At 40.2% G+C, this 72,089-nt stretch overlaps 1 protein-coding gene across 8 annotated transcripts; it reads left to right on the top strand.

Annotated features, from left to right (window-relative positions):
* Positions 1–12,792: 12,792 nt before the first annotated feature.
* On the top strand, positions 12,793–42,343 carry LOC105940211. Of its 8 annotated transcripts, none has more exons than XR_004933274.1 (3): positions 12,793–12,945; positions 20,512–20,627; positions 41,911–42,343. XR_004933274.1 is itself a non-coding variant. In XM_036150164.1 (3 exons), exons 2-3 carry the CDS (start codon positions 20,572–20,574, stop codon positions 28,971–28,973), a joined length of 1,065 nt encoding a protein of 354 aa, XP_036006057.1. In that variant the 5' UTR covers positions 12,793–12,945; positions 20,512–20,571; the 3' UTR covers positions 28,974–28,993. The 8 variants fall into 8 exon arrangements, 2 of the variants coding, with proteins under 2 accessions (XP_036006057.1, XP_036006058.1); XR_004933278.1 differs by lacking the exon at positions 20,512–20,627 and adding an exon at positions 32,599–32,801; XM_036150164.1 differs by lacking the exon at positions 41,911–42,343 and adding an exon at positions 27,965–28,993.
* Positions 42,344–72,089: the final 29,746 nt, after the last annotated feature.

A 72,089-nucleotide genomic window follows, 5' to 3' on the forward strand; every position in this document is an offset into this window, starting at 1 on the left:
CAATCTGTACTAATCCTTTTCTGGTTACCAACATCTACCTCCTTGCTCCTTTGAGAAACTACCACCGCTACACTAACCATATTGATGATAACATAATATGAAAAATAAAAATATAAAACAGATATACACTCCTCAAAAAATAAAGGGAACACTTAAACAACACAATGTAACTCCAAGTCAATCACACTTCTGGGAAATCAAACTGTCCACTTAAGAAGCAACACTGATTGACAATCAATTTATCCTGCTGTTGTGCAAATGGAATAAACAATAGGTGGAAACTATAGGCAATTAGCAAGACACCCCCAATAAAAGAGTGGTTCTGCAGGTGGTGACCACAGACCACCTCTCAGTTCCTACGCCGAAACATTTAAAACTGTAAATGTTTACTTATTAAGGTTATAACACTCTTGCTGGAGCCTATGCTGTAAAAACATGTCCAACCCAACCTGCACAGAGCTTCTCAGACTCCTCTTTTGACATGTTTCTTGAAGAAACACCATGTCGTGTTTTTTTGTTCTTTAGCATCATCATAACCTTTTTCCTCTTAGCAAGATACCCCAGCCCATTTACATTCCAAGTGGCGAGGCATATTAAACCTATTTGTGAAGACATTCCTGCCCGTGCATTAATAACATACAGCCATTCATCAAAAGCAATGCCATTATATACTGGTGGCAACTAAACACAATCCCCATAGATCTAACAAAACAAGTGTGAAACTGAACCTGAACCTTGCACATCTTAACCCCCATGAAAGTCCCTTCAACGAAGGTCCGATGGTCCGTGTCTGGTCCGCGGCACTCCACTCATCGTGACCCCTCACGCGTATCGCTGCCATAACAATGAGCCTATACCTGTGTCTTTAATTGAACATTTGGATGCTTGGGATGAGAATGGAAACACATACGTCATTCAGCACTTACTGCATAGCATCTATGAAAGCCGTAGCTTTCCAGGGATAATCAAACGCCCTCTCACCTTCGTCGGTCTGAATTCTCAGCTTAGCCGGAAACGGCATCCTGAAGCACACCTCACGAAAACGCAGATTTTTCTTGCATTCCTTGAACTTGTCACGCTTCATCTGGGTAGCTCTGGAGTAGTTGGGAAAAGCATAAAACCTGACCAGCATCGGTCTGGGTCTGTTGGCTGGTGTGGATCGCTGGCAACCTGATGTACCCATTGAATCTTCTCCCTTCGATGTTCAGCAAATTTGGTAACAGCTCCTCCAAAAATTTCACCACATCTCCCCCTTCTTTTCCCTCCGGAAAGCAGATGAAGCGAACATTATTGTTGCAAGCGATTCTCCATGTCTTATAATTCATCCCGTATCTGTCCAACATCTGACTTGCTAGCTGGCGGGTTAGCTTGCCACTCCTGCACGGTCATTTCCAAGGACTCCACACGCTTCTCCATGTCGTCCATTCTTGTAATTAGGGATGAGAGTTTAGTCTCTGCCGACGTGGTGGTGCGACATATTTCTGCCAGCCCCCTCAGATCTTCAAAAAAATTTAGTGCTGAGTAAATGTTACTGATATCCTGAGCTATAATCTTAGCTTGTCACTGGTCAAGCTTGTCAGCTCCATCTTGGGTCCTGCATCATGGCGTCTGCCCTGTGCGATCGTAGTCTTTTAATATCTCCACAAGCCGAAGTCTTAGCAGGTTTTGACATTTTTGCAATCTCTTTAGTTAGTCCTAAGTATACTGGAAGCTATTATCTCTGGTATACATATTTTAAAGGATAAAGGCAAAATAAAGGATGCAGTGCAGAGCTTTCTACCTCATGGATGCTCTCACATCGTGTCACGTGACTCCTCCTTCCAAATTTTACCACGTAGTCTGGATCATCATCATTGATGTCCATGACACGCATCAGATGGCGAAAAGCAGGAAGCACTACAGACCAACAGATGTAGATCGCACCACCCAGCAGCTCAGTCAAATACCTGCACAAATGGATAAGTTTACAAAAATAACCTTAGCTGAATTTCCAAAGTATTTGTTCTAACAAGAAACTATGTTATGTTATTTTATTTACACATTTATGTGGTGAATTTACACAGGTTTGTGTGGATGAAAACCTTTCTCAAAATTATCCTGGGTGTATGATATTATTTTTAAAAACGATTTGGGGGAGATATTTGTTTTTATGAAGATCTGGCTAGGTGTGTACAAGGCCTCAGTACTTGAGTAGCCTTTTTACTGAATACTTGTTTTACTCTTACTTGGGGAATTTCTTTGTTGGCTACTTTTTTTTACTTTGCCTTGAATAAAAATATGTTGAAGTAGTGCTACTCTTAATTGAGTACAATGTTTGACTACTTGACCAATTTCTAACATATTGTAAAAAAATGATATTTTAAAATGCATTTAAGAGATTATTTTTGTGTTTGTTTTTTGTTTGTTTGTGCATAACAATTGCACAATTATGTATTTTTGAATATTTGCAATAACAAATAGAAAAATTATATTATCTGTAGCAATTGTCTGTAGTCCAACTCATTTACCTCTTACATTAAGGAAGCCTGCTGTTCATAATCTGTTAGTGAAGTCTGTGTGAAGTAGCTAGTGAAGTTTAAATATGTGGAAGCAGAAATATACCTCTTTCCATTAACTTCGATAGCACAGATGATTATTTTTCTTTTTTCAAAGTCTTTGTGTCCTCACATGTGCCCCTATTGCTTTCCCAGTGTACATGTAGAATGCTGTTAATAAATCCAATACATATATAAGGTATGGTTTGATATAGCAATCAAATTAGCTTTTATTCAGTTATTCTTTACCTTTGCCAAACAATGAATGTGTTTTTTGTGGGTCTCAAGAATGTGCCTCAGTTCTTGTGCCAACATTGCTGATAACATTGTACTGCATTTAATATTAAATTCAGTATTTGCATAGTTTTTGGTATTTCCACTTTTAACTTTTGTTCTGTCATTTTTTCTTCATAGTAGGATCACCTGGTCTGGCGTTCTGTAATATTATTACTCAAGTAAAAGTACACTGCAGTAAAACTACTCCTAAAAGTAAATTTTGCTCAAAACGTTACTCAAATAAATGTGAGTAAATATAACTAGTTACTACCCACTTCTTTTTTTTTTTTTTTTTTTTGATCAAAATGAATTTAGCATTTAAATTATTTAAATTAGAAAATCAAGACTCCAAGTCTGGAGAAAATTGAAGAAGCAATCAAATTTTATGAGAAACATAATTTAGCATTTTCAGTAGATATGTATGAGCTAAAACCAGTGTTGTATAAAGTACTGAAATATCAGAGTTGAGTAAAAGTATAAGTACCTCTCCAAAATATGACTTTGGTAAAAGTCCAAGTCACTGACTGAAATGTTACTTGAGTGAAAGTCTTAAAGTATCTGAAATGTCTTGTACTTAAGTCTGAAAATTACTGTAAAAATAGATGTACTCAAGTAATGTAATAAAAAGTATAAGTAAAAAGTAAAACAAAGCAAATGCAGTTTGAATGACATTTTTTAGATTTTGGTAAACTTTGAAAATTAAATTCCCTTAAAATAATATAAACAACCAAGTGCAGGAGAAATTTAGACCAAGTTTAGACAGAAAATACAACCTTTTAGTAAGCTTTCAGTTTTCCTTCTTCAAAGTTATACACAACCAAGTGCAGGCAAAGGGGGTGTATACTAAGAACATGGTTAAGTGATAAACCAGGTCTAGTTAACCTACAGGAAGTGGTAAACCTGCTAATAGATATAGCTGCAGATATCATTTAGTTAAGAAAATTAGGACTCTCTGCTATTAGATGCTTTACTTATACCACAAGGTTAATTTAACCTGCTTTACCACTGAACCAGCTTCTTATCCTGTTGGTGGTGATGAACAAGCCCAGGCAAGTCCCGACTTTGTCGCAGTCAATCAGAAGGTGGGGTCAAAACACTTGCGTGCGAGTCTCTCTCTCTCTCTCTTTTTGTAACGAGTAACTAAACCAAACATTAAAAATGTATTGGAGTAAAAGTATGCAATTAAGGTCAGAAATATAGTGAAGTAAAAGTAAAAGTAATCAGAAAATGTTATACTCGAGAAAAGTATAAAGTACTCCAAAATATACTTAAGTACAGTAGTGAAGTATTTTTACTTCATTACTATACAACACTGGCTAAAACCATCAAAATTAAGTTCCTGAATTATTAATCAATCAGTTTCTTATTTCAAAACTAATTAAATCTATAAATAAATGTTTCAATGTCATTCTATTGTATTGAAATGTGCCCCTAAATATGATACAATTCCATTAAAGTAATATGAAATGTACCAGTGTTGACCTGTCCTTTTTAAAACTCCATTGCACATATTGCAGTGCAAAGTGCCAGCGCAAAGTGATCATCCCATCCCAGTTTTTTTTTATCATTATTCAGTGTGTTTTTTCAGCTCTCTGTGGGATGAGATTTACCAACATATTGTAAGGTTACTTGCTATTGCTGTGATTCAGCTTTGTTTATGGGCTGGTCCCAGTGCACACAGATGGCATGGATGCTCTGCTATTTTACAGTGTTCTGACATCTAAATGCTTTGGTGTGTCTGTTTATATTAGGCTATAATGCTTCCACTCATGCATGTTCAAACTGTGTAGCTGTCATCAGTCCATATTAAGCGACATGGACAACTAGCTGGCACCCGCTCTCTCAATCCATGATGTTCCTGGGCATGTAGTTGAATGTCAGCGTAGAATCTCTAGCCTTAAGTCTGGGAAGACACATGTCCCTCAGGGATTGTTTGTCCTAGTTTTATTTTGGCACCAATGTAAACTGTGTTACTCCCTACTACAATAGGACAGCTGTCTGTTCTAGAGGTCATACTGTCAACCCTACACCAAAAGCCATCTGAGGCAATTGAGAAAGTTGTAGACTTCAATACCATTTTATCAGGTGAAGACTGTGGTAAGCTTATGTCAGCATAATGCTATGCTCAGACCTTCACTACATTCTTAGACTTTAATTAGAGGCCCTGCCCATATCAAGAACCTTTTCAGCTTCAGTTTATTGCCAAGGAACCAGAATAAGTCTATTTTTTTCACAGATGATATTAGGTTCTTCACTGTGCAGAAAGCACCGTTCCACTAATAACTATTTTCCTTCTCTTGCGCCTGCTTGATTTCTCAAAATTGTCAATTCTCTGACTGGAGCCTTTAAGTATGATTGCCATCTATTTTAGTGACTGGCATAATTGCAATTTGAAACACAAGAGGGTAACATAGTTATTATTTTTTTAGCCATATGTATAAACCAATTTGGCACGCTCCAAAAGCCACTTGTCCAATAGCGCTCAATTTTTAAATGATAATAATACATTTTACTTACAAGCACCTTTCCTAACACTAAATGTAACTGTAAAAAAAGAAAATTAAAAAATCAAAACAAACAGCAAAAACAGAACAAACATAGAATAGAATAGAGCAGGAATAACTTAATTGTTCCACAATGGAGAAATGTGTTACAGTAGCAAAAACATGTCAGGATACATCAGACCTACACACTAGATTAGGTAATATGAATAAAAAAGCTAATTTTAAGCTAGGTTATAAAGCTGAAGACAATTAACTTATCAGACAGGAAAAATACTGTATAATTACTAATAGATAATACGGCATATGCAGGTAAATGCTGTACAATGTTCAAGTTAGAATAGAATAAAGAAAGCAGCTGATACACAGAACAATGTAAGAAAACTATGCAATATGCATGATTGTACAAACACTCACAGATAAGCTAAAAAGTGTGCTAGTGGAAATTAGCATATGAGACTACGTACACAGAGTAGGGAAATGTGACCCAAATCCGATCTTTTTGCCCATATGCGACCCATATCCGTCTTTCTCATGGCAGTGTGAAAGCCCAATTCCGATCTTTAACCATACAAAAAAATCAGATTTGTGCCACTTCTATATGTGATTTTAACTCGGATACATATCGGATATTGTTCAAAGTGTCTGCAGTCTGAACGGTCATGTCACATTTTATCCTCTTTCACATCATTCCCCTGGCTAAGGAGAAGAATGACTGGATTCATTCTTCCAGCTGAATGCGCTCCCGACGCAGGGGATACAAATTCTGCAGTGGATAAGTCGTTTGGCTGTGCTATCTTAGCGCAGCAGGTCTCGGTGATATCACAGTAAATTGGGCAAAAGTCTGGGCTATTTCTGCCCTGTGATGGACTGGCGACCTGTCCAGGTTGTACCCCGCCTCTCGCCCATTGACAGCTAGAGATAGACACCGGTACCCCTCACGAACCCAGCAGGGATAAGCGTGTTAGAAAATGGATGATGGATGGTCTGGGCTATTTATTTTTTCCTTGCCATCAAGATCTCTGCCAACTGGCGCCACAAAATGCTATTATTTGACTTTTTTCGTCTGGAAACAAATGTTTACAACACCTTACGGGCACAGCCAAGATGACATGGTTGAACGCGCTCAGCTGACAATACAGCCATCTGATTGGCTGAGCAGCAGAAATCGAATCACGTGACCTCTTGGACCGGAGCGCAACAGTTTAGATTTTTTATTGCCTATAACTTATTAATGTGCAAGTGAAAACGTGGGAACATTGGTGTTTTGAGATCACTGCTATGTGTAGCAACTTATCCCGGTGGAAGAAAGTTGCCCCCTGACAGTTCATAGAAAAGTCATCGTACAGATTCTGGCCCACAGCCTATCTAGCACAATCATCTATCTGATTTACACAGAATGGTTAAGAAAAAAGACAAAATATCCATCGGGATACAGCCTTGTTGCCTAAAATACCTTTTTGATTTTAAGAGCCTGGATGAGAACTGACTGATTAAAGACGATAGAAAAGCAACAGTAGCTCCAATAACCTACGGCACTAATGGCTCGCTTAAAGCATTAAAAAGCTACTAAGAGAAGGACTGGGCATTAACCCCGAGGCGGAGTTTGAGATCGAGCGTCTTCACCAAGTGGGGACACAGATGCCCAATGAAGATCAACCCCCATACCAGTGGTGATTGCTTTTTGAGGCAGTCTGCTCATGAGAAAGTGTTGAGAGCTGTAGCAGTGAAGTGAGGGATCACATGGGAGGGTTGCAGTTAGTGTGATAAAAGGATGTCTTGGCGAACCTTAGAGTAGACAAAACTGCAATGCCTGGGAGAAGGACGTGGGTGACAATGAGCTTGTACGTTTTGTCTCTTTGGAATTTCAAATGAATTAAATATGCATATTTTAAATGTTTGCCTCTGATAATTGTTTCTCCTTTACTGCCAAATCTTAAACCGGGGTCATACGAATCTTAAGAAATAAGCAGGAGCAGGCCCTTATTAATATTAACAATTTGGTCAGCCGTGACCCGACAGTAAGTGGAGGAACCTTATAAATTTTGGCACGAAGGAGTAATTGTTTACAGCACCACAGGGTCGACCCGAAAAAGGGAAGGAGATTTTTGATTTTCCATTGGCAAAAAATTAGATGCATTGCATATCAAGTGGTGCTGTGAATGAAAACCTCTCTTCTCAAAATACCAGAAGTTAAACAGAGCAACTAGTATGAGAGGTTTGAATGGAATTTATGTTGAAACCGAGGAAGGATTGAATGGGATTTATGTTTAAGTCTACGTCAAAAACTTAAAATAAGATAAAAACGCTAAAATATAAATAAAGGAAAATAAAAAGATAGAACAGGGACGCTCATAAAGAAGCTGGGAATAGTTATGGTCAAGATACGTTAACATCTTTAAAAGTTGAGACTAAGACAGCGCAGAATAGTTATGGTCAAGATACCTTAACATCTTTAAAAATTGAGATTAAGACAGCGTAGAATAGTTACGTTCACGATACGTTAACATCTTTACAAGTTGAGACTAAGACAGCTAAGATGCTTAAATGATAAAGCTGTAAAAAAAAAAGAGAATAGAGAAGAAACAAAGAGAAAAGAGATGAGAAGAGACAAAAGAGAAAAGAAAAGAGAAGAGATTAAAAAAGGATCCTAGATTCTAAGCCTCCAAAACGCGGTTTTCAGAGGCACGATGGTTAGATCAAGAGGTTTGTTTAAAAGTAATAGAGAAGATTCCGCCAAACGAAAGAGGCGTAGAGGTCTCTCCTTGCGTGCAAGCTGATTGTCTTTATATGTTGTTTCTGCCATGTCTTGTCCAACATTTTGTCACAGTTAAAATGGGACCATTGTTGAGAGAGAAGTCTGCAAGAGTTTGCGACTCCTGACTGTGTGGGTGTTTGTGTGTGTATGTCTGTGTGTGTTTCTGTGAGGGGGTGAGAATCTGCCTGCAGCATGTGGGCTTCACGGTGGAAACGTACTGTGGAGTTGATTTCATTTGAGTTCAGGAGTTAGTAAAAAGTGTTCATCGTGGAGCGGGAAATTGAAAATCATTGGGAAAACAAGTCGACGCATTAAAGGTATACTATGCAACCGGGGTTGATTTTCCAGCGAGGCTCCCCCCAGAGGGCGAAAGTAAAAGTGCACTGTCGTAAAGATGCTCAGCTGTTCTGGTTTCTCCATCAAGCCAGGCGCGGTTATTTTGAGCTTAGCAGACAGGCGAACGCAACGAAAAGTGGAAAAAACGGCAGTACAAACAATGACTAACACAGTGAAGGTATGAACATCAAGCTTCCCGCAGTGCTATCTTGGCGAGGCGGCCAAGATAGCACTGGACAGATCCCAAAGCATTCATCTTATGCAAAAACAGTTTCAAAGTCCCACAAAAAAGGCAGATGCCCTTACTACAAAATAATTTAGGAGCAGAGAAATATGTTTCTGATTAATTTGGTTATGTGCAATTCCTGGTGAATAAACTTCCCAGCATTGCTGCTGATGGTAGATTGTGGCTGGCTAAATTAGATCATTTGACCAAAGGCACAAAACTGGCCCTGGGTGATTTTACAGCCATTTTAGGACATTGTGGGCCCTCTTCTGCTGCAGATGATATTGAAAATGATGCTCATGGTCAGCGTGGCTTCAGGTTTGGAGCACAGGACTGAGTGTTTATAGCTGATATGATGGATCTGTTAGAGCACCCATCGACATCTGCTACAACTGTGGTTACCCTGGACATTGGGCACAAGACTGTCTAGCTCATCACCGGCAGGTCAGCCTGGCACGGTGCCACCAAATCCTAACATGACCTCACCTCCACAAGGTCAGTACCCCGGTACGGGGATAACGCTCCCTATGAACAATATTGACACACCCGTGGGGAGGATGGCTGCATGAACATTCAGCACACACCAGAGCCACATATTCCATCAGCTTCTGAGTTGTGGACTAAGTCTTTGTCACTGGGATGCTTCTCAGAAGAATAACAGCGTCTGCCATTGTAACACGTGGGGGAAGGGTTGCTGACATCTATTGGGAACTGTGAACGTAGTCCGCTGCACCTTGTGTTTTCTCAGTGTTCCAGCCATGGAAGCCTTGAATGCAAAGTCTATGTTCCTATCTGCCTTCACCTGATCTGCCACATGTCAATCTGTTCTATGACAGGAACCACACAGACCGGAAACAAGAATCTTTAAGGTAAAACATAGACAGTCACTTCTAGGAATATGTATGTGGCACGCGAGCGTGTGGAGGTTGCTACTGCTGAACAACTATAATGGTATGTGATGTTAGATTAAATGTATAGGATCAGTTGTGTTACACCCATTCAGGGGCGTTTGCAGCATAATCGTTCATTGCATTGGTGGAAAGGACGATAATCCATGCATGTCCCAGCCGACAGGTATATCCAATCAGTCATTCCGTCCAATCTAAGTATGTCAGGCTCTGACCTCCAGACTTCGTTCCTCTGCAATCTCCAAGGCAACCGACAATGAAGTCCAGTCCCTAGGGTCACATGATCTCTTACAATACTGTGAAGTTTCAGGATACAAAATCAGTTGGACTAAATTGGAGGCAATGCCTATATCTGGCATTTACAGTGGAAACATGATGGCAAAATTTTGTTTTGTATGGATTCCAAAAATAATTGAATACTTGGGTATTAAATTGAGTAGAGATGTGGAGGAAATGTCGGCACTAAATTTCAAACTGATTTTACAAAAAAATAATGTTAACTTGGATAAATGGGGAAAACCTAAAATGACACTCTCGGGTAAAGTCAATGTAATCCAAATGGTTATATCACCACAGTTCAATTATCCTCTTATGATGCTGCCAGTTACATTACCAACATCTATATTTAAACAATATGATTTGATGGTTAAGCAGTTCCTGTGGGAAGGTGAAATGCCCCGAGTCAAATGAACTAAATTGTGTTTACCAAGGGATGGAGGTGAGTTGGGTTTGCCCGACCCTAGGTTGTATTATATCTCTTTTCAGATGGCAAAGATTGCTTCAGATTAGACGGGACGAGAGCATCTAGACTCGGTAGTTATTGAGAAATCTCTATCCGGCCAATTCACTCCTGTAGAATGCCTCTCACAAATTTCAAGTCAAATTGTGAATCCCATTATGTTACATTCAAAGGAAATTTGGATGAAGGCACATAAGCTGTTTAAATTATCACATTTCAAACAGCTGTATTCTTCATTTTGGCAGAGCTCTGCCACTTGTATTGGGAAGCCACCGATCGACTGGAGGAAGTTGTATAATCACAAAATATGTACACTGGGTAATCTTTATAACGACGGCGTACTGATGTCATATAATTAGATATTACAAAATACTCACTCAAGGGGAAAGGAAACCTTTGCAAATACTTTCAGATAGGTTGTGTAAAGTCATTACCACAACCTTTGGGGACAATCCCGTCCTGGATTATTTGAATTTACCATCTCATCATTACCGAGCTTTGACATTTTACAGGAGAGTCAACTCTGTACTTAGTGATGACATTAAAGGCATACTATGCAACATTTTTCAGTTAATTAATGTGTTCCATACCGTTTTGGATGATTAAATGAGTCATTTCAGGTCGAACAAAGGTTTTCTCGGCCGCCCTGGTGGTCTGTGGGGGAAATACCGCACTTGCAAGAGCCTTCGGCCCGCACACACAGGCTCAGAAGTCTCGCTTTATGGCGAGAACTCCATGTGTTTTTGCCCTGCCATTCACTATATGCACGTGCGAAAGCAACAACAAAGAACCGCGTGTTAACGTCAAATAAACATGCAAGCATATCGAGTTTTATTATCATTATTACTATTATTATTTTTTATTTTTTTTATGTTGGCGAGACGCTACCGCGGGTTGGCGAGGCGGCGGCGGTAGCGTCTCGCCAACATAAAAAAAAAAAAAAAATAAATAAAAAAAAATAATAATAATAATAATAATAAAACTGGCGAGGTGCCGCTGCGGGAAGCTTGATGTTCATACTTTCACTGTGTTAGTCATTGTTTGTACTGCTGTTTTTTCCACTTTTCGTTGCGTTTGCCTGTCTGCTAAGCTCAAAGCAACCGCGCCTGGCTTGACGGAGAAACCAGAACAGCTGAGCATCTTTACGACAGTACACTTTTACTTTCGCCCTCTGGGGGGAGCCTCGCTGGAAAATCAACCCCGGTTGCATAGTATACCTTTAAACCTTTGACAATTTTATGGGAAAATGACATTGAAACTGTGATGAGGGATAAAGAATGGCATATAAAGATTATCTTGTAGTTACAGACCATGATAACGGAAGAATCTGCTTGATTTTGTACAAAACCGTTTTCACACAAATAATCAAATAGCATCATATTCCAGTGGCGTCCTGATAGTTAAATATGATAAATATGATGTATGATAAACCATAGAATGACTTAAGCTTAAAAAAAGTTTTTCACCAAAATCTGACTTGACCTCAAAACCTTCAGTCTGTTTTATATACACCTCACAGTCAATAGGAGCATGTAGATCAGGTATGGGCAACTGGCGGCCCGGGGGCTGCACACGGCCCTCGTCATCACTCAGTGCGGCCCGCGAATAGATCAATAATAATTTAATAATGATAACAAAAAAAAAAAAAATTTAATTATACTTTTGACCGATAGGGGGCCGTACCCAAACAATAGCGGGCATGGGCCGCTTTGCAACAGCGAGAAAGAAAGTCAAGAGCCCTGGCCACTAGCAGTGGAATAAAGGGAAAACTTGACGAGAAAGTCACGTTTTTCAGACTAAATGGGAAGAAGTATGGACATGTGGAATTTTTTTTTTGGTCTATTGTCATTCACACACAACATAAACCGTGAGAGCCGACGTAAGTTTTGAAACTGCAAAGCTTTGTCTTAAGCAGAAGATGTGCAGCACCGCGTTCACAGACCAGTGTGATGCATTCGTGAGCGTCAGAAAGCTATGGTGCATTCAGGAGCATGGGACATTAGAATTTTCAGAATAAAAAGCTAACAGATGTGCATAATCAAAAAGTAACAGAAATACAATTATAGAGCATTCAGTACTGTAAGAAAGCCCACACAGTTTCTGGATAGACACATTATTGTTTGAGTTAAGTTCTGTGCCGTTTTATGCCTCTTTCCTTGTAAATTTGAAATCACCAATGCTCCTGAATGCATTGATATGGAGTTTAAATTCCTTTTTTGCAATTTTTTTTTAAAGCAAACGGTTTGTCTTTTGCTTAAGGACATATTAAAATGCATTTATATGCAGAAAATAGTTATATGTTGGTGCAGTAAACATACAGATATAAATTCATCTAAAATGTGTTCTTATTGAGAATAATTTGTAGCGTCTTTCATATCCAATTATTTGAAGTGCATGGTCATATGGCCCTCCAATGGTCGTGCTAAAAAAAATGTGGCCGTCTTTATCATGGAAGTTGCCCATCCCTGATGTAGATAGTGTTGGATTCACTCCTCCTATTCCTCTAGTGGGCGCTGTAGCTGCTTTGCACTGGTAAGCGAATGGAGGGGAAGAAGAAGAAAAAACGGTGGACCAGTAGTGCACTTAGGTTGCAGTTAGCTGAAACTAACAAACAAAATCGGCCATAGGATCATATCCTACTGGAGTTCATGAGTGTTGCCAAATGTGGTGAGTTATATTAATGCTGTGAGGTGATGAGTATTGTCATCTGTTCTAAGCATGTGGCTGGTGAATTTGCTAGAGCTAGTTAGCCAAATGCTAGCTGTATTTTGCTGCACAGTGATGTATGAATGTTGCTGTTTATCATGTCACAAAGTTTTCTAAGTGTAAACCCTGCCTTATAACTGGTTAGTTAGGTCAAGCCTAGCTCCTAAATCTATGTTTAAGTTTGTGTTTATTGAATATTGCAATACTAAGTATTGAGGCTTTGTTTTTGTTTTTTACTTACCGTTTAACCGGCATGTCCGTGTAAAAGCACTCGGCAATAAAATTAACAACAACAACAACAGCTATCTTATGTTGTACCGGCTTTTCCACCGTATATATTTGCACCATATCCTTTACTATATACATAGCAATCGCATCTGTTATGGCTTTCCAGCGGGCCGAATTCTTGTCATATGGGATGCAGCTTGAAAACGTTTGTGGTACGGTGGACTGTATTTTAGCGGCTGTGCGTGTGGTGCTGCTGTCTTTTTCATTCCGCTGCGCGCAATATTTCTCCCATTCGACAGGATGCTTTTTGAGGTGCTGCAGTACATTTGTGGTACTGCTGCATTTGCTAGCAACAGGCTTCATACATACTTTGCAGTGGGGTGTTGTCTGGTCTAAATCTGACCTCGCAAACGCGAACCAATAGGGCTCGGGATCCGCGTTGCATTGTGGGACGTGGCGGCCATATTGATGGCAACGCAACGTTAAAATACCTCTGACATAACGTTGTTGAACGAAGAGACGTAGAAGTAGAGTTGAGAAAGAATAGATAGAAAAAATATGTTAAAATCCCGAAAAGGATCTGAAATTTACCGGGACACATTAAATAGAGAAGCCAGGGACCGGTATGTTGACAAAATCAGCATTATTATGGAGCGCCGACGACGACTTGTTGCCACTGTTTTGTATATCGGACGTCTTCGGCTACCTAGTTTGTTGTGTGAGCGCCTATACTTCAGAACAGTTCCAAAGCTACAAGTCCTTGGAGTCTTATGTGCAGTTTACGAATGGATGGGTTCAGGAGCTGCTGATCATAAAGCCAGCAAGCAGTGGGAACACAGTAATTCGTACAAAGGTAAGCTGTGCTCAGACGGGCTCTGGCACCTGCTAACCGTCAGTGCTAACAACCACTCACGCATGTAATGTACTTTTAACTAGCTGCTATGTGTTTCAAAGGTGTAGTTAGTAACGTTAACTGCCAACCCTCCCTAAACCCTCCTGGTTTCTCACGTATTTGAGCCTTTTCCCGCTGCCGTTTTAGTATTTATGTGCATGTATGTGGTGTGCGGCTGAAGGAAAGAAACAATGTAGGCTATAAAATAAAACCGTGCATCTTTAACTTACCAGAATGAAAATGCAGGGAACACACTCTCATTGACATCGGGATACTGTGGAAAGTTATGATCGGTAGTCTTAAAACCGCGATCCAAGCGAGCCGACAACTCCATTGCGCTTGCTGTCTCTCCTGTGGTTGCGCCTCCAGGCAGGAAAGCGGTGGAAAGTTAACCCATTTTCTATGTTTTTCCCATGGCGATCATGTGTTGCACTGTTACAGCCCACAACACAGCAACGGTTTACCATGGTTGAAATGAAGTTACGGTAAAATTAATCAAATTAAAACACGGCTGAGAGAGGGAGTACAGTATGCGGTAGTCATAGGCAGTAGTCTGAGTAGCGGGGGCGGAGGCATTCAATATGGTGGCCACACAAAGTAATACGTCATGACGACCAAGCCCTATTCCAAATGACGGATGACACAGTGCCTTTCTTCGGAACGAGTTCTTCCCTGGTTGCTGCCATGTTGTCACTCACTACTTGGTAAATGCGCGCTCTATGCGGGGGCATGGAGGGCTGCCTTTGTTTACGATCGGCCATTTCCAACGTGTGACGTCAGTTCAAAAAAACCGAGAATGCGTCAAGCGAACTTGCATAGAAACACACATTGTTTACATTGTACAACCGGTACGGCGAACACGGATATATGGATTTTTTCCAGTATCTTCTTTCTTTCACACACCAAATCTGCTGATCCACGTCTACTTTGAGCAAGCGCTTTTAATAAAAATCGCCGAACTAAGTCCACAATAAAATGCCTTCTAGGTGCGTAGGTTGCTGTAGTGCAGACCGCGGTGAAGTTGGTTTGACATTGGACATTTAAGCTCTGCGGAGTCAGCGGGATCTAGCTCACGGTTGATCCGGTTGAAGGACTCCGATTTCGGCCAGCGTCTCTCAGCTGCTCCCTTCTCCCATTAGCGGTGGGACCGTCAACAAATCTGATTTGATTTTTGTTTCTCAAGAGTGCTCCGCTGACTCCGCGGAGCTTGAATGTCCAATGTCAAACCAACTTCACCGCGGTCTAGTGCAGGCCAGAAAGTAGCGCTGCATACTTGGCCGAAGGATCAAAAGGTCCAAAAGAAATGGGATAAATTCGTAAAAGAAACGCGAAAGGACTGGATGGCCGCCAGTGACAAAAGTGTTTTATGCAATTCACACTTCTCGAGCGAGGATTTTGATGGGTACTTACAATGGAGCATGGGCTCCATGTCTTGGGCAGTTAGATATAGTCTGCTCAGGTTCACCTTGTTCAAACTCTGTTTCTTCGTATATATATTCGGTATCGGAGTCGTCGATGCTTGAGGTGGAGTTTGTAGATGTATCAGACATTTTTTTTATAATTTTTTTGTACGTAGAGTAAGAGGTATTAATTAAATGTAATAAATCGGTAGCGAAAGTCGTAGTGTTAGCAGCCGGATGCACGGTACTAAGTCTGTGTGTGACGTCACATTCTGCAGCAGCCGATTGAGGAATGTTCGGGCTCTTCCGCTTATACAGCAAGTTTTATCAAAATTACTTCCAAACGGCACACATAATTCACATATAATATACATGTCTTTACTCTGGTGACTATTTGAATGCATCTGCGTTAAAATACATCATTCAGTCCAAGAGTTAGACTTTAAAGAGAGAACCGATTTTCATTCAAACAAGTCGACGTGAACTACACACTCGAGTTAATCCATAAAATCGGTTTATCGCCCAGCCCTAGGATCAACATACATCTTGCCATATCAAACAGGGTTCTCCAGCTTTTTTCAGCTGTCCCAATTTGAAGGGGATAGTAAGGTGCAGATGTCTAATGGGATTTTTACTCAGTAAAGACTGATATTCTTTTGACATAAACTCGGTGCCATTATCTGATCAAATGCACTTCACTTTTCCATAGGGGCTACATTTGCAATAAACCTTTCAGTAGCTCTGTGTCACTTTTAGGTTTTAAAAATAGGCAAATATTGCACTTGGAAAATCATCAGTAAATGCTAGTGTATATCGAAATCCTTCTTTTACAGCGGGCTCAACAGGGCCAGCTAGATCTGTATGCACTAGTTCAAGGGCCATTTTAGCTTTTGCATCAGTTTGCCTACTTCTACTCTGGGTAAATTTCCCTTCAATACATGCTCCACAGTCTAGGTTAGTTTTATCAACCTTCCCTTTAATTTTCATACCTTTCACAACATTTTCTATTGTTAACATCTTTAAAACTATAGTGACCTAAAATCTTGTGCCACTCTTAAATGTCATAACAACCCAAAACTGCATCATCCTCTTGATCATCAAAATAATTTTTATCATGAATGTCAATGAAGTAAAGTCTATTGTACACTCTAATGTCAGACCTGACGCCATCTTTACAGACGATTGTATCCTTGTTGAAAGTTGACCTGGGCTCCGTTGGACGTCGCTGCTTTAACAGAGAAGATGCTCTGGGGATAGGTGGGGACGTACAGTGCCCTCGTTATCGCCACCTTCACGTTCCGTCCCTCTGTGTTTTGCAGCCAAACCTCTGCACCACCTCTCTTTTGTGCGACACCACTGGCCCTCATCCCGTCAGCAAGCTTCACAAAGTGTTCATTCAGTCAAAAGGCATTATGAAAGTTTTTAAACTTCTTCAGTTCATTAATTATGTGAGAAGTCTCACTGGTGTCCACCACGAGTCCTATTTGTTTCAATACGCTGATCTGGCAGTCGCTCATCTTGGAAACAAATGAGTGATCACCCCCCACAATAGCCTGTTCCACACTTTCTTTCTTCCTTCGTCAGCAATTACTCTCTTTGTGACTAGAATTTTTACAAAAACTGCATCATTGTCTTTGTCCTTCATAGTTCATTGGACATTGTTGCACTTTGTGTCCCTTCTGGCCGCAGTTGTAGCATGTAAAATCTGGGTTTGCTTTTTGTCTCTGCACCCCTTTGGTTGTGAAGCCGCTGGCTTTCATCACATTATCTTTTATCCGTATTAACATTTAACTTTTCGGTGCTTTCATAATTTCTCAGCTTGACTTTGAAGTCAACAAGGGTTAACTTGTCATCATCACTTTGAGTTAGGTGAACAACAAATGGCTTAAATGGTTCAGGCAGACCTTTCAAAGTCATTGCTATCAATAGTCCGTCACTCAGCATCTGTCCAGCATTTCTAAGTGTTCTAATAGCAGTTTCAGCCTGGATAATATGCCCTGTGACAGTTTCACTGGCACTGCGCATGTTCCACAATTTATAGTCACTAACAACAAATGACGTCAGTGAAGAGCACACATCAGAAAAATACATGTTAACAACGTGACACTGAAACCTTCTGCAAAACTAATAAATGAAAGATTGTCTACCTCCCCTGAATGAAGATTATAAATATATTGTGCATATATTTTTGCAATGGGATGTCATCAAAATGCATAGAACTGCAATGTTTTTCTTAAATACTGACTTTTATGAATGCGGAAGTTAGTGGTGTAACTGGCTGCATCCTTGGAAACAGCCCTAGCAACGTGACATGACTGCTTCACGTCTTTCTGAGACACACTAAAATCTTCGCCGAAACTAATAAAGGAAAGGTTGTCTACCTTCCCTGAATAAAGCTTATAATGTATTATGCATTGTTTTCGCTAGATATGTCATCAAAATGCATACAACTACAAATGCTTTGCTTAAATGTTGTTTTCATATGTACCAGAATCTCGGGAACACTAGGTGACGTAGGAAGGAAACGTCACTTCTTCACATCTTTCTGAGAATATCTTTGGCAAAGCTAATAAAGGAAAGGTTATCTACCATCCCTGAACGAAGATTATGAAAATAATATCCATACTTCTTACTAGAAATGTAATCAAAATGCATATGAACACAGTTGTTTTACTTAAATGTTTACTTTTCCACAGGCAACACCAGCCATGCTCTTTTTTTTTCTCTGGGGAAAACTCGATAGTCAAATGACCTGGTTACAAGCCAATGTAAATGAATAGGCCAAATAAAACATAAGCTTGACACGTACTGAAGAGCCTAATTGTGACAATACTATGTTTCCCACTGTGGACCGACTTGGATATTACACGTTTTTTAGTGAGACTGGGTTGTCACAAACAGACACAAATCTATATTGTCCCTCTCCTGCCTGAGCCGTTCAGGACCGAACCAAAAACGCTTTGGGCTAATCACATTGCAGTATTATGGTTTAAAGAAGTAACTTGTCTTTCCTCACTTAATGGCCAGAAAATCGACTAATGTCCACAACTGGGCCCATGTTGCCTTAGTATTCAGTTAATCATATTCTTTCATTTTCTTCATTGTTTTTTTACAGATTGAAAACATAATCTTTAACATTCCATTCTTTGGTTTCTGCACATTTTGGAAAAAATATAATCACAGAAAATAAAAGTAATTACATGTTTTTGTTAAAATCCAAATTAATTAAGCACAGTCAAATTCAGGCCTATAGCATGCAATGCTATAGGCCCGCACACCCCACCTTCTAACAGGTGTGTTAATCAGAGGAGAACATGGGGCAGCTGAGGCTGAAGAAAAGCAAGAAGGCTGAGGAAAGATGCTAAATTAACATGGATATAACTGATTTACAAAGAAACTATCAAACCAAGGGGAAAAGACCTAATAAAGATCATACAGAAAGATGTACAACAACATAACACAACTAATAAAACATTAAATACAAATGAATGAATAAATTAATAATGTTATGCATGAAAGGACAAACAAGAAAATTAAGAAAACAAAGACATAAAAGAAATCCAAGTCAAAAAATCCTCATTGGAAAATTCTGTGGGAAATTTAGAGGCTCCTTGCACATGAAAAAAGTTTTAAATGAGTCCAAGAGAGATGTTTCTTGTGGGCACAAAAAGGGTTTTTGTGAGGTCTAGAAATGTTTCCTAGTATAAATACTAAACATATCCATCCATATCCGTCATGCTTTGTCCCTTGTGGGGTCGCGAGGGGTGCTGGTGCTTATTTTCAGCATTCAATGGGCGAGAGGCAGGGTACACCCTGGACAGGTCGCCAGTCTGTCGCAGGGATACTAAACATATCCTGCTTGCATATTTATTTATTCTTTGCCTCATGTCACTGTATTTATTTAAGATACTGTGACAGTGGGGGCTTACCCCAGTCCAGAAATAGTCAAATGCTATTTTTTTTTTTTAAATAATTTCATATTAAATTATTAAGACAAGGGCATACTAGTTCTCTGCCTATTGGCTTGGTGTTTGAATGATTGTGATTCAAACCCAAATATGTACAATGTTTTTTTGGCTGCTTTTTATTCATAGTAACCAGGTTAAATATTTTTTTTTTAAATCTAGTTTCCCCCCACGTATAGCTAAACCAAATGACTACAATTGTTATATTTTCACAAACTTGTCATAAACTTAGTTTTTGCTTATTATGTCTGTAAAACATTGTACATAAACTCACAGATACTCACCTAGTGTCTCATAAATGTGATCCTCTTTAAGTGTTTCTGGATCTGCAATAAGTATAATATAGGACTGGAAAGAGTTGATGACAAAGCAGCTAAAGACTGAAAACAAACAACAACAAAAATACTTTTCTCCTTTTACAGCTATCTTGTCTAATTAGGCTTTACTAACTTGCTATATTTTATTTATCTGCTTTAACAGAAGAATGTATCACTGTCTTCATATATAAATACTTCATATATACATTTTGCAGCCACCCTCATAAGTCGATGTTTTAAAAAAATATAATAATCTAACCTGATTATGTGGAAGCAACAGGCAAAAATGTTTTCTCCCCCTGCAGTCTCACCTACATTTCTGTTAATAAGTGTGTGGTGGGGAACTCCACAAATAACTGCGCTACTAAAGAGATTACACACTTTGAGAACAATCACCAGCCGCTCCTGTGGTGCTGTTTGTGTGCAATTTAAGTTTTTTTAGGAGCGGTAGTCATGTAAGGTTCTGTATATTGGATATATTGCTTGCAATATTAAATAAAGACAGACATCTTTGCTTATTTTTAAGTACACATATGGAATTCTAATAGTATTTTGGGATTTTTATGCAGACATCCAATACATATATATTGTGTTTTTCTTCTCTCATGAGATCTGGGGTTATTTAAAATGCATCCAGGGATTCAGCTTCGAGAGCCCAGTTCTAATGATGCCTATTGTTTACATAGACATTCGACTCAGTGTTGTTATTTCTGCCTGCTTTACAGAAACAACACTGCATCAAACAGAGGAGAAACCAGTAAGATGCAAAAACATTGTCATTCCATATGTGTCAGAAGTTTCTGAGATGCTCAGGAGGATTTTCTCCAAACCCAACATACCAGTAAGCTTCACACCTAACACCACTCAAGGTGTGTTCACACCGAATGCGAATTTGGTAGGCCAGGCGACATATTTACATGGTTTCCCTATGTACTGGTTCAGCATAGGAATGATGCGACGCAAAGCAATGCTAATTGGGGCCACAGAGGTGATTCTAGCGATGCACAAGGAGCAATTTTGGTGATTAAAGCAAAGCCAGAGTGACACACCTGCTAATGAATCTAAAGTGACAGTGGCTGGAGATGAAAAATCTGAACTTTTGTGTCTTGTCGCATCGTGACAACCAATCAGGGAACTGGATCTGGCTGTGATGTGGGGTAAGGGACTACGGTGAAGATGAAGCAGTTTTCATTCAACATGGTCTGTGGTCAGCCTGAGTTGTAAGACTCAACCAATTATTACTACAGAGTCCAGAAAGGACCAATCCTGCAAAAGAGTAAATAAGGAGACTGGAGTGGCAGCTAAGTGAAAACATCACAAGATGGCGCCATTGCACTACAGTATTTCTGGCTTGTCGCCCACTGTGCAATTGCTGTCGCATGCCATGCGAACTGCCGGCAATATGTCAGGTGAGCGACAGCATGCAAAAGTAGCAACATTGTGGTGCCATTTGCATTCGGTGTGAATGCACTTTAAGACAGAAACGGGTTCATCCAGTGACTAAATACCTAAACCACAACAGATTGTTGTGTATGCGTTCCAATGCAGCAAGGACTGCTCAGACTCCTACACTGGAGAAACTAAACAACAGCTACATAAACACATGCCACAGGAGGGCAAGCAGCTTGGGGTAAGATTCAGCAGTTCACTTGCAAGACAAAGGACAAACTATTGAAGACAATGATGTCCAGATTTTGGACAGGGAGAACAGATGGTGTGAAAAGGGGGTAAGGGAAGCCATCCTGGTCGAAAGATAAAAGCCATCACCAAACAGAGGGGGGGGGGTTGTGCTTCCAACTCTCCAGTGTCTACAGCTCAGTCCTCCAACACATTTCAAAGAGATTACATCATGTCAACTTGCAACAGGCCGTGGTGTGGTGAGCTTGTCTGTAATCCATGTAGTTTATAAATTTGATTTTAATTTGGACTTTAAGAAACATTAGGAAAAAAAGCCAATGACAAAAAAAGCACCTGAAACTGTGTGGTTGATTAACTGTCTTTATTTTTCTTTTTATTAAAGGCTCAAGCACTTATGTAATAACATTCTTGAAATAATTTGAGTTTGATTGTTTTTTGATAAAGTGAATGTGTTAGAAGGCTAATAGGGGAGGCATGACTGTACATGTTTAGTAAAGGCTGTTGAAAGATTGCTGGAACGGAAACTAAATGAGGAAGAGCCTGATTGACTGGAGCTGGCTGCACCCTATTTTTACATCAAAGGGGACTCTGGCTGAAGGAAGGTGTTTTGCAACTCCCACCAACGGTTTTCAAAAACACATAAAAAGGAGATGTTTTGGGTGCTCAGTGCTCAGTTCTCAAACAGAGCAGAAGAAAGAAGACACAAGAAAAAAGACAGAAAGAAAGAAGATCAACTGGTCAAAGAAGGACTACAGAACCCCTTGTCTCTGAGAACCAGCAAGGCTGAGCCCGATGCCCCTTCTCCATTCTCTTCTTCAATTTGGGGCCAGTGATACACAGATTCTGTTGGAAGTGCCGCTGTGGCTTTGAACTGGTCGATGAAAACGGCGCGATTGTTCCAGAGATGGCAACCTCACCCACCAGATGTCAGAGCTTAAGCTGAAACAACATATTGAGCCAAAGAGATGAACCTCAGCCCACGCTGTCAGGATGGAGACTCAAGCTGTGAGCCTTTGTGAGCAGGACATCATCTAGACATCAGAGTGTTGCCTTTGATCAACTTACTTGCCCAGGAAACCATAGGATTCCATCTGCGGTATGGGTCTGTCTGCTCCCAGAAATTTAAAAGCCTCTTCTGAACATATTAGTAATTAGCTTTAGATAGAGTTAGGAAGTTTGTTAAATTTTGATTTGTGATTTCTGTATTTGCTCAACTATGCAGTTACTAATTTCATGCTTAAACATTCTGATTAAAGAAGCATATAAAATTATATTAGAAGTTGTGGACATTTGATTTATTAAGTAATTTTTTATTGACTTCTCTAATGGTTGTAAAACAGACATTGTGCATGGTTCTAGAAATATTTAGGAGATCTTTAAAGTTGCCTGTAGCCAAACCCAATAAACAACAACCTTGGGACTTTTGAGTACCAACAAAAGGTGCCGTCGTATAAGAGTAACAGCCGTTGTTACAGTCACAGAGTTCCCTCGTCATTATTCTCTCTGGATAGGTCAGCCCTGCTAAATGGTAAGCGGCGCAGCTTCTGGTATTTTCCCCTGGTTCGTTCACATGTAACATTATTCCTCTTGCTTTCCTTAGTCGCTCCAGTACTGAGGTTCAGACCTTGCCCGAGCCACACGCTGTGTCTCTTATCGCAGCCTGAACCTTTCAATAAACATCTTAAAACTGTGCTTGTCTTCCGTCTGTATCTGCATGTGGGCTAAACACTTAAAACACATGACGATCAGTAAAAATTGTTATAATCTGTTTAAAGATTTATGTTGAAGGATCTAGTTGTAACATAACCATTTGACTAGCTCTAGCCAATTGGGGTGCTATGTAGTTTGGCACTAGAAAACTGTAGAAGACTCAAAACGAGAGAGGAGCAGATGTTCCAGACAGAGCTCTGCTGTGCAATATAACATCCTCTGAGTCTGCTTCTAAACCTGCAAAAGGAAAAAGAACAGCAAAACCAACCGATAAAGTATTACAGGTACAAATAACCAACACCTTGATACCATCACGGAAGAATATGCAGTATTATTTAAAACAAAATATATAAAGTGTCAACTAAAGATGTTTTTTTTTTTGTATAGAAGTGAATCTGTAAGCACGTGAATCCAAGCACATGTAGGTGTTTGTGAGAGCGCACTTGTGTATGTAAGGTTTATCCATAAGAGAAATGTTCAATAGTGGTTGGGAGGAGCCAAAGACCTGCCCCCAGAGCACTGAGGCCCAGATGCCTGAAGCGACCCCCAATGCAAAAGTGCCCAAGAGTGACCAACCCAGGGAAAGTTGCCTCCCCCATCCCAGGGAAAAGCAATGAGGAGCCCCAGGAAACCCACCAACAGCCACAATGCCGAAGCTCCTCCAGTGACAAAAAAAGACAGAAAACCATGTACACAGTTATACGTTCCTACACTAGTCTCTCCAAATACAAACACTCCTTCCCATAAAAAAGGATGCGGTACACACACTCACCACACACATTCCATAGTCCCAGGTCCAGGAACCAGCAGGAGTATCCAGCCCCCAGAGCTGTGAGGTGAACCCCAACAATCGAGATGGAGAGGTGGGGTGGCACCACCACGAACAAAACCTGACCTACTGTTATGGGAATATTATTCTGTCACTATGACCTCACACCACTCGGACATGTGAGCACCGCTTTGCTGATTGCCAAGGCCAAATGCTGTTTAGCTACTGTGCTGGATGATGATTGCCTAGGATAGACTGTCTTGTTTTTGTCTCATGGCAAGGCCACTGTCAAGTATTAGGGAGAGCCGAAAGCCAGGAGGGGCAGAAACAGGCAGACACAGACTGCAGCGGGACCGTGGGGTGCGATTACTTTACATCTATGTGATCTCTGCTCTGTTTTTCAATAAAAGTGCTGGAACTTTATCACTACATAATTTCCTTACTCAATAACTCTAGGAAGTCAGTTATTGTTTAGAATTCCTTCCACATCTACCCGGTTCAGTCTCAAGTCCCAACCCCCCACCCCGATCCCAGCCCAGACGATGCACAGGCCCATCCATCAGGAGAAGGGGCCAACATAAACCAAATGGGCCAGGCAACCAGATCCCACCCCACTAGCCCTGAGGCGCTAACTCCCCCACACCCTGCCCTCCATACCTTAGCCCTAATCCCACTTTCCAGGGGAGGGCAAAAGGTGGCCTGCTCGTCTTTCAGGCCCCGGAATCCGGATGGCAGTCAGAGAACAGGGGTGTGAGAAAGAGCTTGTCTCTGCCTGCTCAAATGTTGTGTTGTTGCATGTTGTTCTCAAGTGTGTTTAAAACTGGGAGGGCCAAAAAGAAGCCTTCCCAGAAAGTAGTCGGCACCTTCCTGGAAGGGAGCAGGCACCAGCACTGAGAAATCCTCCCCACTCTCCAGCGACAAAGCCCACCCCTCAAAGTCCTACATGTGTGACAGCATGATGGAGCTGGTGGAGGGAGGTGTCCGGGGATGGGGAGGAATCACTGGGAAGCAACATGCCCTCCAAGGAATTCAGCTTCCCCACTGACTCCAATAGGCACCCCACCCCAACTCACCCGTTAACCCTCTGCACCGTTCGGCGGAAAGACGAGGAGAACAAAACAACAGTCAGCCAGCCTGCCCAAATCATGCAGACCACTGTTCCCCGTATAGAACCAACACAGAGAGTCGCCATGAACCAGGACCGAGATAAGGAGCCAGGCACAGAGCCATCAAAGCAATCCCCTACCACAAGCCTCCTCCCCCACCAAGGAAGAAAGAAGTAAATTAAACTCACCCCAACACTAAAATTCAAACAACTCCCAGACTACATATTGTTGTGCCATAATATGCTATGATGAATAATTGATCTCGGATTGGATTCTGAACAGTGGAAGAGTTTAACAAAGGAATTCCACTCTGGCCGCAACATGAGACACTCAAGGCTTGGACGGCCCCTTCTTCCCAGCAGGAGGTCAGCTGTGACCCCTGCTTGCTATAAAACCGTTCTTCCACAGACACAGAGCTCTCTTCTTCTTCTGCGACTCTCTCCTCCTGACTCCAAGCTGCTGAGACACAAACCTCCAAACCCTCTGAGGACCAGCACTCAAGGAGAGGGGGGAGCCATGTGACTGAAGGCCTCCAGGAACCATCCATGGGGCCTGGAAGAGGCCGCGAGCTGAGTGAGAATGAGCCTTTCTGAAACTCAGTTCCTCCATAAGGCATAAGGAGAAACTGCCAGCCAATTCAAAGATAAGTTTCTCACTTCTGCTTAAAACAGATGCCGAAGTGAAGGAATCCGTCTATGCCAGCTTTGTTCTACTTTCTCAGCGCACCACAGACTGAGCTGGTTCCAGGCAACGCAGAGCTGAAAAGCCGGCACAGAAGCCACCTCCTCATGCCGAGGAGAAATCTGCTTAAATCGTGACTGCAACCGGGGTCAGAGAACGTGGCAGGGACCAGGCCTCCGACCCTGACAACGTTGTTAGCTCATGCTACAGAGCTAACGCTAGCCCGCCAACAACTTCCCTCCTTCAACGCTCCTCCCGTGAATGGCCAAAGCTGGACAGAACTGACACGAGACAGAGGTTTGGGCAGCGGGCTGAGGGTGAAGTAAAAGGTTTATTGGGAAATGTTTTGTAAGCAGTTTGTACACATGGTGCTTTAGAACAAAGGGCTAACGAAATAGCTCACGGTAGCCTTCATTTCATGGTGTTGCTAATATCATTTGAGTGTGTCTTTCTTTGGTTATAACAAGGTTACCTCCACATGGGTTTCATACATTGATGGGACATTAATGTTTGTTATCCAGCCACTCATTATGACTAAAAATAAAGCAAAAGCTTTCATTTGTTAGCGCCGAGCGTCCGCTAGCCAACATGCTATTAGCCTTGCTAACATTGGGTTTCGGACATTTCAAAAGGAGTTCGTTTTAAAGCATAAAGCGTAACTGTTCTGCTCCGCCATCCTCCGATGGTGTTATTTGCCTTATTCCCGCATCAATATGGTATATTAATGCCGGTTTTCAGGGCAATTTTGGCAACTTTAGCCACCGAGTTGCTGCAGTGACCCCATGCGCCCGGAGGGAGAATCGCATTAACAAACTCGGTCGTAAGGGTTTAAATGATTTTACAGGACAAAGCGGTCCTCAGAATAGTATTTCAACAAATAATGTTTTGTTTAACTTGGGCTTTGCATTGTGAATGGATTGAAATACATGGGAAATGTTTTAACTCCATTCCATGTTTTAGTTAATCAGAGCTGCAGTGAACCAGGATTCACTGAAGTATTCTGATTATGACCAACCACTTTTGTTTTGTCTTTTGTTTGTTTTTGCTTGTAAATAGTTCCTTAGCTTAGCTTCTTTGTATCTTCATTTTGCTTAGTAGTTTAGTTAAGTTTCACTAGCTTAGTAGAGAGGATTTATTAATCGAAATATTGTGTTAATTCAGGTAAACAGCATTACATAGTGATGTTCTCTGGATGTTCATTTTATTTCTGTTATTAAATTCTTGAACTTGAAAAGAAGTTGTCACTCCTTTTTATTCTATATGTGTGCAGGTTTTGCTGTTAAAAAGATCGCTAGTGCTCGAATTCATCCCTTTCAACATTGTCCTGATATCATCTTAAGAGCTGATCATCACCAGACAATACTTACATTAAATAACTTTAAACAGTGTATAATTGCACATTTATTTGGCGTCCCAGAGGTGGGCCTTCGTGAACACAGCTTGAACTGCACACATATCAGAATATAACCTGTGACGTTTTTAGACTTTTAGGAAAATAAAAGTTAACTAAAAAACTTCTCAGCTAGTGATAATAAACTGTACAACAAGAGCTTAAACTCAGATGTTTGAGTCAATCAAGGTATCTGGTATAACCAACAGTCCCAGAGTGGATTTAAGTGTAAAGTTAAGCTTACTGACTGAACAAAATTTGTTGCACATCTGTCTCCAGATGATGTGACTTATCCCCAAGTTTGCTTAAACCACAAGTCTTAAATGAAAGTCCACAGTTATGTGCTTTCAAAATCAACTTCCAGTCCAGTAAAGTTACATGCTCAAATATCTAACCTGAGATGCTTTGCATGTTTGTGTAACAAGACATTTTAAAAGCTTACTTGTGTCGTGTAGAACATATTTGTCCCCAGATTTAACTCCTAGTTAATCTGAGGTGTCACCCTATTTGTGGAAGGGGGGGGGTGATGCTCTTAAAGCTAAAAGTGCTAATTTCCCTTAGAAGAAAGGTGGGCATAAGCATAAGCTAAAAAGCTAGTCATTCCTTAAAAGGTGAAGCCTTGCGCAAAAGCTAGTAAACCCTAAAGAAAGGTAAGCAGTCGCTACAGAGCTCGTAAGTCCTAAAGGTTTTGCGTTCTTAACATTGTAAGAATAGTGTCGTCATAAGTCGCACGCTGAACAGTCAACCTGCGCACCTGTTTCTACACACACAGATAAGTATTTGCAAAATGTATGTTTAGACATAAAAGCATAGCTAAGCGTGCACCGACTGGATCTTATGTTATTTTGAACGTTTTGTCATAACTTGTGTTTGTTTTGTGTTAGCAAGAGGGAGCCAGAACGTCTCGCATCCGAAGCTGCACCTTTGGTGGACCAAGCAGACATAGAGAGGCAGAAGGTTGTCGTTGCAGACCTAATCAACTTATCTGCAGATGAGTTAAATAATTTAAACAGTTTTAACCTTGCTGAATGCGATAAAATGATTAAGGAACTAATGGATTTTATTGCAAACCCAACTAAAGATGCTCTGATTACAGATGTTCTTTGCCAGATCACCCTGCTGCATCAGCAAAGATCCCAACTGAAAGCTAAACGGTTTCTTCAGTTACATGTTGAGCATCAGATGATTTTAGACAGAGTGAGTGCTGCCAGACGTGAGCTCTCAAAGACCGAGGTGAGCATGGAGGAAGCTGATGCTGAGACCAAGGACCTTAAAGCTCCTGATGTCAGCGAGGCTGCATCCCACCAGAGAAGGGAATCCTCCACCCTTCATGTGATATCTTCACACGATCAACCTCAGCAGGTTGAATCATTGCAGGAGCTGGAATCACAGAACAGCTCTGCAGTTCCTAACGCAGCACCTAGAACAGAACCAGTCTTGCCAAAATTTAGAGCAGAACCTCTAAATTTTGAGTTCACAGGAAGTATTTCCACAGACTCCATGGGAGATGCTGGAAGTCAGACTGTCCTTGATGAAGCCCTGCTTCATCTTGCTGCAGTGGACAGCCCCAAAGAATACCAGGTAAACAACTCTGTAGACACAGGTGGTTCAGATTGGAGGGATGAGCAGACATCACACCTGACTCATACCACCACCTGTCCTGACTCTGTGCCGCCCCCTAAGGGCCAGAAGAGTTACACAGGTGGTCCACACGAACCTAAAACCCCACTACATGTCAGAGTTCACACCTCGGAAAACTCTCAATTAGATCAGGAGCATTCTTCCTTGCATCAAAAGTTAGTGCACAGACCTCCATCGGGTCACGAACATAACCAGTTTGACTTCCCAGGTGGTCCAGGGTTCTCTGGATGTTCATTTTATTTCTGTTATTAAATTCTTGAACTTGAAAAGAAGTTGTCACTCCTTTTTATTCTATTTGTGTGCAGGTTTTGCTGTTAAAAAGATCGCTAGTGCTCGAATTCATCCCTTTCAACATTGTCCTGATATCAGCTTAAGAGCTGATCATCACCAGACAATACTTAACAGACAGAGAGTTATTTATGAAACATTAAATAACTTTAAACAGTGTATAATTGCACACCAATATGATGATAGACATCCAGTAAACATGTTGCTGTACTGGACTTGGTCAGTTGAAAAAAAAATGATTTTGCTGTAGAGAATGTCATTTTATTTTGGTATTTCCGTTGAAACGTAAAGCTATGATAACACATATATTGTTCTATGTTAAGAATTTGAGAAAATAAAGCTAAAATTTACTTTTACTCATAGCCATCTGGTGTATTATTACCGTATTGACCTAAATATGTTTTTTTCTATTATAAATAATGTGAAAAGGTTGGTTCGCTTTATAACCATTAACACATGCTGATAGCTGTCTGGGGTCATTACACAAGCGCAACGGCAGTGGGCCCCAACGGTTCGTATAGCCGGTGTGTGTGTGTGTGTGTGTGTGTGTGTGTAAAATAGAACTTAAGGAGATAAAATAGGACTCAAATTAGAAGATAAAGTTAAAACTGTTATTTAAATTCGATTAACAGTAATAAAAAAACTAGGTTGAAAAAATTATTTCAACCTTTTTATATAATCTTCTATTTGCCTAAAACAGGTTTAAAATGAAAAGGTATTGATGTCAAAAACCTTAAAAGAAACAGGAACTGTTAATTTTGTGTTGTATTTTGTCAATTGTATTTTGTCTGTTGCATTAATTTCTGTCAAAAAATAATATGCTGGCAGTTAAACTTAACTTATCTGTCTGTGTTCTTTAGTACACGTCATGGTCAATTCTGCTCCTGCAGCCAGACCTAGCACTGGTCCAGGTCTCTAGTTATTCTACTTACTGTAGCTGCCTCCTAATTGTACTCCACTCACACCAAGCAATAGCTTCTAATGACCCAGGACAGTGACGGGTGGTTCATTGATTTGCATCTAACTTAGAATGCACCTGGGAGCATGGGCCTCCATGTCCTTAACAACAACAGTGCACCAACTGCAGGTTGTTCAAGTGCAAGCCACCATAATTGACAAAGACTCCTGGATAGGTGTTGAAACATCTTAACAAAGAACTGAGCGAAAGTCCAGTGTCCTGTTTGCTGTTGCGATGACCCGGATAACTGAGAATTTGCACAGACATGCTCCCTGGAAACCGTTTTGCCTTGATCTCTTTTACACCACTTCCTCTTCAATGCTTTCATGTGTGTTTAAACATTTGATGGAACACTTTCCATGGGCCATCACAATAAAAAAAGAAAATCTGTATGGAATCTCTTGAGAGGATAGGTACAAAAATAAACTAATTGAAGGCAAATTGCAATTATTTCAGTGCTGATTATTATTGTTCTGATTGTGATGCTTGTCATGTGAGCCAATTTGCTTTTTTCCTCCTTTCTTCTGCTTTGAAAGCAAGACTTTTTTCTTGCTAATTGCCTTGGCATCAGTCAGGCAAAACCTCGCCAATAAAGCACCTTGAAATTGAAAAAGTGAATTGGAACTGAATGCAGGGAGGAGATTTTCTCTCTCTGTTTCTCCCTCTTTCTACAGCTGGTAAAGCAGGATTAGGCTTGGCAGAGAAAGGCATAAAGAGGAGCACATGTGTGTTTGTGCTTGGATTTGTGTCTTTGTGAGTGTGGGATGCGTTTGTGCAGCAAAGCTGTCCGGGAGTCAGGGCAGGAAGGTTTTTAAAGGACTCAATTAGTTAGGCCCAGACACAAATCCAGAATCTTCCCCATTCCAGGTTTTACTGGGGATATGGTCGTGGGGGACAGAAAATCTCTCTACCCGTACACAAAACAGCTCAAAGTCTTTTTACTGTTGAGTTTATCCACAAGAATCCATGCACACAGAGAGCATGGGGGCGCTGATCACAGAAAGAATCCCATGATTAGCTGCTGCTGTGGGTTTTCTGTTTTGCTTCGGCTGAAAGGCGATTTAGTCGTGTCAACAGTTTCCTCCCTTATTTGAATTACATTTGCTGAAAGAACTGTTTAATGTATTTATTGTACACATGGTGAACAAAATGATCAGTAAGAGGAGTTATTTTAAAAAATAATGAAAAATATTGCCATTGACGTAGTTAAGAATATAAATTAGTCATACTTTTTTTCTTTTATCTTCGGAAAGCTAGTTTACTATTTGCTGACGAAAGTATGTATTCATTAACAAAGGTGTTGCAGTGGATGTAAAGAGATTAACAGGAAAACAATCTGATAGAAGAAGAAAGACAGGTAGTGTAGCTTGCTTAACAGATTTTGTGTTTATCAAAGGTATAATCGGAGTTGATCTGTGTAACTTTAACTTTAAGAAGAACAATTAAGTGCTGCTGCAATATTATATTCCGTATAACGCTAACATGGTCACTAAGCAAATCAGAAAATACTGACAAGGCATAACTCTACCCTGTTATTACATAATTACAGAAAGATGAGCAGATTTGCTGAAATGGGTAATGTTATTTAAGACAAAATCAACAATTCTTGAATTTCAAAATTCACTTGGAAAGGTTAGTCTTAAAAGTGTTAGTATTTGACTATGTCAAGATGTATAGTATGATGGCCCCATGTACCATCTTGCTAGAGTGTTCATATGCTTTTAGATCATATTTTAAAATACACTATCAATGGTAAAAAGAAAAGTATGTATTATGTGTTAAAGATGAAAACCACATACACACATATGTATCTTCATATATCAACTGCTAATCTGGGAATTTATTTGCAAAGTTATCCGAGAGTTGCCATATGGTCAGATAATTATTAGCCAGATTAATCAAAATGTATGATTAGTACGAACGTACGAAGCAGGTGAATCTTGATGCACACACATAGAAAAGAACATAGCATAAGCTTAGTATAACATTGCATGAAATTAGTTAATGTTATTATTGAGCTAAAGCTGTGATAAATGTTAGGGTACATGCATTGTGAAGTACATGCATTGTATGTGAGCGCTGCACTGTTCATGCAATACAATATTTCATCAGTCCATCTATTGTTTGTGCCAGTTTATTTTTGCAGGTGCCTATATGTTGCAATCATTTGGCGAGAGGCAGGGTAAACCTTGGACAGGTCAATGTTTCATCACAGCAAAAAAAAAAAAAAAAAACAGAGCTCCACAGGACAAACAACCGTAAACTTGCAACATGCAATTTGTAGAAACCAAATAATATAAAATATGAGTTATAGAAAGAAGGTGGAGTATATGGAGAGAACCCATGCAAGCAGAGTGGAACATGCAAACTCCAAGCACAAAGATGATTGACTGGAATTTCAACTTCTGTCATACTGCTGGTCCTGGTGCAGGCCTGGTCTGTCTCTCTCTGCAGGGTGTGACGGGCAGGTGTTTCGCATCCCAGCTAATTAGGTGCCTTCTTAAGGAGCTGAGACCAGGAGCAGGGCATCAGTTCTTTCTCGCTACCAGCGTGGTACTTGACCAAATTGTCTTTTGACCCAAAAGCTTTCCAAGCCAGATCTAATTCTGTGTTTTGAATTTTTCCTCCAAGGAACCCCTCAAGCAAACCGAACATCCAAGCCTGAACTTCCATCGACTTTCGGATTCCTCGAACCACCTGTCAGTCACAGCCCTTCTCCAGGAGTTGCCTGCCTGTCCACCCTCCAACGCACTAGCATCAGAAAAGAGAGAATCGCAGTATGCACCAGGACCCAGGACACCACCCTTCCAAAGCCCTAGACGACCCCAAACCCTGTGAGTGCTGCATTCTCCACCTTTTCTCACTTCATTGACCAACTATTCACCTCTGCCCTTATCCTTCCCAGCAGAACCCAGGACTATCCAGCCCGGCATCATTACAGAATCCTCCTCAATAAACCTTTTTCGTAAACCTTACGAACTGTCTCCGTGGTTGCCCCGATTCAGGGTCGTTCTTTTTACATTATGACAACTTCAGACCATCTTGCTGAGAGGCAACAGTTAACAACTGCATCCAATCCAGTTCAATGTTATTTATTTATTTACATCAATGTTAAACTCATGCCTGTTATGACTCAGTGCAGCCATCTTCAAAGTCCAGGTGCACAAACCACATAAGCAGGACTCCCCAAACACCCCACATTAAACACCACAGCAGCAGCAGGAATCTTAAATAACAGTCATATATCCCGTTTACACTACCCTTTACACTGGACCAACTATTCACCTCTGCCCTTATCCTTCCCAGCAGAACCCAGGACTATCCAGCCCGGCATCATTACAGAATCCTCCTCAATAAACCTTTTTCGTAATCCTTACGAACTGTCTCCGTGGTTGCCCCGATTCAGGGTCGTTCTTTTCACATTATGACAACTTCAGACCATCTTGCTGAGAGGCAACAGTTAACAACTGCATCCAATCCAGTTCAATTTTATTTGTAAAGCAATTTCCCAACGACTAAAGTGCTGTACAGTAAACAGGATAAAAATTATTAAAAAAACAAATACACAGACTCAGATACATAAATTAGATAAACAATAAAAGCATAAAATACAGACATAGAATATAAACTTCAAAAGTCTGTAATAAAAATAACTTAACCTCGTCCATCTTCTTCCGCTTATCCGGGGTCGGGTCGCGGGGGCAGCAGCTTCAGTAACTTAACCTCACAGGCTTAAAATAAACATCTCACTTGTTTGACAGTGTCAATTGCCAAGGCAAATAGATACGTTTTAAGAAGCAATTTAGAATCAGAGAGAGAAGTAGCCTCTTTAAAGCACAATGGAAGGTCGTTCCACATTTTGGAGCTGCCACGGGAAAAAAAGCACAATCCCGCCTGAGCTTATGTTTAGTTTTGGGCAAATCAAGGAGTGACTGACCAACTGACCTGATAGAACAGGAGGTGGCATGAAGGTGTAGCAGCTCAGAAAGATAAGGAGCAAGACCATGCAGAAGCATAAACAAAAATAGAACTTTAAAGTTCTAAGAGGGAGTGGGGGGGGCGCATTGATTAGGAAAGGCATTGACAGGACGGGGCAGCAAATGATGATCAAGTATAAAAATATAGTTTAATTAGGTAAGGTTAAGTTATATTTTTTATGTTTAAACGTTCTCAACTAATACATTAATTGGCTATATTAAACATATGCAAATAATGATGGGATGGTGTGAGTTATTAAAATATCTGATATGTGTATCTTTTTCATGTAATCGGGCTAAATCAGCTTTATCTAAATTAAGTAATCTTAATTGCTGCATCTTGATTATTGTAGTAAGCCATGTAACTTGTTATAATCTCATGTTTTGGACTGGTGTAATGTAGCCTCAGGGCACGTGATGTTGTTTACAGAGGTCAAGTGATTGCTCAGGGAGTTTGCTCAGACACATGAAAAATTAGGGGGGACATTGGCAGAGACGCAATCCTATTGCCACCAAAATGGATCCCTCAACACCTTGGCTGCTCCTAGAAATTCTGTCTATAAAAGTTTCCAGTGAGAGTCCAAATTTCACTGGAAATGTGTCCAACTTACTGCCGGTAATGCAGACCAAGCTCTGACACCGGTCATACAGAGACCTAACAGCCCTTCTTAGAGGGCCCGGTACTCCATACTCCCGGAGTATCGAGATTGGTCGAATGCCTTCTCCAGATCCACAAAGCACATGTAGATTGGTTGGGCAAACTACCACACACCCTCCAGGATCCTGCTGTTGTAGAGCTGATCCAGTGTTCCACGGCCAGGACGAAAACCACACTGCTCTTCCTGAAACTGAGATTCGACTATCCGATGGACCCTTCTTTCCAGAATCCCGGAATAAATCTTACCAGGGAGGCTTAAGAGGGTGATTCCTCTGTAGTTGGAACACACCCTCCAGTCCCCATTTTTAAATAGGGGGACCATCACCCCAGTCTGCCAATCCTGGGGAACTGCCCCGATGTCCATGCAATGTTGCGTTGACCAACACAGCCCCACAAACACTTTTAAGATTAGTCTTAAAAGTAGACACGATGTCTGCCTCACGGACCAAAACCGGGTTCCACAAAAGAGGAGCCTGATAGCTAAAGGATCTGCCTCCCATTCTACTTTTAGAGACTCTAGGAACCACCAGCAGACCTGCAGTCTGAGAGCGAAGTGCTCTGTTAGGAACATACGGGGTAATCAGAGCTCTGATATATGATGGAGCTGGATTATTAAAGGCTTTATACGTTAGAAGAAGAATTTTTAATTCTATTCTTGATTTAACAGGAAGCCAATGAAGGGAAGCTAAAATTCGAGAAATATGAACCCCCTTGTTGATTTTCATCAGCACTCTTGCTGCAGCATTTTGGATCAGCTGAAGACTTTGAACTGCATTTTGTGGACTTCCTGATAGTAAAGAGTTACAATAGTCCAGCCTTGAAGTAACAAATGCATGGACTAGTTTTTCAGCATCACCCCTGGACAGCATGTTTCTAATTTTGGCGATATTCCGGGGGTGATAAAAGGAAACTCTGAAAACCTGTTTAATATGGGATTTAAATGACATGTCTTGGTCAAAAATAACACCAAGATTTTTTACTTTATTACCAGAGGCCAAGTTAATGCCATCCAGATTAAGTGATAAAGAAGTTTATTTTTTGAGGACTCTGGTCCAAAGATTACAATTTATATTAAAATGTAATTTATTTCAATTTTTTAATTATGAACACTCTAATTAACATGATTAAAAAACTGCCTTTTAGCAGTAGTCCTGCCAGTTTTGAGCTGCTGTAGGCCCTTAGAACCCACCATTTCCTTGTTGGAGCTTGGGCTTTGAGCTGGAGCTTGGGCTTTGGGCTGAAGCCGAAGCGTGGCTTTTAGCATGTAGCTGAAGCATGGATCTTGGCTTGTAACTGAAGGGTGCCTCTTGGCTTGTAGCTGAATCTTGCCTCTTGACTTGTAGCTGAAGCATGCCTCTTGCCTTGTAGCTGAAGCATGCCTCTTGCCTTGTAGCTGAAGTGTGGCTCTTGGCTTGTAGCTGAAGCGTGGCTCTTTAATCCAGCAATTCTCCTGCCAGTTTCTACTGACGTTAGTGTTTTTACTAGTACCCCACACTTGAAGAGGTGAACCCATGACCTTGAGAGTATAGCTGGATTTACTCAGAGAAGTTGAATATTTTTTTCCATTCTTTATTTTTATTTTTTTTTCTCTGTGATCAGTCGTTTGAACAATAGTCAGGTAAAAGCCTTAGAAAAATGTATATTATATTTACAACACACACGAATTCCTTACCAGCATGAACAATAATTAAACTAATCTAATTCCCATGTCCATTAGCAGAGCTTTACTAAAATTACTTTCAATTTTATACACCAATTAACAATCTAAAATCCCCCTTGCCCATTCACCATTATACTGCACTATGCCCAAATACATAACCATAACATAAACACGTACAGTATATCCGCAAGCTTATTATTTACATCAATGTTAAACTCATGCCTGTTATGACTCAGTGCAGCCATCTTCAAAGTCCAGGTGCACAAACCACATAAGCAGGACTCCCCAAACACCCCACATTAAACACCACAGCAGCAGCAGGAATCTTAAATAACAGTCATATATCCCGTTTACACTACCCTTTACACTGGTCCCGAGCCGAGACCAGTCCCAGCTCGGTAATTGAGATAACTATCAAGTGTAAATGGTAAGCAAACTGAACTGAACCGAGCCAGACACAACCGGACCGCGCTAAACGCAGCCCAGTTCCAGGTGTGAGCTCGGCTCGGTTTTTCTCCGGCCCGGTTTTCTGATAACAAGAGGCCCATTTACGCTACACTTTTTTAACCGAGGCGAGCCGAGACCAGTCTGAGCTTGGATCAGTTAACCAAGCCAAGACGACCATTTACACAACACACTATCCCTGTTCCTTGGTTGCTTCTCGCCTCCTAGTGACGATCTGCGGTACTGCTGCTCTCTGGGATTGAAGGCGGGACCGAGCAAGTTAAAATGGCGGCACCCGTAACATTCAGGATGTTATGGTTAGACAGAGTCGGCTTTTGGGACGTGGATAAGACAAACGAACGTCTAATAAGGATTTACAGACGCAGGAAACAACGACAGATGCTGAGGTTCATCACACTGCGAAGCAGAATCATCACTGGAAACTGTGTGGCACGGTAAGGAAGCTAGTATTATTATGAATGTCTGAAATTTGTCTGAATGGAGTGTGAATCGGGACGTGCAGCCAGACACAGCGGAAAAAACACGGACAGTAAGCTGACTGTAAGGGGATGACGCGGTCTGCTCATGCGCTCTTCGTTATCAGATAACCGGGATAAGAAAAACCAGTCCGAGACCTGCTCAGGAACTGGTCTGCAGTTAGCGCGGTCCGGATATGTCTAGCGCGGTCCATTTCAGTCTGCTGACCATTTACACACAAGAGTTATCTAGGTTACTGAGCTCGGACTGGTCTTGGCTGGTCTTGGCTGCCTCTTCAGTGTTTGTCTGTGGGTTCTCAATTCTCTGCAGTTAGTTTGCAGCAGGAGTCTCTCACACATACTTGCGAATTACAGCAGCTGCTTTTCTAGGTGTTATTTATGCCTTAATCATTGTCTGTCAGGCAAGGTTTTGGCAGGTCAGCATGACAACACCTATCCAGGAGTCTGTCAGTTCTGGCGGCTCGCATCTGACCCTCAACATCCGCATGTGTGTTTGCGTAAGTCACCATTCAAGATTACATCAAAGGGAAAATTATCACTTAAATGTAAAACCAATAAATATATGCATTGTAATAGATGTAAATTAACAACAATTGTACCAACTTGGTTTTAATTATTACATAATGAATACAAATTTCCAGTGTGTTCGGCATTTTCTTTGGTCCCTCAGATGTGTGATGTAAGTTGTGCCACCTAAGACAATGAGTATACATCAATTGAACAACGATTCAATAGTGAGTGAATGAGTAAAGCTTCAACATGGCTCAGTGCGTTGAAATCAATTGTTTCAACGAGCCCCAAAAAACCACTTGAGTTTACTTTTTCAGTTTCCTGAAATAAAAAAAAATGTTGACAGACTTGGATATGTAAGCTCCAACATGAGAATTACTATGCAAATATCAAGTGACCGTTTGTGCAACCACCTGTGCAGTTTGATTGGCTACAATCCAAAGAAGCAAGCGATTTTGCCTAGGCTTTATTTTTGCTACCAGATGGAGAGAAGCATATTGACTCATGGAACAAGAGAAAAAAAAACAAGAAGCGTCCATCAAGCAACAAATCACTCATGTTATACAGGCATGAGTCTACGTAAATAAAAATAAGGAGCTCTTGTTATTTTCACACAACACAACAACTATTACACATCACCGGCCATATATTATACGAGTGAGCTACCTATGCACGTATAGTCTCCGTACAATATCATGTGTAAAGTGCTAACCATGGCACCTCAATTGAACACGTCTATAAACATATCAGCTGCTCCATTCTAATGTAGCTAATCTTTGAAAAAGACCAGCATTGCTCTTCAAAGCCCCAAAATATAAATTCAGATTAATAAACTAAATCTAGATGTGTTACAATGGGGTAGATGTAATCGATTCTAACCATTCCACAATTCCAACTCAGTAATTAGGGACGTTGTTTTATTGTGCATGATGGTGTTAGCAATCGAATCCCAGTCTGAGGAGTTTTCACTTCAATCTGGAGATCCAGCTGTCAGTGCAGGTTGGTACCGGTATGGTTGAATACCCAATACTTACACTAAATCTTCTGGCATTTCTTGGTTTTCAAAAAAGGCTTCATCCATTTCTACAAATAAACAACTAGACCGTAATGGCATTCTTGGTTCTTCAGTGATCTGTTGTTGCTGGGCTTGGCTCAACAGATGTCATGCAGCTCCATCAGCAGCTATTGACAAAAACTCTAAGGAAAAAAATGCTATTTAAGTTTGTGGTTAGAGAAATTATTAAAGTTTTTTTATTTTCTTTTTTTACTAAATGACATTGCAGCTATATCAGTATTTGCAGCTTGGATTTCATTCCCCCTTTTAAAGGTATATCTGCTGTCTGAACCTGCAGCCCGTCCAGGATTAGCCCCAGTGCTAACCGACAAAGCAATAGTGGTAGGCACCAACCAAAAGGTCAGATCACTGAGACTGTATGTAAACTACAGAATTAGAAGATGGTGTACTTTAACAATGGCTGTAGATAAAACGCACATATAGTATACTGTATAAGCTATGGTTTCCTAGAATGTAAAATCAACGAGGTCCAACAACTTTTAAGTAAGGTTTATAACAACTTCCAGTTTAATATAACCTGTTGACTGTCCATCAGCTTGTCTGTTAGGATTCTGAAAGTTTGGTAGGTAGAGATAGAAAAAGCTTGTGGCTCCAGGTCTTACCTTAAATCCATTCCTCATATTTTCAAATTGATTCCCAAAGACTTTCAAAGAAGTATAGTGGAATTCTTATGTCAAAAGCAGATTAACCTTATACAAACTGGTTTTCGATGGAGGAGAAAGGGCTAAATCTTGAGGGGGAAGAAAGGTTGCTAAGGAAAGTGGTGAAATAAATTGACAATAAAATGACATTCTTCCAAAGCTGCATGGTGCAAAAACAAACCCGAAACATAGTCTTGATTGAGGTTACAGAGGAAAGATTCAAAGAGAAAGAGCTCTTTGCTTTGGTTTAGGATGGCAGCCAGTGGAGCAGCTCGTATGGAGTAAGCTGCTTCTAGCTGAGTGAAAGGAGACATAAATATAAATATGTGAAGCTCCCTTGTAGCATTGTGTGCTTGCACATTTATTCTGTAAACTAAGAACTAACTGTTAAAAATAGAACATTTCTTTAAAAGATTGACAGAAACATAATTACCTGAAAAGACTATTTTATGAGACATGGCTTATCCATTACTTTCTAAAAGCTGTCAACTGTCCCGGGCCATTAAATTATGGCCAGGAATCTTTTTTTTTTTTTTTAGAAAACATTACCATTATGTGAAAAACATTTAATATTTCAATTAATAAAATAGGGGGACCACCACCCCAGTCTGCCAATCCAGGGGAACTGCCCCCGATGTCCATGCAATGCTGCAGAGCCGCGTTAACCAACACAGCCTCACAACATCCAGAGCCTTAAGGTACTTAGGGCGAATGTCATCCACCCCCAGGGCCTTGCCACCGAGGAGCTTTTTAACAACCTTGGCGACCTCAGCACCAGAGATGGGAGAACCTGACCCAGAGTCCTTTGGTCCTACTTCCGCAATGGAAGACGTTTTGGTGGGATTAAGGAGGTCTTCGAAGTATTGCGCCCACCGACTCACGACGTCCCGAGTAGAGGTCAGCAGCACACCACCCCCACTATAAACAGTTTTGTTACTGCACTGCTTCCCCCTCCTGAGACGCTGGATAGTGGACCAGAATCGCTTCGAAGCCATACGGAAATCTTTCTCCATGGCCTCTCCGAACTCTTCCCACGCCCGAGTTTTTGCCTCGGCGACCAGCCGAGCCACCTGCCGTTTTGACTGCTGGTACATATCAGCTGCTTCTGGAGTCCCACAGGCCAGTAAAGCCCAATAGGACTCCTTCTTCAGCTTGACGGCTTCCCTGTTGATAAACAACAGCTCAAAAAACACCTTACTTTGTCTAACATGCTTTGGTGTGTCTATCCTGCTAAGAAAACAAGTGTTTTTTGCAGGGTAGATTCTGAAGCTGCCAATATTTGCACCCCCTCGTTTTTCATCCAAAAATTGTCATACACAAATGAAACTCACAACAGTAGCTCGCAGTACCTGTGTGATGATGTAGAAAATGTTATATCGTTCACAACTAAAAAGTAAAAAATTGAAAAATAGTCCAATACAAATTATGAATGAGACAAATAAGGATGGCAACAATAAAAATTGTAAAAGGAAAAAAAATATTCTAGTTGAGTTGGGGGGGATCTTTTAAACTATTAGTAAACTATTTCTACCTTTGATGTGTTCTGCACATTTTCTTTCTGATTTTCTGGCCGTCTCTTCAGTGGTTCAGCAAAGTTTAGTTGAAGATACTTGTGAAAATAGTATTAAACTAAACAGGTCCTTGAGTAACTACATAAATTTGGATTTTGAACTGTGTCCACTTTGACCGGCAGAGGCTCAATGCTAAATGGAGAGCCATGATGATAAAATTAATCTTGAGGTGCTTTTATAATGAAATTGCAGGTCATATCTACAACAACACCATCTTATGCAGAAAGAAACCAGGAAAGGGGATATTTAGAAAATAAGAAATAAAGTTTACACAGGGTTAAAACAATAAATATTTACATAAATATAAATAATTTAAACTAAACAAATCTAAGGTGAATTACAAGAATACTTAAATTAAACATAACTCTGTAAAGCACAACCCCCCAGGTGGGTAAATCCGGCTTCAGAAAGTAAAAACTCTACCTAGTTTTCCTTGATCCAGTTTCCTTAACCAGGCGAATTAAATATTAGTCCATGGCTGCACCGTCTCAAAATGAAGTATGAATTAAAGACTGTCTGTCTGAAATTGGCACACCAGTGCCCCTGTTTACACCCCTGCTATCCGTTTACCATCCTGAGTTTGGGACCTGGAGGAGGAACGGGCCGCCTGGTCGGGCTCGGGGCAGGGGATGGGCGTTGGGTCCTGGGGTCGGCTGGAGCTGAGGCTGGCGCTTCTCTCCCCTGGATTATGGAGGGCATTGAACATGGCTGAGGCAAAAGATCTAATATAAAGCTTTAAATATTAACTCTGTGTAAGGGAGAATTCAGTATAATATACATATTCAACTTAATTTTTTTGTTTAATTCATTTATTTATTAGTTTCTCAGTTTGTGCTCTGTTCCTGGATTCCAGTGTTCTTGCTTCTCACTCTTTGATGAAAATCTCACTGCTCCTCTGCCTTTCCCCCAGCCTGCTGCCCTGGCTGCTCCTCTGGTTCATGCTGTCAGGATCCCTCTACAACCATTCGATGCCCAGCCCACATGTCTCCATCTGGAAGAGAGAAAAAGGAAATGAATATAAACAAGCACTACTCATCACCACTTTCCAGTCTCAGCCTCTGTGGGTAAACTTACCAGCTTTCCATAGAACTCCAACATCCCCCCAGCACTAACCTGTCTCCACCATCATTTCCATCAAATATGAACCAGTTCTTATATGATAAACGTGCCTCTCATCATCTGTGCTATCCTGTATTTATTCTGGGAATCCAAAAGCACCATTTGTTCATTCACTTGTATAAATAAGTTGTTCATACTCCTATTTGGTGTCCATAATTGTTGCCAGCATGAGGGTATCAAACAAAACCAACATGAAATCCATGCAGTTTCATTTTAATACTATAATAACCGCCATGCTTGTAGCTGATTACTCTCTGGAGTAAATTCTTGCACACCTCTCTTTAATTGTTTTTGTCCTTTCTCCTCCCTCTCCTTTTTTTGTGTTCTGTGCCAGTACAAGGGTTGCAATCATTGTAATGCATTATAATCAGATTTAGATAATTGAAAAATCAAGGGGGTAGTTATGGAGTATTATGAAGTAGTTTTGGGAGGGGGGGGTTGTCAACAACTGAGATCAATTCACATTATCAAGACCTCTCGGCACACATCCCACACTCCATGTCAGTTTTATACTACCTCACAGCTTTCCTCCCATTCTTGTCCCCCCCCCCCCCCCCCACCCTTCTTCTGACTCTTAACAGTGCCTGGCCTCCATTGTGATGATAGATTATAATGATCTTTAATTAGATCTAAATATAACAACAGCCGCACATTGCCATCAGTGCCTCTTTCTGTCAGGATTGGCTATCATTAGGTTGGGTAATAAGAAGCAAAGAAAAGATGTGAAAAAGATTGTGGGTGGGTGGTAGGGGAGAGAAAGACAGATTCAAATTTAAACTAAAGATGGAAAATGGGACTGAAAAGATTCTGGCAATGTCCTAAAATGTAATAAACACTGATCTTATGTTCATGTTTTGAGATTCTATAGATTTATCATTTGTTAAAGTAGGAGGCTGTCAACCTTTTTTTGTTTTCTGTTTTAAATTAGTTCACTCCCAATTACCAGAGGGAAATATTCCATTGTTATTCCGCTAAGCATACATTCAAAAGTTATGAAACATATCACGGTGGTTCTATAGGATCAGTGTTCTTACTTTACTAGGAAAACCAACACTGAGGGATATATTCTCAGGCTTTTAGTAGGCTATACTGATTGACTAATTGATCTTGATGGAATGGTACATTTAATCCTCTGTCATATAGTTAAACCTAAAATGAGTCATGTCTATGACAAATATAAGTTTAAAATTTTTTTAATTACATCAACATGTTTCTTCTAGCTTAACAAGGTTACATTTTTTTGAATGATCCAGCGAGCGTTCTGCAACTTCTACTGAGGAGTTAAAGGTTTTGGTGATGGCAAGGATGCCTTTTTACCCCATAGGCTTGGAACTCATAACCAAATATAGACTGTTAGAAAAACTGGTCAGCAATCAAAACAGTAGTGTGATTTCTGTAATGACAAATATTCGTCTACATAGTATTTTGAAGAGAACAAATCATTTCTGGCATACTGTCGCCCAAATAAGGAAAAACTGATACATTTATACACCTTTTAAACATTGTTATTGTTTTTGAAAGGTATCTGTCTAATTTCCTATTTAAAACAAACATATTGTTTCAATGAATATATGATAAATATTCTCAACATAATTTTAATCCTGGATCTGCCAAGGCTATTAATAACTTTGGGCTCATCAGTATAAACTTTTGCAAATTGGAACACTGAAGTTGTAAGGACAATATCATCAAAAATAATCATAGTGTCATATTCAGGCCTGTCTGTCTGCCTGCTGCCACACTTCTTCTGCACAACAGTAATTACCAATCATCTGATGCACTTCTGCTGCAGTTCAATCAAACTTATCTCTTTCACCTGCTCCTCTGCCAAATATACTGGGCTCTAGCAAACCGATAGTGCCGTAATATTGATAGCCTTAAAGCCTGTAGATAATGTTTTTTCCTGATTTCCCCATTTTGCCTAACCCTTGTCATTTCAATTCAATTCAGTTCAATGCAATTTTATTTAAATAGCGCCAGTTTATGAAACATGTCATCTCAAGGCACTTTACAAAATCAAAATCAATCAGATTATACAGATTGGTCAAAACATTCCTATATAAGGGAACCAGTTGATTGCATCAAAGTGTAACTGAGTGAATGTAAGCATGAAGCGACAGCGGAAAGAAAAACTCCCCATTAACGCAAAGGAAAAACCTCCAGCAGAACCAGGCTCAGTATGAACGGTCATTTGCCTCTACCGACTGGGGGTTAGAGAAGACAGAGCAGAGACACAATAAGAGAGCCAAACAAGCACAGAAGCACACATTGATCTAGTAATCTGTTCTACATAAGATGGTAATAGCGGGTGATCTGTCTTCCCCGGATGATGTCACAGAACACCAGAGCAGATATACCTACTATGAAGAAAAAGAGAGAGAACAAAAAAAAGTTAAAAGCTGAAATGACAACAAGCAATGCAAAATTGAAGAACAGTAGAACTCAGAGTGAAACAAATAGACCCTGATGTCCTCCAGTAGCCTAAGCCTGTAGCAGCATAATTATAGAGGTTGCTCAGTGTAACATAAGCCACTCTAACTATAAGCTTTGTCAAAAAGGAAAGAATTAGTCTTAAAAGTAGACACGGTGTCTGCCTCACGGACCAAAACTGGGAGTTGGTTCCACAGGAGAGGAGCCTGATAGCTAAAGGATCTGCCTCCCATTCTACTTTTAGAGACTTTAGGAACCACCAGCAGACCTGCAGCTTGAGAGCAAAGTGCTCTGTCAGAAACATAAGGGGTTATTTAGAGCTCTGATGTATGATGGAGCTTGATTTTTAAGGGCTTTATACATTCCAAGAAGAATTTTAAATTATATTCTTGATTTAACAGGAAGCCAATGAAGGGAAGCTAAAATTGGAGAAATATGATCCCTCTTATTGATTTTCATCAGAACTCTTGCTGCAGCATTTTGGATCAGCTGAAGACTTTGAACTGCATCTTGTGGACTTCCTGATAGTAAAGAATTACAATACTCCAGCCTTGAAGTAAAAAAAATGCATGGACTAGTTTTTTAGCATCGCTCCTGGACAGAATGTTTCTAATTTTGGCGATATTTTGGAGGTGAAAAAAGGAAACTCTGAAACCTGTTTAATATGGGATTTAAATGACATGTCTTGGTCAAAAATAACACCAAGATTTTTTACTTTATTACCAGAGGCCAAATTAATGCCATCCAGATTAAGTGATTAAGATGTTTATTTTTTGAGGACTCTGGTCCAAAGAATACAACTTCTGTCTTGTCAGAATTTAAATGCAGAAATTTTAAAGTCATCCAGCTTTTGATGTCATCAAAACATGCGTTGAAGTAATTGATCAGATTCATCAGGATTTATGGATAGATATAGCAGAGTGTCATCAGCATAACAGTGGAAATTAATCCCATGCTGTCTGATAATTTTGCCAATCGGAAGCATATATACAGTAAAGAGAATTGGTCCAAGGACTAAACCCTGTGGTACTCCACAAGTGACCCTAGAGTTTGAAAAAGATTTATTATTAACATGAAAAAACTATAATCTGTCTGACGGGTAGGATTTAAACCAGCCTAATGCTTTCCCCTAAATCCCTACAGTATGCTCAAGTCTTTGTATGAGAATATTGTGATCAACTGTATCAAATGCAGCACTGAGATGTAACAGGACAAGTACAGACACAAGTCCATTATCTGAGGCCATGAGAATATCATTAGTGACCTTGACCAGAGCTGTTTCAGTGCTATGATGAGCTCTGAAGCCTGACTGAAACTCCTCAAGTAGGTCATTACTTTGTAAATATTCACATAGCGGATTAGCAACTACTTTCTCAAGAATTTTAGATAGGAAAAGATTAGATATAGGTCTGTAATTTATCAGCTCATCTTGATCAAGAGAAGGTTTCTTAAGTAAAGGTTTAATAACAGCTACTTTAAAAGCCTGTGGCACACATCCATTTACTAAAGATAGATTAATCATGTCTAAAATAGTGCCACTGATCAAAGGGAATACCTCCTTAAACAACTTGGTTGGGATCGGGTCTAACATACAGGTAGAACGTTTAGATGAAGCTAAAATGTTAGATAGCTCAGAAAGCTCTACTGCTTTTAAACAGTTCAAACACTGCGCAGATTCTAAAGATTCCTCCAAAGCTGCCTCACCTACTGAGGACGAGGTAATCATGTTTGGGAGGATGCCAATTATTTTATTTTTAATAGAATCAATTTTATTTATGAAGAATCCCATAAAGTCGTTACTGCTAAGAGCTTAGGGAATGGATGGATCAACTGACTGTGACTCTGGGTAAGTTTGGCAACTGTACTAAAGAGAAATCTAGGATTATTTTTATTCTCCTTAATTAATGATGAAAAAAATGCTGCTCTATCTCTGCGAAGGGTCTTGTTATACAACAGTAGACTGTCTTTCCAGATTAGGTAGGATTCCTCTTGGTGTGTAGAGTGCCATTTTCTCTCCAATTTCCTAACAATGTGCTTCAATGAACACAGCTCTGAATTAAACCAGGGAGCCAGCTTCCTGTGAATAATCACCTTTTTATTCAAGGGAGCTACACTGACTAATGCAGAACGCAATGAGGAAGTCACACCGTTAACAAAGGTGTCCATTTGTGAATGGAAAGAAACAACATTGCTGCCATCTGCAGGGCATTTCTGCAATACTGAGGATATTAAAAGGGGGACATACTTATTAAAATATAGCTGATAAAGATCTACTATAATTGGGGTTGGAGAACTGAATTAAATCAAACTCAAAGGTTATTAAAAAATGGTCAGATAGGACAGGGTTGTGCAGGGCAGTCAAACTTTTTTACAGTAGCAGGCCACACACTATCAGGTAGGAGGGTGTACTTGTGCCCGTGCCTGAGCCCCGAAGGGGAGAATTTTGAAAAATAGAGTCTCCCTGATGTATTTTGGAAGCTTTCAAGACAGGTGATTATTTAAAGAATAGAGTCAGAGTGCATGTTTTAAATTGAATAAAAAGCAAAAAAAGTGAATGATCAATTGTTCTAAAACATTTTTTCACATGTTATCATGTTTTAACAAGGTGTTGAACAAATTTGAATAAAATTAGTTGAATTTGAATTACTAGCACCATATAAAACAGATCAGATTAGGTAAATATATAACAATTTACTAACTTCCAAGCGCGCAGTGAGACAATATGCGCGCGCCCAAAACCAGTCTCTCGCGCGCTCAGTTCCTTCTCTGCTCGCATGCTCGACCTGCTCATTCCATGCTCAACACCAGCTGTGCACTCGCTTGGCTGTTTCTCCGCGAGCGTTGCGCGAGAAGAGTTTTTCAGAGTTGAGCTCGGATTGGTTCCTGCACGCTCAACCAGAAGGCACAAATATCGCTCCATTATATAATCGGGGAAATGTAGGCAGCAGCAAGAGCTGCTATAGATGCCGATTTTCCGCCGTTGACCGGACTTTTGACTGCCCTGGTTGTGAGGAAATACTGTTAATTCTTCACAATCAATCCAATACATCAGCACAAGGTCTAAAGTATGAAGCCAGTTTATGCACATTTTGAGCAAAACCAATTGAATCTTGGATAGTTTTAAAGGCTAAGCTAAGGTTATCACATTCAGTGTCAACATGAATGTTAAAATCACCCACTATAATAACCTTGTCAGTATTTAACACCAAATCAGATAAGAAGTCTGACAAGAAGTCTGACCAAAACTGAGTGTAAGGGCCTGGTGGACGATACAAAACAACAAACAGAAGAGGTTTAATTGCTTTGCAGTTTGGATGAGGGAAACTGAGGGTTAAATGTTCAAAAGAACTGTAGTTATCAATTGGCCTGGGACTAATTAATAAATCAGACTGAAAGATCAGACTGTCAGGGCTTCTGTGTTCTTGACAACGACCTGGAGTGATATCTCGTCAACAGACCTTGTCTAGCCCCTGTTCTCTGACTGTCAGTCTATGACCCACGCGGCCACGCCTGTCTGATTCTGAACCGATTCTTGCCTCTATCATCTCCCCAATCGCCTTCAGTTTTGAGGAGCCTGCTCTTCTTCGTGAGAATCTCTGGAATTCTCACCTCAGGTTAATCTTCTTTAATAAATCTTTCAAACAAAATACTATGTCTGGCTGGAATATAGGGTTCTCTGTCTGTTAAGTTCTTAACATATAGAAATGATTTACTGAAAACTGCCTTCTGATTCAGTTTATTAGGGTTCTAAGCCCACAGCGCAGGCGAACGGCTATGCCGTTCGTTTGCACTGTGTGCAGAGAACCCTATTGTTTTTGCTCTATTTTTTCATTATTTATTCTTCCAAAGTTCTCAGCTGAAACGCTTTGTGCAGTCCATGTGGATTTGTAACGAATCGATTGAATCAGGTATCTAAGTACAGAATGTGCACCGCTACTCAGACCCAGACATTCAGACCCCTCAACAACTAGGGGGGGCTATAACAAAGGAAAATGCGTTTTTCTTGTTTAACTCCTCCTACATTTTTTGTTCAATCCACGCAAAACTTTATATATAATCGTGTCATGGATAAATAAAAAAATCACAATGGATAAATTAATCTTATTCATTGCATATGTTATCAATTGTACTGACCAAGTGAAGCAGAAAACTGAAAAGATCAAAATTATAGTGAAAGGTGCAGAAAATTTTTTAGGTGTGAAAGATTTATCTTGGAAGTTGATAAATAAATGGCTTGAAACAGATGGAAAAACAAGGTGGAGGAAGACTTTGTTTATTTTACAATGGAATGCAATAAGTTTATTAGCAAATTGACAAGAATTTAAAGGATATTTAAGTTATTTGGAAAATAAACCAGATATTATTTGTGTTCAAGAAACATGGCTTAAACCAGAGTTGGATTTTGTTATAGCAGAATAGGATAGTATTAGAAGAGATAGGGAACAAGAAAGTGGAGGAGGATGTGTAATATTTATAAAAAAAAGGAATACAGTATAGATTTCTAGGAAACGGAAGAACACTAGAATGGTTAGCTATGGAAGTTTAGATTAATAAACAAAGTAATAAAAAATATAAAATGTTTATAATCCGTGTAAATAACTGTATTTGGATGAAATGGAGGAAATGTTTAAAAATATAGGAAGAAAGATTATTTGTTGTGGAGATTTTAATGTTTTTCGTACTTTGTGGGGTAATAGGACTAATGCTAATGGAGAAGTGGTGGAAGAAATATTGGATAGAAATCAATTGATTTGACTTAATAATGGAGAAGGGACAAGGTTTAATATTAGAAATGGATGTGAATCTTCGTTAGATTTAACTTCAGTCTCAGAAAATCTTTCTGGAATTAGTAATTGGAAAATATTAAGAAAATCAACTATAGGAAGTGACCATTATCCTATACTTATTGAAATTGGTTTAGAAGTGGGAAAAAGTGATAATGAAGGCATAGAAAGATGGATATTTGGAAATGTTGATTGGAAAAAATATAAAATACTAAGTGATAAAGAAATGAAAAAAGGTTAACTTAAATTTGGATATTGATAGGGTAAATTATTCTATTTGTGAAGCCATTTTAGGTGCTGCACATGAAACAATCCATAAGAAAAGAGGAAAATATAAGAAGAAAATAGTGCCATTGTGGACAAAGGAATGTGATGTTGCAATTAAATCTCGAAATAAAGCTTTTAGGTTGTTAAAGAGAAAACAGAATTTTCAGAACTTTATTGAATATGAAAGGTTACAAGCGCTTGTTAAAAGAACTGTGAAAAATGCAAAAAAAGGTTTATTGGGGAAATATTTGTAATTCAGTAGTTAGGGAAACAAAAATGTCCAAAGTTTGGGGAATGATAAAGAGAATGAATGGAATTAGACGTGATTATGGATATCCAGTTCTGAAAGATGGAAATGTTATTGCTGTGACTGAGGAGGAGAAGGCAAACATGCTGGTTCAAAAGTTTGTTAAAGTTCATAGTTGTAATAATTTAAGTACAGGAGAGTGTACAATTAATGAAAATGTTAATTTATTAGAAGAAAATGTAAGATATAATGATTTATTAAATGGTTATTTGAATTAAATAATGTTTTAAGCAAATCAAAATATTCATCTCCAGGAAAAGATAATATTACTTATATTATGGTTAGTAGGCTTACTAGTGAATCTAAAAAGGTTTTCTTGGAATTTTATAATAAGTTATGGGAAGTGGGCTTTTTACCTAAGGTATGAAAAGAAGCTGGAGGGACTATATCTCCCGGCTGGCCTGGGAACGGCTTGGGATTCTTCCGGAGGAGCTGGCCCAAGTGGCCGGGGAGAGGGACATCTGAGCCTCCCTACTGAAGCTACTACCCCCGCAACCCGACCCCGGATAAGCGGAAGTAGACGGACGGATGGAAAGAAGCAATCGTAATTCCAATCTTAAAGCCAGGCAAAGAGAGGTCAAATCCAGCTAGTTATAGGCCTATTTCTTTAACTTCACATATATGTAAAATAATGGAGAGAATGATAAATGAAAGATTGAGCTATTTCATTGAGAAGAGGGGATACTTATCAACATTTCAAAGTGGATTAAGAAAAGGTAGAAGTACTATGGATCCTACTCTATGTTTAGAACATGCAATTAGAAAAGGGCAAGTTAATAAGGAGAGTGTGGTGGCTGTTTTCTTGGATATAGAGAAAACCTATGACATGATGTGGAAAAAAAATGTTTAAATAAATTGAAAAAAAATGGGAATTAGTGGATCAATGTTTTATTGGATAAAATATTTTTTACAAGATAGATCAATACAAGTAAAAATAGGACATTTGTCAGAAAAGTTTTTTGTTGAAAATGGCACCACAGGGAAGTATAGTGAGTCCTTTGTTTTTTTTCTATTATGATTAAAGATATGTTTGACAATTTGGAGAGTGGAATGGGGTTTTCTTTATTTGCTGATGATGGAGCAATTTGGAAGAGGGGTAAAAAATAAAATTTCATTGGTAAAAAGATTTAAGATGCAATTAATAATATAGAAAAATGGTCTTTTATATGGGGATTTAAAATTTCTATAGACAAAACAAAGACTTTATTTTTCACAAGGAAGTATCTGAAAATTAAAAATTGCTAATCATGAATTAGAGAGGGTAAAGGAATTTAAGTTTTTGGGTTTATGGTTGGATGAAAAACTTAATTGGAAAATTCATATTCAAAAAGTAGTGGATAAGTGTAAGAGAGTTTTAAATGTAATCAGTTCTTTGGTGGGGAGTGAGTGGGGTGCTGAGAGGAAAGCATTGAAAGCAATATATACTAGTTTAATAAGGTCGGTATTTGATCATGTTAGTATAGCTTTTGGATCAGCATCAGAAACACTACTCAAAAAATTAGATAATATTCAGTATCAAGCCTTGAGATTATGTACAGGAGCTATCAGAACAACTCCAACGTCGGCTTTATTAGTAGAAATGGGAGAGTTACCACTTCGTCTGAGAAGATTACAGTTAAAGACTTATTATTGGTGTCATTTAAAGGGACATAAGGAAAATCATCTATGTCAAGAAATTTTAAAACCTAGTTGGGAAAAGGGAAAAAAATATTTAAAACCTTTTGGTTGGGATATGGAAAATATTATAAAAGAATTTGATTTAGATTATATAAATATTAGTCAAACAGTTCCTCTTTCACCAGTTCATTTGTCTTTATTTCCTAATAGTGTTGTTGATTTAACTTTGTTGGAGAAAAGGGAAAATGGAAACTATTTGGATTCTAATTCAGAACAATCATATTTAGACAATAACTATTATGGATATATCCACGTTTTTACAGATGCTTCAAAAAACCCAAATAGCAATAATGGGGTGTCATTCATTGTCCCAAAATTTAACATTAAGAAATGTAAAAGAATTTAGAATTCAGGTATTCATTTTGGTTTAGTTATTTCTAAATTCCAACATGACATTATTTAACTACACTGAGCAATATTTATTTAATTTGTGGGCAAAAGATGGACTAAACTCGGGACTAAACCAGGTGCTTAAACTAAAGCAAACAAGGACTAAAACCCACTAAAACAGCACCAGGTATCGAACCCTCCCACAAACTATTTGATGTAATTCTGTGCTCACTCTCCACATAAATAAATTAAGCTAGCTGCAGTAGCATAAAACTAATATCCTTTGCATATATAAGTGCTGTGTTGCTTCAGATCTTCATTAATTTACAACAACGAAATCTCTTGAGTTATAAAAGCATAGAAATTCAAAACCATACCTCTGATAACTGCTCAGCTCTGTAGATCAAAACAATCCCGACCTTTTTTCGACCTCAGAATCGCTGCTGCAGCGCCACTGTAGGTACTAGATCTGCTCAGGTGGTCAGATCTGCTCGGGGCCCTGCGCCTCCCAATGACGTCACTACACATGATTGGTTTGAAAGATTACGCAAAACATTGTGATTGGTCTGGAGAATTAAATAACGTAATTATAGTGGGATTATAGGTTCTCTTCGAGAGTGGGATTGCGGTTTGTAAACATAGACGCAAAGAAATTCTCCAATATCTTTTGTCTCCCGATGACGTAACAATATGGCAACTTCACTCAAACAAACTACATTGCGCCCGCGGTCTCTATTTGTAACAAATCAATTTTATTTAGTTCATTTACAGTGATTGTTTGGCACTGTCGGTTATTTGACCAAATATCTGAGTCGTGTTACTTGTTAGAAAAACCTTGTATTTGGGAGATTCTTTAAACCAATTCCTCTGAGCAGAGGTAGGATGCTGTTGTACATGTGAAAATTGCCCACAATACCTTGAAGATAAACAAAATGATGGTCATTAAGGTGTGTGTGTGTGTGTGTGTGTGTGTGTGTGTGTGTGTGTGTGTGTGTGTGTGTGTGTGTGTGTGTGTGTGTGTGTGTGTGTTCAGCAGTGATCAAAATGTAAACAATGCAGGAGATAAACTGTACAAGAACATTGTGCAGAACGATGTTCAACCAATGTTTATGTGCAGAAATGATGCAAAAGGCATTTGTGCAAAAATGCATTACCTTGTGTATTTTTTTAAAGGATAATAAAAGTTTAACAACATTGGTAATGGCAGATATTGATGCAAATGTGCAAATACGGTGTAGAGTCTAGTTTGCAGTTCAACAGTCTGATGGCAACACAAAAAAAGCTGTTGCAGAACCCGGTGGACCTGCAGCAGGTGCTGCAAAACCTTTTCCCAGTAGGCAGCAGGGAGAACATTCCATTGTGGGGTGGTGAGGGGTCTCTGATGATGTTATGGGCTCAGGACAGGCAGCGCTGCGATAAAATGTCTTTAATGGAGGGTAGGGTACCCCGATGATCCCTTCTGCTGTCATCATCACTCTCCTCAGGTTCCTCGAGTCAGAGGCGATGCAGCATCCACACCACACAGACAAACAGCTGGTCACAATGCTCTATATGGTGTTGCTGTAGAATGTCATGAGGATGGGCGGGGGCAGCTGGGCTCTCCTCATCCTCCGCAGTAAGTGCAAGCGCTTCTGCGCCCTCTTCGCCAGTGACATGGTGTTCACAGACCAGCTTAGGTTGTCTGTTATGTGCACCCTGAGGAATGTAATGCTGCTGACCACCTCCACAGCTGAACTGTTAATGAGAAGTGGAGCATAGTTTTAATAATAATTAAATTAATAGCCATGGAAAATTTGTCAAATAAAGGTTCTAACATAAAACACTCATAAAAAACATTATGTAGACTGCGCCAGTGTTTCACTACTTTATCTAGGTGGACACAGCAATCCAATAAAAACAGGATTGTTGGTAAGGTATGGGTAAAACTTCTACATGACAATGTAACTGCAATCTATGTGCACACAGCACCAGTAGAAAAGCAAAACCTCATTTAATTTATTTGCCACATCACTAGTAGGCATTGTGTTCTTTGAATTTCAACACATTTCCATATGTACAAACACTTTCTGCTTAATTTTCACTCATTGCAGTCATATTGCATATGTGCCAGAGATTCCCCATACAGGCAGATTCTGTTTATCCTGGAAGTGATGGTTTGCCCCCACAGATCCCTAATGTCAACATCAAGTCTGTCTTGGATTACATGAAAAGACAGAAGGATTTGAGGAAACATACATCCACAGAGGATCTGTGGGAAGTTCTCTAAAGGGGCTTTCACACGGAATGCAAATGTAGCAGGACGAGCAACAGATTTACATGATATCTGTATACATAGGTGTAACATGGGAGTGATGTGACCCCAAATGACGCTAAGTGAGGCCACAGATGCAATTTTGGCAATTAAAGTGAAGCCAGAATGACACAACACCTGCAATGGATGCAAAGCAACAGTTGTTGGAGTTGAAAAAGCTGAACTTTTGTGTGTTGTGGTCCTGCAACAACCAATCAGGAACTGGATGTGGATGTGGCTGTGACATGGGGTGAAAGACTGCGGCGGAGACAAAGGTGTTCACATTCAACATGGAATAAAAGCTGATAGTGGCAGTCTGTGGTCAACCTGAGTTGTAGGACTCAACCAATTATTACTACCGAGATAGAACAATGAGTGAGAAGACTGGAGTGGCAGTTGAGTAAAAGTTTAACTAGATTGCGCCATTGTTCTACTTCTGGCTTGTCGCCCGCTGTGCAATTTCTGTTGCTTGAGATGCATTGATACATGAATGTATTCTATGTCTATTGTCACTCCATTTCAGTGAAATGAAGAGACAGCTGTGGACATATTTTAAGGAAATACCTCAATCACACTGCTTCTTTTGTGGCATAGTCACAAAATCAAGAAACATTACCTTAGACATACGAAAGAGATTTATAAGCCTCCAGTCATATTCAGTAGGTTAGAATGTGTTTTCTGGGTCTCGGGTCTCTGGCGCCCAGGGCTGGTTCCCCTCCAGCGTAGCTGGCTGCCGGCGGAGCCCATGGGCTCGTCCCCGCGGCTCCTGGGGGCTTCAGCATTGCAGCGGATGGGGAGTTTCTTGGGGCCGTCACTTCTCTTTCTTTGCATTGAGCATCTGGGGTTTTGGGTCCCCCGGCTCCTGCCACGGTGCGCTTGAGCATTTTTCGTTTGGATAAACTTTACATACACAAGCGCACTCTCACAAACAACTACAGGTGCTTGGTCCCAGGTACTTACAGATTAACTTCCATACAGTAAACCCTGATTTTTATTTTCAGCTGCCACATTATAGATGTCGTATTAAATAATACTACATATACTAAAGCGATGGTATCAAGGTGTTACTTTGTTGTATCTGTAATTCTACATCCGTTGATTGTGCTGTTCTTTTTACATCTCTCTTTGCAGGTGATGAAGCAGACTAAAAACGTTTTTATTATTCTCTCACTTTTATCTCCTCTTTCTTTCACCTTTTCTCGTTTTTATTTTCCTCTTATACTTTCTTATTGTAGTGTCCATACAACATGAAATACTTCCTGCATAAATTATAATAAAACTATTTACATGTACTATGGCGAAAGCAGTACTGCTCCAATTGTGAAAGTATACTCTGTTGGGCTCTTTTTGGCATTAAGACAACAGTTCTTATTGGCACATTGGCAGACAGGACACTATTAAAAAAGAAAACAAGAATGTGTCTTCTGAATAGGCTTGATTTCAGATTAAAAGTACATTTTGAAAATAACCTTGAGGAAGTTATAAAATATTTCTGTATTAAAATTGTTTTATCGGTCTGATGTAAAATTCTAGTCTTGTAATAAAAAAACTCTCTTTTAAATTAGACAGATAATAATAATAATCAAAAGGCTTGAAAAGATCAGTCTGTGTGTATATATGTGTTTCACTTAATACATTTAGTTGTTGAAAATAAAGAACTTTTCAATAATATTAAAATGTATTTCATATTAATATAGTTCATTCTTGGATACACTTTCCAGATGACTGAAGGTGCCATGTACATCTATTCAGTTATATGGCAGTTTGAACAGCATGGGAAGGTCCAGCCATTCTGTTTTGGGAAGGAAATGGTTCTGTGTCCCAGAGAACAATATGTTTTGGTGCAAAATGTATGATTCAACCCCTGAACAAAAGCTCTCTCTTTTTTTTACCTGTGGTGGAATTAAGACTGAAGTGACTCTTATTATATTTGAGAAAATAAAGGGAAGTTTGTAAGCCAGAAAAGCCTTCCTGTCTGTGAATTACAGGAGTGGTTGACTCACATTGCATCCCCAGCATTAATGGGTGAGAGGAGGGGTACACTCTCTCACCCATTGAGTTATGTCAAGTTTCCCTTCACTCATTCTAATCTGCTGCAAACAAAATGAAATGTACAAGATAGAAAAAGGGAAAACATACTATTCCTAAAAATAAGAATCTATAAAACACATTTAGGACTAACTAATTGCTTTAAAAGGTTCAAAGTTAATCACAATGTATGCCTGAGCCCAGCAAACATTCCTGCTAATCTGTTGCTTTATCACCTATCTGTCTTATTTTTGTGACATTCATATTATACAATTTTAGCTAAACTATGCAGCTTGTATTATAAATAACAGGTAGGGTTTGTTGGAGACAGATCCACAACCAAATGAACACATGCCCACACACATGAATGTGCTCATTTCATTATCTTTACAGATGGCTGCAAGAACATTTGTGTCTGGGTATCATCAGGCAAAGACCAAATACTAATTAAAGTGATCCATCGTCTCCACTTGTACATCTTTTTATCTTAGGTCGTGGTCTTCTCTCCAAAATTAATATGTCAGTGGGTACGTCTATGTGCCCAGCAAAATTACAGTATTGAAACAATTTGAAAACTTTCCATAATAGTCCTCTTTAAAAAGCAATTTCTGGTTACTTTAAGTCAAGCATGTTAATAGGTTTGTAGGCAATAATTTAAATATGTTATGTGGAGTATACAGGTCAAATTGAATACGCAATTTATCATGTCATCAAATCCTATGATAGTTTTCATGATACTGACTGTTTAAGAAAAGATTCTCATAAAACAGTCCAACAGAGTAAAGGGATCAAAAAAGGCTATGGCTACTTTATAGCTTCATTTAAGCACATCTATCAATATACAGTCATACTAAATACAATGAATTATAATTTTAATGAAAAGTTATATACCTCTGTAACTCAATTCCCAAAGTGAAACGTATTATTTAAATTAATTACAGTCTGATGCTTATAAGCCTTGGTTTCTGTTGTATAATGCATTTTCACTTACAACTAATACCTGTTTATTTTCAAAAGGTATTTTGAATTTGATTAATGAACCCCAATGGAACATTCTAATTGATTGAATACAGCTGTATAGTTAGCGGACATAATGCTGTCACTTACTATCAATCTGACAGTGTTCAGAGATATGAGAAAATTAATATAAATGTAATGTTCTCCTAACTCATATAATCACCATACATATAAGACTCAATTTAAAGTAGGGTCAATATCAGGAACATTGAAGTGCATGAAAATATCAGCCAGTTTTCTCAGTTCTGACTGGTTTGTACTTCCAAACAAACAGATTCCTTCCTTGTCTTTAGTTCTTGCCAAGTTATCAGAATCTGTTATATTGTAGCAATAGACCATTTCTCAAATGACGTTAAATTGTTAAATTTAGAACAGCGCAGTAAGCATGCATCGCAGCCGTTTTTGGGTCGTACAAACAGAGCGGTAATACTTGAATAGTCGTATGAGTCAAATAGTGAACAGATCTGTCCTGAATATCGCCTCAACAGACATATTATGGCAACAACAAAACATTTTTCCTTTTATTTAACCCCGAAGGATTGCAGAGGAATGTCAGTGTTGGATACGAGCTTGTGACCAAGAGGACTTTACTTTTTTTTTTTTGTAATGGGAATCTGACCCATAGTGGGTTCTAATGGAGCGCTTACCCAGAGTCAATTCTGAAGGGAGGCACACCCAAAGTGGGTTCTAATAGAGCGCTGACCAAGACTGGGTTCCAATGGAGCGTTTTCCCAGAGTTTGTTCTAATTTGAGGCAGACCATGGGTTGGTTCTAATAGAGCGCTGGCCCAGACTGGCTTCTAATGGAGCCAAACCCCAGAGTCAGGTCTAATGGGAGGCTGACCCAAAGTGGGTTCTAATGGAGGACTGACCAAGAGTGGATTCTATTGGAGCGCTGATCCATACTGGGTCCTAATGGAGCGCTGAACCAGAGTTGGTTCTATGGGAGGCTGACCCTGAGTTGGTAATAATGGAGTACTGACCCAGAATCGGTTCTAATAAAGCGCTAACCCAGAATGGGTTCTAACGGAGAGTTAACCAAAACTGGGTTCTACTGGGAGGCTGACCTAGAGTGGGTTTTAATGGAGCGCTGACCAAGAGTGGGTTCTAATAGAGCGTGACCCCAGAGTCAGTTCTAATGGGAGGCAGACCCAGGGTTGGTTCTAATGGAGCGCTCATCCAGACTGGGTTCAATCAATCAATCAATCAATCAATCAATCAATCAATCAATCAATCAATCAATGTCAACTACAATTTGCATTGTAATCGAAATTACAGTTCCAGTACAACCGTCTATCACATACATCACATACATTTGGGGGGAACGGTTGACTGAGGCTTTGCGTTGCCAAAGAACGCAGCCATTAGGCGCATTCTTTCAACTGCCAAAGACTGACATGGTCCTTGGCACGGTTTCCTTAGGGCGCTGCCTTTAACTCTGCGGCCCTCTCGCCATAACATCCAGGGGAGTTTTGATAAAGGGAGAAGCCAAAACAAAATACTCTTTTTGTTTTGTGAGCAAGCTGCACAAATTTTGTCAGCTTCGAAGTCTTTGTTGCTGGGCTCCATGTGGCGAATCCAATAATCCAAAATTGTTGAGTTTTTTTCTGCCTTTTTTCGCATGACATTCAAGATTTTATCCCATCTCTTCTCTGAGTTCAACCACCGCAGCCAGCCTGCGTTCCATCGTAACCAGCTTGCGGCTCTGCTCATCCTGTTTACGGTTCTGCTCGTTCACAGCCTTTGTAAGCATATCAAATGCGGCCGGCAGCCTGATCAAGGCTGTAATTGCCACAGACATCCTCTGTAATTGCAGATACATTAGGTATCCTCCAAATCCAAATAGAAGAAATTCGAGTGTCATGAATCTAAACATGTATACGTCTTCAACGTCCTCGACTGACAAAATCGAAAAACACACCATTTTCCACCTGTTCCAGGAATCTAGGATGTATCCCACGAAGTGTGTCCTGTCAGGACAGAACGGGTCCCCTGTACCCTGCCTTCCAGTCGAAAAAAATTCTAACTGAGCGCTGACCCAGAGTCATTTCTAACGGGAAGCTGACCCAGAGTCGGTTCTAATGTAGCGCTGACCCACACTGAGTACTAATGGAGCACTTATCCACAGTTGGTTCTAATGGAGCGCTGACCAAGACTGTGTTCTAATGGGAGGCTGACACAGAGTCGGTTCTAATTGAGCCCTGACACAAACTGGGTTCTAATGGAGTGCTGACCAAAAGTGGGGTCTAATGGGAGGCTGTCCCAGAGTGGGTTGTAATGAAGCGCTCACCCAGAGTGGGTTCTAATGGGAGGCTGACCCAGAGTGGTTTCTAACTGAGCACTTACCCAGAGTTGGTTCTAATGGAGTGACCTGACTGAATTATATTTTATTTATTTAAAAAAATATATATAATTATTGTGGCCTGTCTGGCAATGTGACAATAAGAATTGTTGTCTTAATGCCAAAAAGAGCCCAACATATTTTACTTAAACAAGCGGAACCTTACTGCATTCGCCATATTGCTCCACTTGATTTATACATGCAAGAAGGTTTATTAATGCAGGGAATATTTTATGTTATATGGACACGGAAACAAGAAGGTAAAAGAGAAGAGAGAAGAAAAAGAGAAAGAAAAAGAGGAGATAAAAGGGAGAGAACGATACATCTGCAGTGTGCTTCTTCACCTGCAAAGAGAGATGTAAAAAGAACAGCGCAACCAGCAGATAAAGTATTACAGATATAATCAACCAAGGCCTTGATACCATCACTGAAGAATATACAGTATTAATCAATACAATATGTATAAAGTGACAGCTGAAGATAATAATAGGGGTTTTCTGTATGGAAGTGAGTTTTTAAGCACCAAGCACCTGCAGGTGTTTGTGAGAGTGCTCTTGTGTATGTAAGGTTTATCTATGAGAAAAAACGCTCAATAGTGGTTGTGAAGAGCCAAATGCCGAAGCCCTGGGGAGACCTGGGGACGAGCCCATGGACTCCGCCGGCAGCCAGCTACGTTGGAGCTACGACCCGAGCCCCCCCCCCCCCCCCCCCCCCCGCCCTTGAGCGGGGCCCCCAACTGAGCCACGTGGGGTCAGGCCCTGCGAAGCAGCCACCAGGAGCGAGCCGGCACCCGCCCGGGCACCCAGCCCTGGACACAGAGTACCACCAATGCACCACCAGACCAAGGCACCAGCCAGCGGAGGGGAGCAGGACAAGGGGGATGGGCTCCACTCTTAGTGGAGATGTGAGATGTCCTGGGAAAGTGGGCAGTACAAACCCAACCTCTGTAATATTTTGAGTTCTTTGTCTCAGTTTTAGTCTTAGTTTGGGTTTCTGGTTTAGGTTGGGTCTTTGTGGTTATTTATGTTCTGGATTTGATTTAGTTTCTGTCCCCTTCCATTTATTTTCTGTCAGTTTGTTTCCTCCTTCAGCCACCTCATTTCCCCTGATGACCTCCAACTGTTCTGGCTAATTAACTCACTCTGCTCACCTTTGTTCTCCAGCCTATTTAAACCTGCTTCTGTTCCTTGCACTCTGCCAGAACGTCTCAATCCTCCCTGTGTGCACCTTCCAGACATTGACTGCCTGCTTTTCTTATCCTCCCTGACCCTGCCTATCTGTAAGTTGCTAAGCCTGCTAATGCCTTTCTGTTTTTGAGTTGCCAGTTTTCTCGACCTTGTGTGGACCTGATTCTTGGAGTCCCCGATCTGGACTGCCAGTGAAGCTCTGCCTCTTCCCTGGATCATTCCCCCGGTCTGTGTCTGCTCCCTGCAGCTTATCCTGCCTGTTTCCCCCCTAGACTCTCCCAAAGACTGCTTATGTTTGTCCATCCTCACCTTCCAGGTGTTCCCCGATCAAATAAACCTGCTTAACGTTTTCCCTGTGTCTGGCTGAATATCAGGTTCTCTTCCAAATTCATTACAACCTCACAAATAAACAAACAGAAAACTACATACACAGTCGCATTCACTTGTTCCCACCCTAGTGTCCCCACACGCAAACACTCATACAAAAAACAAAACAAAAAAAAAAAACACTGCTGGGTTGTGTTATGCCAGAAGCTGGTTGAATATGCTTATTATTATTATTATTATTATTAATTATAATTTGGTATTATAATTTAAGTAATAAGTCATTCAACTCAAAATTCCGCTATAACAAATATAGTTCAAATGGTGGTGATGTTAGCTATAAGCTTGTAAGTATTTATACCACTAATGCATTAGTTAAGTTGCTGTTATGAACTCATTTATACTGGAATAAATTATCTGGTCGGACTTTTAACCAACGAGGTTTATCCGGCAGGCTGTGAGAACCCCAATGTAACTGCAATTAGAGTTTAAATCCTTATTCCTTATCACCATCCAATGATATTGTCTCTGTATTAATGTCAGATGTTAACTCCAAAGGAGGTTAGCTCTGATTTCTTAATAGCCATACAACTGTGAATTAGATTGGACACAAAACAATTCTATTCCGCAGTGGTGTTTTTATTGAACCAAAAGCAATTCCGTGTTACAGTAATTCTCTGATTCAACGACTTTGGAAATCTTACTCATTACTAAAACTACACATGCAAAATATAGGTGGAAATAAAAGAACAAAACAAAAATAAAAAATGGATTAAAGTTGAGCGGTTAGCAGATCTTAACTCAACTCACAGTTGTTTAACACTGCCCTCAAAACACCGGCATTTGACGTATCAGCATTGACAGACAGAACTTCGAGCTTCGAGAGTCCCACTGGACGCCTTGATGTCTTACAAAAGCTAGTTCAGCTAAGCTCACTACAGTTCAGTCATACGACACCCTCCCAAGATGGCCGCTACGATGACGTATGGTCTACCAATTTGCGTGATGCGTGAGGGGAGGTCCTAATGACGTAACCACGCTTACGCTGATGGGGTAATGCTTCGCTTCGAGAGGGCGCGGCTAACTGGGAGTTTAAGCAAAGACCGCGAATTGAGCTCGACAAAAGATTGCACTGATAAGGAGAAGCGAAAAGAGAGGGGGGGAATAGCATGGAAGAAGATGGAAAAGAACTGAAGCAATGACCCATGGCGGGGTTATTGATAAATCACAAATCAACACAGCAGAATCAATTGTAAAATGCATGCACATACAAAGAAAATGTTCAGCAAAATAATTCCAACTTCGTCATGGAATAAAAAGCATTAACCTACACCTACAAAGTTCCTACATCTGCCCAGGCACTTCTAAACACCCTGTGGTGTGGGTGGAAAAGAAATAAAAAGGGAGAACCCCGTTACTTTCAGGTGAATCTGAGTGAAGTCCCGGTTGGATCCGTGAGCGCTCCGGATCACGCGGCATCCTGAACGCACCAGAGCGGGCAGCAGGGACGGGCGAGGAGGCTCTTTCGTTTCTTCCTCCGGGCTCACAGTCGCTTTGCTCGGCCCAGCACAAGCGTAGTCCTCTTTCGATCACTGGGAGATAAGGCGGCTTCCAGTATTTGATCAGAGGGAATTAAAAGTACCTTTTTAAGTCGACCTCCTGCTAAGCAAAGCGGGGAATAACGTTTGCTCCGAAAAATCTCGGTCCGGCGAGAAACTCGAGCACGTGGCATGTGGGTAATTAATCCACGGAGTACAGCTGTGTGTCTTCTCAGGTTGGCGGTGCGCCAGAGAAAGAAGGCAGATTGTCCTGCGTGGCCGCAATTTATACATTTTCCCTAGTAACGTTATCTCTCCGCTCCATTGTTAGGGCGGCGGCCATTTTGGACCGCGTTGCATGATGGGAGTTGGTGGCCATTTTGTCCACATTGCATCGTGGGTAATGCGGTCCGTCACGTCCTGAATTAATGCCGTTTTCGTCACGTCCCATAATGGCATAACAGTTGGTATCTGCTGGATTGAAGGGACATTTTTTTAGTTATATGTTCAAATGTGCTATTATGCAATATTTGTGACGGACAATGAAGGAAATAACATTTTATTTTAAAATATGCCATGCTCTTTGTTATTAGCTGTGCTATTATCTTATGTCACGGCTGGACTGGTAATCTGGTATATTGACCATTCAATATGTCAAATATATATATATATATATATATATATATATATATAAATATATATATATATATATATATATATATATATATATATATATATATATATATATATATATATATATATATATATATATATAGCTCCCAGATCATGTGACCTATTGGGTAGAAATGAGCGTAAATCAAATTTTGACAGTCCTCCTCATATTGTCAGACAGTCAAGTGTTCATCATCCATGCTCTTCAGCATCCATGACATGACATGACATCCAGTCACACCAAGTGACTACATGCACCAACAGTGGACTATTCCACTGTCCCTTCTGTAGTTACTATGCTGCAAATCAGTGATGGACAACCATATGAAAGACCATTCCTCAGTAGGTGCGTCACACATATTCCAAGTATTATAATTATCAGTATTTTTCCACAAGTATGAATCATTTTTCCCTTTATTAGTCATGTTTAGTTTTGTCTATGTTGTCTTGTTAATTCTTATTCTGAAATTTGCAGCAACACAGGGCTGTTGAGTGAGGATTGGTAGATGGGTAAAATACAGTGGCCGAGAGGTGCAAATGCACTGCAAGTACATAAATGCTCTACAAACACAAAAAACACAAAAACACAAAACAGGATAACACAGAACACACGCAATGGAAAAATGCAGCAAAAGAGAAACGCTGCAATCACAGAAATTAGTCTCACAAAGTACAAACATGCTGCAAATACAAATGAGGCTGACACACAAGACACATGCAAAGGCAAAATGCTGTAAGTCACAAAAACAACTGCAAGTTAAGAAAAGGTGCAAATTGGCTTTGCATAACAGAAGTGCTCCAGACCACTAGGGGGAGTCAAAGTACTCCTGACCACGAGAGGATCTCTGAGGTCATGCTGCAATCTGGGAATGCTATCCTATAAACATAAATCTTCTTTATAATCTTTATGCAGCAATGGTTTGAAGGTAGTCCATTCGCTAATATATTTATTGTTAGACCTAATTGGTTATTTCACTGTTTCTCTTTGCACCACTGCTTTCTGAAATATTTCCTTAATTTTTGTGATTAAACTGCTCTTTAGCTTTTCTTTGCCAATGCTGGGTAATATGTCTGTGTAACTTTTGTCTTTACATGACTGTTTCAGAAGAGGATAAGATTGTAAATGAGAGACAGTAGGGTGCACTAACAATGTTTGATAAGACCTGGGATTCCAAATGATCACTCTTCTCTCTTTCTCATTTTCTGCTCGTCTTTCAATCCCCTACTCCACCTATCTGCACTCCCTCCCACTGCTTCCTCCCCACACCATGTTGTTTTGGGTAATTTACCAGCAGCAGGATACGCCTTCAAGCTCTTAGCCGCAAGCAGATAAAAATGTGAATACACACGCATACAGACTCACACATAAAAATGTACATACACACTCCTTTTCTTTAAATTAAACGTAATGTTCCTAGCTCAGCTCTCCACCACACTTCATAAAGTTTTCTACACAAATGTCTTTTTTTCATAAAGTCAGAGTGCAGAAAGAACCTCCTGCTGGTTTTAAGAGGGCCAGTAACAAACTTATCCATTTTCATAACAATTGTGAGTTTCTGTTAACAGATTGGATGGTGGCTTCATGGCCTCTGGAAATTCTTGTAATGCAAACAGGTATGAAAACATAAATAACACAAACAAGTACACAAAAGAGTAGATACACCCAGTCATTATTCTAAATCAAGTACACAGCTGTCGTCAGTTTCTGTTTTCTCACCACAACATGCACGGAAGCCAAGGTTTGCTATTTTCTCTCATAAGGTTTTGAAATTCTTAAATAAAATTTTAAATCATAGAATTAAACCAGCCTTAACAGTTAGAATTTAATTCATGTGCTCACAGTAAGTGGTGTATCAATGCAGACAAGCAGCTCCAGATCACAAGCTAAATCTGATCAATTGTGTGTAATAGAAGTCGTACATAAACTCACTCAAATTTGCAATACAATTTGCATAACAATGCAGTTAACATATAGACTAATGATAAGCTACCTAGAAGGAAGAACCCGTTGTCAGCTTTTGTCAGAGTTGATGGGGTTACGGCATAAAAATAGAGTGCAGGCATAGATAGAATGCAGAGAGAGATGCAATAGAGTACGAGGTAAGTGGTAGGGTAGGAGATGAAATCAATAGAGCTGGATAACTTCTTGAAGATAGACAGATCAAATTCTGTTCTGGTAATGCTCAGTTGGTCATTTCACCATTGTGCAATAACACAAGAAAAAAGATCAGATTGTGGTAAGCATGGTGTAGGTACTGCTTGCCAAGTTGTAGCGCAAGCATTTAAGTAGATGGGAGCTGTTCCCTTAAAGACCCGGTGTGTACGATTTTACCACTGGAGCGGCATTTAATGGTGTGCTAAATGAATTACAAACAACTTCATTTTAATAACTACTACAGATGCCGCTGAGTCATAAACTTGACAATGTCAACATGTCCTCCGTGCTACTGCTAATAGCTAATAGCTATGGTCATCGTGTGAAATTGAAAAGTCCGTCTATTTTTTCAAAAGTTGCTTGTAAATTCACTTGTAAAGTCATGTTTTTTTCGGCTCTCTCACATAGTTCAGGCAGCCATGACATGGGCCAAAACAGCTGCCGACATTTTGATAATTTCTCGTTACTCCAGGTAATCGCCAGTTCCAGAAAGTAGGAATCCAGTTTGAAAAGATTTTCCTCCAACATCCTCCACTGACAAAATGGACAGACACACAATTCTCCTCCCACCATGTGTCCAGCTGCACTTGTCCTGTCGGGCACAAGGGCTCTCCTTCGCCCACTCTTCTTGTGGTGGCCGAGTAGTGTTTAAGTTATTTTCAATAACAAAACCAATGAGTCTACCAATGCCAACAAACTAAGATTAAAACAAGTTTGGTATTGCAGGGGTGAGCAGTGTATTTAAAACTAACAACATTAAAAGTTTAAACATCTTTATTACAATAAAAATAAACCCTAAAAACTGTACAGCAAGTAACACCTAAAAGCTTCACTTAAAAATGCAACGGCAGGTTAAAAATAGTACAAAAAAAGTCCAGCACCAAAACATCCTGCAGTCTCAGCAGACATAGGGTAGACAGAGTCAGCTGCTTCTGCTCAGCATCCTTCTGCAGTCCACCCCCTAAAGTTATCAACCCAGCAGTTGAGCCAGTGAGGCCAGCGTCTCCCCTGAGCCTCTTCTCCATCCTGCCCTCGTCCCTGGCTCAGATGGGTTCTGTCGGTGGACAGGGCTTCCCTTGTGATGCCTCTTCTGGTTCCTCCCCATCACAGCTTGTCGGCTGGCCGCTTGCCAGGCGCTGGCTGGGCACCAGCATCTCCTCCACAGCCTGTCAGTCCCTCCTTATCTCTCCTTCACTCACTGGGTGTGGCTGCCCCTTTTGTTCCTGCCTGTGTTACACAGGTGTATCCAGGGATACACCTGTGTAAGCAGTTAGAGACCTGATAGAGGGAGTAGGAACTGGTGGCTCCTTCAAAAAGAATGCACAGAAATATACATACAACCATGCAACAAAACAAAGCTGAAACAAAAACATGCACACCAAACAGCCACCGTCCTACATCCTCATTAAGAAAATTTCATCAATTGCGTTGAGAGTCCAGCTGACCAGGGGCCTGTTTCAATAAGGAGGTTCAACCAACTCTGAGTTAAAACTTGAACTCTGAGTTGACTTAGCCTGAGATGGGAAACTCTGAGTTTTGGGTTTCAGAACAGCTGAAATGAGTTAGTTCAATCAACTCTGAGTTGACTGACTCAGAGTTAAGTGCGTGCACCACAACTATAAAAAGCCATCATCAATGGAGTGCAGATATTACGAGTCACCATGGCAACAGCGTCAGACAAAAAAAGGTGTGCATATTTCTCACCAGCAGAACTGGATGTGTTTATGCAAGCATATGCAGAATTTGAACATGTATTTAAAAAAAGCAACACGGCTGCATCGGCGAAGGAGAGAGAGTTAGCTTGGGTGAAAATAGCTGCTCGAGTCAATGCGTAAGTTTACATTTTAATTACTTTTATACAGTGTTGGGTGTAATGAATTAAGTTACTAAGTCATTTAAATACTGTAATAAAATTAAAGACTATCAAACAATAGTGGATTTAATATCAAATTTTAAAAGGTATATTTTTAATTTAACTTTCTCCCTCTAGTTACACACTTTGGTCAATTTAAGATTAATTCATGCAATTGAATATTGTTTATTTGAAAGCATTAGAAGTGCAGTTTCTTGTCTCTCCTTGTATTGTTCAAGTGGTTGAGGTTGATTTGGGATTTAGAAAGTAATTAATAAGTAAGTAAAACAAAATAGTATGTAGACCAATACTTTCTAGAGACAGTAAATATTACATTAATCCAAATAGACTTGTTGAAGATAAAATTTGTAGTTAGTAATTGAGAACTATTTTAGAGTAACTGACCCTACTGTTATAATATCAGAGGTGAAACTGGAAGAACAGTATTTTATTAAACCTAATTTAATTTTCATGGATAGGTGCAATCCTGCAGGCATCAAAAGAACATGGCAGCAGCTGAAAATGAAATATAAAAACATACTTCAAGCAGGTAAGCCTTGAGCACATTATAGGAGTAGAGTAGCTACCTGGCTTTACAAACATTTGACATATTAAATGACTAAATGGCATTCAGTGTCTAGCAGTGCATCAGCATTTTTGACATAGGTCTAAATGTTCATTCTCATTTGACTTTTACTCAGCCGACAGAAAGAAGGCAGAGGCTCGTAAAACAGGGGGAGGACCTGCAACACCACCCCTGACAAAAGCAGAAGAGATGGCCCTGAGCCTAAATTCTGGAAGGCCAATGGCTGAGGGAATTCCTGGAGGGGCTTTATCAGAGCCAGTCACTCCAGAAGATTTAAGTGCCTTCATAAAATGTAAGAGGTCTACCTACAGTGTTATTTTTTTATATAGACTAAATGTGGTATTTCCATTTATATTACTTTGGGTTGGGTTTTTTGTTGGTCCCAACAGATTCGGATGGTAATATCTACCTCTTGGAGCCTCCTGTCCCAACAGTACCCCATACAGTTGTCAGTAGCCTACTCCATACACCATCAATTATGACAAATAGTATAATAAAGTTTACTCTATGAAATGCTCATCTTCACAGGATGGTGTGGATGAAGAAACCATTTCTGCTGCCACAGACAGGCCTACAGAGGTAATTTTGATACGATATGTCTACACATCAAACAAGCCTCTTCGTCAACAGGATCATCCATAAAAGGACATGCCATTTCATTCCCTTTGATGTGCTCTGCGTGACTGAAATGTGCGCAATGAATATGTCTCCAAAGAATCTATGAGGTGTTTAAACACCACTTCCTCTTTAAAAAATGGGAGGAGACCAAAATAAACTCTGGGTTTTCTGAAGAAAACCTGCTCCCGACCAGGTTAGGTTCACAGAGTAAATTGCCATGGTAACTGACTCTGAGTATAAGTTACCTCTCTTTCAGAAACGAGCTTGACTTACTCTGCTTTCTCAGGTTTAACTTACCTCCCTTTCTGAAACAGAAAACCCAGAGTTTCCCTCATTTCAGGGTTAACATACTCAGAGTTTTCACTTAACCTCCTTTCTGAAACAGCCCCAGATCCATAATTTATAGTTTGGAAGATATGTAAAAAGAGGCTTTAAAAAAGATTGATAGAAACAACCAGGGAAGCATGGCATGGAGAAGGAAAGATAGGAGAGAAAAGAAAACTGTCCACCTTTCCCAAGAAGCAGAAAGAAACAAAGGTAGGGTAAGGTAGGGTGTGATTGAATGAGTATTTAAGTGACTCTGAAAGTGGCAATTGTTGATGCCAGATGGGCCGATGTGAGTTTTTTTAAACTGCTGATATGCTGGGATTTTCATGCACAGTCATTTCTCAGGTTTACAGAGAAGGGTTCAAAAAGAGAACATGGACAGTTTTTGGTGATAGTGTGGTTGCAAATGCTTTTTTGGTGTTGGAGGTAAAAAGAAAATGGGAAATGTGGAGGGTGGTGGTCAATCCCCCCAGGAAATACACAGCACCACTTTTCTTTGTTTATTCTTAATGACATTTGAACTCTTCATCTTTAAACTCCACCACTAAATGAAGAACCATTGTGCTGTGTATTTTTAGATTGACAGTCAAACTCACTGACTGATACAACCAAGAGGGAATGAGTCAACTTGTAACAAAAAACTTCCATCCATCCGTCCATCCTCTTCCGCTTATCCTGGGTCTGGTCGCGGGGGTAGCAGCTTCAGCAGGGAGGCCCAGACGTCCCTCTCCCCAGCCATTTGGGGCATCTCCTCTAGGGGAATCCCAAGGTATTCCCTGGCCAGCTGAGAAACATAGTCCCTCTGTGTCCTGTTTCTCCCTCTGGGTCTCCTCCTGCTGGGACGTGCCAAGAACACCTCACCAGGGAGGCGTCCAGCTCAACTGGCTCCTCTCAATGTGGAGAAGCAGCGGCTCTACTCTGAGTCCTCCCTGGATGACTGATTTCCTCAACCTATCTCTAAGGGAGAGCACAGACAAACTACGGAGAAAGCTAATTTCGGTCAATTGTATCCGGTATCTCGTTCTTTCAGACATGACCAAAAGCTCATGGCCATAGATGAGGAAAGGAACATAGATTGACCGGTAAATCGAGAGCTTTGCCTTTTGGCTCAGCTCTCTCTTTACCACAACAGACCGATACCACGCCCGCTTCACAGCAGACGCCGCACCAATCCACCTGACGATCTCCCGCTCCATCTTCCCCTCATTTGTGAACAAGACCCTAAGATACTTAAACTCCTCCACTAGGGGCAGTACATCCTCCCCAACCCGGAGAAAGCACTCTACCCTTTTCCGGCTCAAGACCATGATCTCAGATTTGGAGGCACTGATCCTCATCCCAGCCGCTTCACACTTGGCTGTGAACCGCTCCAGTAAGAGCTGTAGATCACGCTCTGATGAAGCCAATAGTACCATGTCATCCATGAATAGCAGAGACGCAACCCTAAGGCCACCAAAACAGATCTCTCAACCCCTTGGCTGCGCCTAGAAATTCTGTCCATAAAGGTTATGAACAGAATTGGTGACAAAGGGCAACCTTGGCGGAGTCCAACTCTCACCGGAAACGAGTCCGAATTACTGCCGGCAATGCTGATCAGGCTCTGACACCAGTCATAAAGAGACCTAACAGCCCTTATTAAAGGGCCCGGTACTCCATACTCCTGGAGTACCCAACACAGGACCCCCCAAGGGACATGGTCGAATGCCTTCTCCAGATCCACAAAGCACATGTAGACTGGTTGGGCAAATTCCCATGCACCCTCAAAGATCCTGCTGAGGGTGTAGAGCTGATCCAGTGTTCCACAGCTAAGACGAAAAACCACACTGCTCTTCCTGAATCTGAGATTTGACTATCCAATGGACCCTCCTTTCCAGAACCCTGGAGTAGACCTTACCAGGGAGACTTAAGAGTGTGATTCCTCTGTAGTTGGAACACACCCTACGGTCCCCACCACCCCAGTCTGCCAATCCAGGGGAACTGCCCCCGATGTCCACGCAATGTTGCAGAGTCGCGTTAACCAACACAGCCCCACATATCCAGAGCCTTAAGATACTCAAGGCGAGGAGCTTTTTAACCACCTCTGTGACCTCAGCACCAGAGATGGGAGAACTCAGAGTCCCCAGGCTCTGCTTCCTCAATGGAAGACGTGTTGAAAAAACGTAAAAGATAGAAAAGAAAAAAGAAGTAAATTAGCACATTGAAAATAAGTATATTCTTGTTCTTAAGCAGACTTCCTCATGTGTCCATGAAGATTTGCATGCAGCAGGAAACTGTGTTCCAGTAGAGCAGCGTAACAATTGTTCTATTCCCATGCAGTATTGACGGAAAATTCCCAGAAGTCAATACACACAAATTAACATGAAAATAAAACCACATTAAATACTGGCATAATAATTATGGCATTTAAAGTTGTGTACAATAGCAGCTATAATAAACAATCATTACACTGAAGGTGTGAAGAATTATTCAGCATAATCTTGAAGTAGATAGGCTAAGGCAGCAGCAGAAGATCACACCAGGTGGCATACCTATCTGCTTAGAACAAGAGCCTGAAGACATAATTATCACAGGCCAAAACAGTACAATAACTTTGAATCTTACATTATATAGCAGCATTCAGAGGGTGGGTTAGAATTTAGCTTTACCCATAAATGGTTTCCTAGATACATATATCTTTCTGGCTGAGAACAAGAGGGCTAACAAGCAACTGCACTTTAAATCAATGGATACATTTTAAGAGCAGAAGGGGGATATCCTGAGGTCATGTGACCTTATGTCAGCATTCAAAAGCATACTGATACTGGTAAGAGTCACATTGTTAGGTAAGGTAAGAGTTATACAATTTTTCTATACACGTGCTATTTTTACACAAACTTTATGCACATGCTAAAATGAGAGGATTTTGTAAAACACATTTATTTAGGAATGATTAAATCCATGTTTGAATTGTATTTAAAATGCTTAGATTAAAAGCCATTTAATGTTTGTGTCCCAGACGATACTTTGCTCAGTTAGGGGTATAAGACAGGATAGTTACACTCAGATTTTCTCCTATTTTGAGTATTTCATTTTCTAGATCTGCTATATCAAAATATGAATTAAGATTTGTTTTTCCTCTCAGATGTGCATTATTTGTAAAACTTGCTGTGTAAAAGCTTTGATTTCCGTTTGGACAATGGTGCAGGGCTCATTGTTGTCAGATGAGCAGACAACAAAACATTCATCCTGGTGAGGTCCTTTG

Source organism: Fundulus heteroclitus, chromosome 18 (assembly GCF_011125445.2).
Source record: "Fundulus heteroclitus isolate FHET01 chromosome 18, MU-UCD_Fhet_4.1, whole genome shotgun sequence".
In the NCBI taxonomy this organism is placed as follows: Eukaryota; Metazoa; Chordata; class Actinopteri; order Cyprinodontiformes; family Fundulidae; genus Fundulus; species Fundulus heteroclitus.

Bases quoted from the DNA above. Each gene is read 5' to 3' on its own strand.
- LOC105940211 (XM_036150164.1), top strand. From the start codon at position 20,572: ATGTGTCAGAAGTTTCTGAGATGCTCAGGAGGATTTTCTCCAAACCCA. The intron at 20,628-27,964 runs GTAAGCTTCACA...GTTTTGTGTTAG, and splicing joins TCTCCAAACCCAACATACCA to CAAGAGGGAGCCAGAACGTC.